Below are 55,385 nucleotides of genomic sequence, written 5' to 3'. Positions count from 1 at the left end.
GAAAAAAAACTATTGTTTTTATATTTTTAACATGTTTTATTTAAAACAACTAAATACCAGCTTAGAATCAAGTAGAGTTTTAGAACATTAGTATTTTTAAAAAAACTAGCTAGTATCAACTTTTAATGACTCATTGACATGAAACATTTTAACTGGCTGATTCTCGTTCAGAGTTCAGGAGTCTTATCGTAATTAGTAATTACAAATAGTTCACAAAATATTTAGGGTGACTGTGTTCGAATTTCTCTCCCATCACGATTATACATATCAATTAATATTCTGGAAAAACAACTAGTTCAAAATAATCCTATTTTAACGATGCTAAAAAAAATTGAAAATCAATTTAAATTAGAACATGTCTACAAAATATTTAGTCTCTTAACGATGATCAGTGCTAAAAAAACCTTATAACTGTCATTTTCTTAACCTGAGATAAAAAAACTAAATTTTACTCAAGTTGCCGTTTGACAATGTGCAATTAATAACGGCTCCATAATTAAGTGGCGAGCACGGTCTTCTCATTGAAAATCAGGATTAATTTCGCCAGAAAGGAAATTTAGCTCAGAATTCGCCCACCGTTACATGAACGATTGAAGATATATTTTTTAACTGTTAATCGGTCCAAATTTGTATCGACTGCTGATTTAAGTGAAAAATTCAATTTTTTATGTTGCAAAAAATAGTGTTTTCACGATTCTACGGCGATTGGTTGAACCGATTTTGGTTTTTAGCACGTCAAAAGAAAGAAAATTAAGTGAAGAATGCACAGTGGCAGGATTGAGTTTAAAATCGCTGCGAAAATTCATTAAAAATAAATTTATTACGAAAGTATACGTTGGCCGCTTCGAACGCTAAGGGATTTTGTGCAACTGGTAAATTCACAACAATCTGATAAAGGGATCGAAATCAATCGGAATAATCTTTGAACGTTTCAATAAATTTGGCACAACATGAAGATATTTAATTGAACTAAGATTTATTTTAAAAATTAATATTTTTCTATTCACTTAAAAAAGTGTCAAACCTTCAAGAAAACACATTTTTGGGGACTTTTCTCAATAGATTTCAGGTGTCAACTTCTCAAATAGGAAAATAGAGGCGCTAAAAATCTCCCTGATTTGCAACAATAATAATAAATAGTTTTGTTTAGAAGACAATTAAAACCGTAAGCTAATCTAGAGACAACCCTCAACTATGTAATAATTGTTTGATTTTATCAAGGCTTTTAAGATCCCCTCCTTTATCAAATATTTTCCTATGAAACTTTTTAGAAGTCATTTTTTTGGTAATTTATGTAATATTCTTAAATAAAACATAAAAGGCAAGAATCTAGTTTTAAATAAAGGAAAATGTGTTGGAATTTTTTAAATGTATCTCAATGGGCTTTAAAATTGTCTAAACTATTTAAAACTCATAATCTTGCAATTTGTGTAGTGTACCTAGTCGTTATTTAATTTAAAAACGAAACAAAATTTCGATAACTCTAATAAAATTGAATGAAATTCGGCAAAAAAGGGGGTTCATTCGGCTCGTAAATGAAGTGGCTGCGGAACAGCGCCGCAAATTAAATTCTCGCACTCGTCCTTTCGGAATACAAATGCGTCTTTTTACTGCATCGGGCAGTAAGAGAGCGAAAGAGAGCGACGCCGCCTTAAACGTTGTAGATAAGACGGCGGGTGCGAGGAGCGAGCGCGCGCGCTTCATTACCGTAATATATTTTTCCGAGGCGGCGAACGGGAAAAAGTAATCGGCAAAGTTCACAGTTGTCACATAAAAAGGAAAGTCTCGGGCGGCGATAAAAATCGCAGTTGGCCGCGTGGCGATTTATATTTATTCCGGGCCGGGTTTTTTTCGGCCGCACGCAAAATCAATCTGGAGCCGAGCAGCGACACAGCCCAGCATCTTATTATATTTGTCGCCCCCTTAAAGCCGAACCCTCCCGAACTTTTGCTGACTGACCAAAACTTGCTCGCTGCCCTGCCCGGCCGGTTTATTATATTTTCGAGAGGTCAAATACTTGTGTGGCGTGCGCCTCTTCTTGGCCGGATATTTCTGGCTGCCGCGGGCGCTCGCCTCTAATTGCGCCTTCCGTCCCGCAAAATTCCAACTTTTAGCCTTGTTATAAAATTGCTTTCTTCTTCTTTGTTGCAGGTAATTGTTGCGCTCCTCTTCAATGCCCAACTCACAAAGCTGCTCTCCCACAATGCAAGTAAATAAATTCTGCTGGAACCCGTGCCGGAAAATGTCATAGGATTTTTTCCAACCGTGGAATTTAAACTACTAGAAAATTAAAAACTTAGGACTCATCCGATTTAATATTGTTTTTTCTCTCTCACTGTTTAAAATCTGTGCAGCCACTTTTGTTCAAAAATGTTAAGCGCTTCAACTGAATATTTAAAAGGTAACTAAAAGGTAAAACTAAAAAATTCATTTGAAAGCTAGCAATATTTATTTAAAAATAAATTTCCCGAAATTTTTCATTCACAAGATGAATAAACAGACTTCGTGCGTGGGGCTATGATTGCGGCTCGGGCGATTAGCTAATTCATTAATTAACGTAATTGCCTCTCGCGAATCCCCTCCACCGGCTGCGAATGCGAACCCCTCGAAGAAGAAGTTGGCGCCAACTTTGTCCCTGTTGCGCGCTCTCTCTCTCTCAATTCGACCGAGCGTGAACGCAAACCCCGACGACGACGCTCCTCAATCACGTGTCGACATCCACGGAATGCAACCCTCAACCCTGCATGCAGCCAGGCTAATTAAATAGTTTTCAACTCGCGGGCTAACATATCACAACTCGAAAGCCAGCTTTAACTTTAAAGAGGACGTGGAAGAAAATTAAAAAAAAATCATTTAATCTACTGTTGATTTAAAAATTAAGTTTCTATCTCAAATAAATGAAATTTGGTTTTATAGGGAAAACGTCAGTGGATATTTTTGACGTTCTGAGAAAAACATGAATTTTCTCCTGGGATTTGGAAGTTTTAAATTTTAAAATTACAAATAAAAGACTAATACATTTTTTTTTCATATTAGCAACAATTTTCTTGCAGAATGTAATTCCGTGATAGTAAAAATTATTTCTAAATTCAAAAATTTCAATTCTTTGAAAAATTTAATAGAGGTAGCTAATTGACCTGGAATTTCGATACTAAATTATTAATTGCATTTTTCACAATTCCCGTGAACGTTCAAAATTAAATTGTTCTAAATAGGCTTAAAACTGCAAAATTCAGGAAAATGCTTGTTGCCAATGCATGAAATGATCCCTTGGGATTCATTTGAAGCCAAAATTGATCTAATTAGCAGTGTAAATTTTTTAGAAAAGTGGCTGCAAAGTTAGCACTGTCTCCTTACCTGAAATCCTATTTTATTTCACAACAAAGAGTTTCCCTGAAACGAATCACACGCTGTTGGACAGATCTCAACGAGATCTGCCAAGAAAATATGGTCAAACGCTGCAAATTGTGGAATTTTCACTCTAGCAAGGTCCATTTTTAATTTATAAACAATTGTTTATTGCACCCATGCATCAATTCTAATAATTTTCCATCGTCCTCTTCAATTATTGACCTCTATAGAGATTCCTCCCCTTTGGATCATCACCGCGAGGCCGAAATTGTCTTGAAGAAAGCTCTGATGCTTTTGTTCATCTCTTTGTTCCAAAAGGCAGAAAAGCCGCATCAGCAGTCTCTTCTTTTTCTCTTTGGCGTTTCCTGCATCAGCCGAGTCCGAAATCTCAGAGGCAATTTAATTTATCATCCGTGATGTAATTTTTGCTGGTCGGTGGCACTGCTGATATCTTTCTTTGCTGCTGCTCTTTTCACCGTATCATCCATCACGTCTGTCCCGCATCTGGCTTTGTATCTATCTAGCTATCGCTCGTTGGTTGCAATGGTCACGGCAGCGAGGCCAAATCTCTTTATTCCCTCTTTGCCAATTAGCCGCGTCGGTATTACAGGGGCCGAAAATACAGCGACTCGACATGAATTTTGGAGCAAGAGGGGAGCCCTCGCTCATTATTCTTCTGATTGGAAAACGTGCAATGCCAATTTGCTTAACGATTATATTCTTTCCGGAAGAAATGGAAAAAAAACGGAAGTTTTAATTTTCTTAAAGTGGATTCACCGGTGAAACTTGTGAAAATACCGTCAGCACAATGAATTTTGTGTTGTTATTTCTCTACTAACAGCTGATTAGCCTGGTAATTGGCGAATCGACCGTTACATGGCCCATCAGGCGAATGGAAATTGAAAAAAATACGCGGGAACGGAATTATTTGGTCGGCACGCCCCTTTTTCGACGCTTCTGATTGGCCGACTGGATTGGCCTCAATTATTTCGACGCTATATTGAATTCTGACCGGCGGGAACCAACACAGATCGCAACCTGGACCCCGGTGGGAATTACGACTGCGCAGAAGGATTTAATTTGGCTCACGCATGCGCAGTGATGAGTTTCAGTCTCCCTGTGAGATGGAGAAGCGATCTGAACGTACTGCGCATGCTTAAGATGCGCTAAAGTTTACTGCGCAGCTTCTAAATGGGCGAATATTCAAATAATTATAAACTTCGTCGCCATATTGACTTCTGACCGGCGGGAACCAAACACAAATCGCAACCTGGCTCCCAGTGATATTTTCTAGCTCAAAAGCCACGACAAACAGTTTTGAGATTAAAGCACTTTCTTACTCTCGGAGAGGAAAGGTTTAACGTAAAAAGTTCCGTTGGCTTTAAACCAGAATAAAGAGAAATTTATTCTTTTCATGAATTTTTCTTATAATCCTGAATATTTGATATCCTGTTTTTTGCCTTTTATTTTCGACTGTAAGAAAAATCCTTTTATAGTTTTCTTTTTAATTTAAAAATAAATGCCGCAGCAAATTAGTTTTAGTTGGCAATTTGAAGTTAACATTAATTTTAGAATAACCGAAACTATATGCATTAAAAATAGGTAGAATATAATTGTTAAAAAATAAAGCATTTTAAGTAAACTGTCTTCATAATAAATTCTAGTATGCTTGTCTATAAAAAAGAGAGCTTGAAATCAACTTGGTTCCAACCATTCTTAATTTTCCTGTTTATACCCGCATAAAAAAATATAACCCAGGAATATCCGGAATAATCTTAGATTAATCAAAATTTACCCGAAAAAATTAATCCAAAAAAATGATCCAGGATGAATACTGTATTAATCGAGATTAATCTATGAAGGTTTAAGATCAATCTAGAGATTAATCTAAAAATATATCCTCAGATTATTCTTTGGATCATTCTGAGATTAATCCAAAAAAATAATTTTTGGAATTTTCTTAGAATGAATCTAGATTAACCTTAAAATGTTTTAAAGTTAATCTAGAGATTAAATTACAAGAATATCCCTAGAATAATCCCAAAGGGGAAATTTGAATATAGTTAATAGAATATCCCCAGATTATTCTATGGATCATTCTGAGATGAATTCTCAATATTTTTTTAATGTTCCTAGAATATTCTTTAAAAAACCCCTAAAAGAGAAGAACTTAGATATTTTTCTTACAATTAAAAACATAAAAATAAGTATGAAACATAATTTAATCAAGAAAATGAACTGCCATACTGTTAAATATTTTGAAATCGTTATCACAAAAATTATTTTTTCTCGCAAATATTTTTTAATTAATGCGATGGATTCAATTTTTATATTAAAACCTAACAAATTTTTCATTATCTTAACACAAAATTATGATGCCTTTATTTTTCAAAGTATCTGCCCAGATTAAAAAGGGTAAAAATCATAAATGCGATTGAATAAATTAATTTCTTAACACAAGGAGTCTTAATTAATGCTACCGACAAACGGGCCAATTTGAATAAAAAATCAGAAGGACAAAAAAGGGTTAAAAGGGCGATTTTAGTGTGCGCGTGGTAGCGGCGGCTGCACATGCATGCACGCACTTGCATGGAATGCCTGCTGCCTGCCTCTGTTGTGGAGCGGGGGAGGGGCGACGGGCGGTGGCAGCAGCAAGAGACTTACAAAATCCTGCTTCGCTCTCTTTGTCTAACGCGTCAACGGTCAACCGCCGTTCAAATCGAAGTTATTAACGGACGCAGGACGCCGGACGCCGCCAATAAGGGACATCACGGACGTCCCGCGGACTCGGACGGATGGCCTGGGATCTTACGGTTAACAGGGTAAGTCTCATTTTATAGATTAGCGTCCAAAGAAATAAGAACAGATCGCGCAACTTTCAAATCCAACGGATTTATGGTAAAATTACACTTTTCGCCGCTACTTGTACGGTTTTCGCCACCAATATTTTGATATGGGATCCTCTCCAGTCCCAAATGTTCTTAATTAGAACCCTATAAATAAGTTTGGGTGGCGGAAACTGTAAATCGGTGATGAAAAATATAATTTTTCCATGTAAATCGCGGTCGCTTTTTTGTACGCTTACGAGAATTTGTATTACACATTCTGATTCAATTGGCTTCGCATGGAAAATGGAAAAATATTTTGCATGAACTTTACATACTTCTACCTTCCATTTTCCAAGCAAAGCTGATTGAAAAAAGCTTTTATTTTTTTTTCTACGAGTCGCTCCCTTTTTTTAGCTTCAAGCCGTCCGCAGATGTTTTGCACGACGGGAAAAGATACAATCGTTTAAGTTCTGCAGTTTGGGCTTCAAGATTGGCGGTGCTGGCATCGAATGAGAGAAAATTTTGTACCTGATATGATGAAAAACCAATAAATTTTAAAAATTTAACTAAATAAGTTTGTAATTATTTAAGTAATTCCCAATTAAATCGCAGTTATAACATATTTTGAAATATTCTAGGAACAATCTGAAGTAATTTTAAAAATAACTTAGGGATAATATTTGTCACACTTAATATTGACCTTAAAATAATATTAGATTAACCAAAGAATGTTCCAGGATGATCAAAAAAGAATAATCCTATGTAAAGATTTGATACGCTAAATATGAATCCCAGATCAATCCAAAGATTAATCCATAAGTATATTCTGAGAATGTTCTAGGATCATTCTTTAGAGCTTTTTGAAACAAACCCCGGCAGAATAATCCTGGAACATTCTAAGGATATTCTCTTAAATTAATCTACAGATTAATCCAGTATCACGAAAAACCGTATCATAAGTTCATATATAATTAATTTTTTAGATTAATCCTGGGCGAAATCGGTATATTCTTAGAACATTCTCAGGTGATATTTTTTTATGCGGGTAATAATATTAATTTTCCTTTATTTATAATTATGAAATATCCTATCTGATAATTTGTCTCCAATTAAAGGCTCGTCGTCTTAATTAAAAGAATTCTAAAGTAATAAAAACTGAAATTATCCAAGAATGGTGTTCAATTTTGATGTTTTTAGCTTCAAATCTTTTCCTGTGCTAAAATTCTCTGTTAAAAATCCCAATATTAGTCAATTTAAGAAAATTTAATTTAAATATTTCACCTGCCGTTGGATAGATCACGGCGAAAGAAATCAAAATCAAGCAAAAATCAGATTAATTGTTTATTAATTTCAAAATCTATATATATAATATATATTCCTTGGACTGCAAAATAGCAGAGTCAAAATGATTTTAATTGTTTTCCTATGCAAAGCTCTACTTTAAATTAGATCAGAATAACATTATTTGCCAAATGAATTTCCTCTGCACACGTTAGTTTAAGAGGAATAATTTACTTCATTAAATAATTGTTCAATATTTATTTAATCATAATAAAATCCTAAAACCAATCGAAATAATCAATTAGATTTAATTTTTTTCGTACCGCGAACCTTTTTAAAGGCAGCTCTAAATGCTACAATTGCAATAATTATCACTGCCCACGCGCACATTTCTAAAAACGTGAGAACATCCAAAGAATATAATTGGAACCAGTGGAGATCTGCTCCTGCCGGCTGCAAATGCTTCGCTCCTTTGTGCCGAATGACGTATTCCGTCCAGAAAACGGCACTCTCCAGAGGACTCTCAGGTACATCCTGCGCAATCGCTGACAGTTTCTTCGCTTTCTCAGCAAACCTATAATTCAAATCAGTATTTTAAACCCAAAACTTTTAAATATTAAATACGTTTTGTCTCCTAAAATGGTGTCAACTGCCTTTTTCAGCGAAATGTCATTGACGTCAGGGTAGTGCAGTTTCAATCCTGTTCCCTTTTCCACGGTTTTTTGCCCGTTGATGTACTGGTCGGCGAAAAAGGGAATGATCAGAAGCGGAGTGCCGTGGTAAATCGCTTCCTGGGTGCTCAGACGGCCGCCGTGACTGATAAACAGACGGCAGTTTTTGTGGGCTAAAAAATTAAATTTTATATACATATTGTTTCGTTATTTTGAAGCGAACCTAAAACGTCTTGTTGGGAGAGCCACTTGTTAATCATCACGTTGCTCGACTTGCCGGCCAATTTATCATCTTCAAACTTCCAGAGGACCCTGACATCTAATTCCCCAAAGACCTTGAGAATCGTGTCTATCATCGTCTTGGGCAGCAGTTTGCTTTTGATGTTTGTTCCAAAGCTCAAATAGATAAATCCGTTCGTTGCGCCGTCTAAAAAGTCTTGTATGTCCTAAAAAAATGAGTTTTTAAAATTTTAATTTGCAATTTTATTAAATATTTTGAGGCTAATTTGTTTTGAATATTTTAAAAGAGGAATACATATTTACAACTGTCCTAAAAAATTGATTAGCAAATAAATTATTTCGTAAGAAACATTTTAACAAGCTAATTTGGCAATAATTTATTCAATTTTGTTCGAGATTTTAATTTAAAGACCATCTTGACGATGTTTCTGAGCACACCAATCGATTCCTGAGGGTCGAATTAGGTTAAATAGATATTTTTTCCGTTAAAAAAGTGCAGCGCGACGTGCGAACCTTTTTGTCCCGCCAAAACTGTTTGAATTCGAGAAGTGCGCATGCGTGAGAGCTGGTTTGTGCATTTGCAGAGAGACCGAATGACTTCTTTGTCAGATCCAGCCAGCTCTGACGCATGCACACTCCTCGTATTCAAACTGTTTTGGCGGGAAAAAAGGTCGCTGCACTTTTTGGTCGGAAAAATATCCACTTTACCTAATTCGATCCTCAGGAATCGATTGGTGGGCTCAAAACTTCGTCAAAGACGGTCTTTAAGGAGATATTTCCTAAAATTTTATTTTTTAATAGGGTTCATGGTTCAAAAAAAATTATTCAAAGAATCTTTACACTTGATAAGGGAATGATTTTTACTTTCAACTTTAAAATCACTCTTGTTTAGGATTTAAAATTGGTTAAATTTTGATTTATATTAATTCAAAATCAATCGTTTCTTTTATTCTTAGCCAGAGCATTTTATCGTTTTGTGAAACAGTTTTGATGTTTTTTAAAATGATATTAAAGGGAAAATTTTTATCCAGCTCAAATTAATTTTTAGGTCGAGTTGTGATTCACAAAATTAAAAAACAATTAACAGTTAAATACCTGATATTATAAGGAGTTACACGCAAATTATTTATACAATATGACGCACCTGATATAATTAAAAATAACGAACGCAAAGCTCCTAAATTAATTTAAGACAGTATCCAAACAATTTAAAATTAAAAATTCTGCTCTAAAATGAATTAAAATAAATTATTTTGAGCATTAATAAATTATCCCTGACAAATTTTCATTTAAAAAAAACTATTCTAAGCAATTATTTCCCACCTTGTCCAAGGGTTTCCCTTTCCTGCACTGCACGCAGCCGACCTCTTTGACGTTGGGTGGGAGGTGCCTGGGGTGGTCCACCCCTGCCGGGCCGGAATTTGCGAGGAAAAGATCGAATTTGTCCAAGGTGCGGATGGGCGGCAGCGGGCCGAAGTGCTGCTCGGCGACGGCCTGTTGCCTCGGAGTGTGGTACCAGAAGAAGGCCAGGTCGATGATTTTGGACAGCAGGTAGTTGTGCACGCGGTGCCAGAATCCCATCTCGAGCGGCACGGGCAGCCAGTCGACGGGGATGGCCGAGGGTGGGCACCACATTTTCATCGTGTGGCACGTCCACACCGAGACGCCGTACGCGGACACCGCCACGGTCGGGGTCCCCGCGAATTTGTGCAGCACGCCCAGGAAGCAGTCCAAACCCATTGATTCGTAAATTATCAGATCGTAACTGGAAATAAGTAATTAGAGCAGGTTGATAAAAAGTGATTACTAAAAATGATACAATTCATTTTTTTGAAATTAAAAATTGACCTTGCTTCAGTAAAAATTCGAATTTTATTTGAAATTTCCAGCGCTTGGCTACATTTTCTTGGCAGATTTCGATTCCTCTCGTCGAGATCTGTCCAACAGCGTGTGAAACCTTTTAGGATAACCTTTTTGTTGGTTAAATTAAATAGGATTTCATTTAAGAAGACAGTGCTAACTTAGTAGCCACTTTTCTAAAAAATTTACGCTGCTACTTAGCCCAACTTTGGCTCTATCTGAATCCTAAGAGATCAGTTCATGCACTCCCATTCCCAACAAGCATTTTTTAGTATTAATTACCTTCAACACTTTGAAATCCGATTTTTTTATATTGTATATTTAAATAAAATCTGGAAAGATACTATACATAAATCTAATTTATAGTTTATTCTAAGTTTAATTATTTTGAGCGTAAAATTTATTTTATATTAAAAATGAGTTTTGTGCAGTTTTGAATTAAATTGATTATAGAAATATATTAATATGTATTATAATATATTAATAATTAATATAATAATATCAATAAATATATTTATAATCAATTTAATTCAAAACTGTGCAAAACTTATTTTTTAATATAAAATAAATTTTACGGTCACAATAAATTTACATTAAAATAAACATTTAATTAGATTTACGTATACGTACAGTTTCTTTCTAAATTTTACTTTATAAGAATATATTATTATATATTGTCACCTCACATGGTCTTATTAATGAAACTAAACAGTAAAATATACGACGTTCAATGGTATTTTAAAATTAAAATTAATTTCTCTTCTATTTACCTCAGTCATGCGCGAGGACAAAAATAACGTAAACAATTAGATATTAGAACGCGGCAAATAATATTTATGATATATAAAATTATATTAAATTAATATATCTTTTTTCCCAAATAGTGAATTTTCAGGAATATTATCATTCACTTGATTATTATAAACTAAATTATGTTTTTAATTATGTAAAAGATTTGCAATAATAATACAAAATTGCTTTCAATGTTCAATTCAGATGCTCTAGTAATTTAAAAAATATGCATTGATATTAAAATAACAAAAGGTTGCAATAATTGTATTTCCTGAAGATAAATAATTTTCAGAAAAGATTTATTTGTTGAAACTGCCCTGCTTTTTGCTTAAAATTGTGAAAATTCACAAAAGGCAAAAATTATAACCCATTTTCTTCAAATTTCAGGATTTTAACGATAAATTTCATGTGAATTTACAACATTTCCTATAAATTCTAACTTCTTATTGATCAACCGTCTTAATCCTGAAATAAAATATTAAAAAAATAATAATAAACTATAATTTAAAAAAAAACTGCAAATATTTAAATTTAATTTCAGACCTATTGATGATTTAGTTATGAGGCTATGCAAAATTGTAACTATTCAAACCAGCGCCGCATTAATTTTTCAGGCAATAAAATCGAATAGACATTCATTTAGACTTGTTTAGCGCAGTAATTATTAATATTTCTTAACAAAATTAGAGTTTTCTGGCCATTTGACAGTCAATTTCAGCGGATAATTCCCACACTTGAAGCCTTTTTTCAATTGTTTTCCTTTATGGATGTTTATAAATATTATTTTCGTTACCATTGTTTAAAAAAAATAAAGATAAAGGACAAAACAGATGAAATTTATTCCTTTAGGAAAATTATGATTCTTGTGTTTTAAATACTTCTAAAAATTAGCAATTAAAAAACCGATTGAAAAAGTTTTGGCTCTTCAAATTTATTTGATTATGTAATTTTAAACAAATTTCATCTGTAAAAAATACAAAAAATTATAATAAATATTCCGCTGTTTAAAAAATGATAAAAAAAACTTTAAAAAATATATATTCACCAATTTTACTGTAATTAATTTTTTAATAAATATTTTAAACAGGAGAATTATAAAATACCTTCCCAATAACCAAAGTTTGAATATTTTTGCGAGTTTTACGCCAACGTGAAATAATTTTAGAAACAAGAAACAACATAAATTGCTTCTTACTGCTAATTTAAAAGTCTCGTGACAATCGAAGCCCAGACATTCTTATCTATTTTCTTATCAAAACAAACAAAGAGCGAATGGCATCATTAAAAGCACTCTCTTATATAATTTTTACTCAAGTGTGCCGCGCAAACCTCTCATTCGTGTCCAAAATCGCCTCTTTGGTCCCATTGGCCATGATGGTCTGCCTGCAGGCCTGGAAGACCCACTCGTAGACGAAAACCGTGTTTCCGATGCTGTCGAGGGCCGCAATATCCGCAAAAGGGACGTCGTCGGCGCCCTCGTAGCCGTTCTCGATGGAAATATGCCGGACGTTGCGGTGTTTCGGCATCGGGTTGGCCGACAGCGCCGTCACGTGGTGTCCCCGTTCGGCGAGGGCCTCGAGGAAGGCCCGGTTCCAAATTCCGTGGCTCGGCGAGGCGACCGGCAGGACGGCCAGGATTTTGGCGCCCAACGCGCCGCACGCCGAGCAAAGAAAGAGCAACACCAGCGTCGCAGCCCGCATCTTCTTCCTTTCTGCAGATTATTATGTTTGATTGATGAAATTTTCGCCGCGTTGTTGCATCAGCGCCGAATTCGCGCGTGGGGAGCCAATGGCGACTCGAGCCGCTTGATGGCCACTCATCTGCACACTTGAACACTTGAAGGTCGGCCTTTATTTTGTTTTCTCGCGAGGTGACTCGGCCTTTTTATATTTCGCCTGCAATTTGGCATGACGGGCAAAAAATTGCATCCGCGACGCCAAAACAGTAAATTTGCCACGCTGGTCGCCAGGTGTTTCTCTTTCTGACTTATCTAATCTCTTGATCAGTGAATTTTAATTGATTGAGAGATAATTTTCTGAGCTTTCTATGCAATGTTAAGCTAGAGAAACTACATTCAGCAAACGTAATCTCAGTTTTTGAATCCGTAAAATATTTTAATTGATAGTTCAGTTTAAAAATCTAATTTTTTTATATTTTAGAAAGAAATCAAATTGTAAACTAGAATAAAATGTGTAATTTTAATTAAATCTATTTCATTTTTAAAATTTGAATATAAATTTAAAGATTGTCATGTTTATTAAATTAATAAGTATATTTAAAGCTTAGTACTCAGCAGGTGGGTTCATTTATTGTAAATTTAAAAATTTATTGTGAACGAAGATTAATTTCATTGATTAAAGACACTGAAAGTAAAACTCCAAAATTGAGTTTGTTTGTTTTCCCAGCTGGATTAAAAAATACTGGCGCATTTTTGCGTATTGCACCCTGATTTAACACGATTCAGTAGCTGTAACCCGTTTAAAATCAACTTTAATTTTTTATCTATTTAAAATCGTCTGAGACCGAATAAAAACCAGTTTACTTCTGGCCCAGTTCAAGAGGCAAAAGCCGAAGTGGCCTCCAATTTGAAATTAATTAATTTAATTAAACCAAAACACTTAATATTATATCTATTACATAATTAGCGGAGTTTTTTAAATTTATTTCCAGGATTACAAAATTTTTGTGTATTTATTTCTGATTATTCTCATCCAAGACATTAACGGTGCTACATTTAAATTAAGATTCGGAAATGATACAAAGAAAGCGGAACACCGATAAAACAAATCAATTTCTGTCAAGCCATAGAGTTAGTTCATTATTTATTGTATTTTTCGTTAAATTTAGCAACAATTTATCTTTCTAAATTCGGACCAAGGAACAGCTGCATTCCAGATTTTACTAAATTTCTTGTAAAATTAAACGGTAACACTTGTCATTTATTTTTTGCTTGATTTCAATCCTTCTTCACGCAAAATCTATCCAACGGTGTGCTAAATTTGCGTAATTTTGACTTTTGACTCAATTAAATCGTTATTTTGAAATATAGCGAGTCAGTGCTTGTCGCTTAATTAGCTAAAAACCTTTTGTGCCAATTACAAGGAAAAAATTTACGTTTTTAGCGGCATTTTATTTTCTAGTTTCCATTTTCCTTTTTTTATTATTGAAATTTACTGGTGCTCGTGGCGTATAAAGGGGTCCTCCTGGAAATGACACTACTTGCAGGGTCATTATGCTCTCGGCACTTATTTTTTACTCGGCCCTATAACGTAAATGAGTCTGCGGATTCGTGGAATCCGAGTCCGAGGGAATTAGGCCTGCATGCTTTCGTTTCCGTTCGTTAAGGGGGATGGAGCAGCGGAGTGTCTGCGCGCGACACACGCACAAGGCAATAAAGACACGAGAGAGAGCAGAGAGCTATCTAACAGCACCACCGATATAACCCCCGCGAGAGATAAGAATAAGGGCTGAAAAAGCCGCAGTGCCGGCCGCTTTTCATCGCGCAGTTTCGAAAGAAAGAAGGCAAGTGGCCAGTTTTATTTGTTTTCCTTAGAATTCGAAGAAAGAGAGGAGGAAATTGGGTTTCTTCGGATTTAAGTTCTGATGAATAACAAGCGGCTCCCACTTTAGCAAACGATATGGATGATTTAAATCTTTGAAAAACTGCATTCTGTATGATTTTAAATACTTTGATAAGAAACAAACTCAAACTTGATAAAAATATGAAAAAGGAAGACGTATTTCCTAAATTTGAAAGATAATTAAAATAAAAATGATGAAAATTAAAATTACTTTAAATATTGACGCATAAATAAAAGAGATCAATGATTTTTTTATTTTAATAATTGATGTTCCTTGAAATGTGTGCTCTTTTTAAATACTATTGGCCAACAGTGACCCAAAATTTAATATTTATAATTTTACCGGTTACGCCCCTTTTTTGCGCAAAGGAAATTAATTGCTTTCGGTGTGAGAAAAATTATGAAAATTTAACAGTGAGAAGATAAAAAATAGTTCTTTTGAGTCTTGAAAGTTAAATTTTATTTTTTCTAAAATTGCAGATTTTTGAAAGGGGTGTGTGTTTGGCCTGATTAAAATTCAGCAGTTTTAAGTAGCGTCAAAAGCTGCCTAAATTCAGAAAGCTGATTAAATTTCCAGTATTTTTCCTACTGAGCAAATTTTTCTAAAATTAACCATTTTCCCACAAAATTAGTCTGAAAACTTCAACTGGCCGTTAGAGAACTTTTAATTTTTTGGGGAAAAATCAAAATACCTAAAATTAGTTAATTTTTTTGAGAATCATCCCTAAAAAATAATTTTTTTATTTAAATTTCTATGATTTTCAGAGGTTAACTTGAACTCTTGTAACAATCATAGACTCCGTACAACACAAAGAAATTTTTACCGATTTACTGACGTACAATATTAAAAATTAACTATTGCCTGAAAGTCGCAGCAAAGGCTTGTTTGGAAACGAATTGATCTGTTATCAGCCTGCTGGGAAATTTAATCTGAATTGGGGATTGGCCAGAGTGGGCTGGAGTGAGCATTGCATATCACTATATAGGGGCTCAATGGAATTTCAATTCATCTCTCTCTCGTGCGCGCGGGCGTGCAGAGGGATGATGAAAAAAAATGAGAGGCGGCGGCGGCGGCGGCGGCGGCGGCGGCAGCAGGCTCCAATAAAGAAGTGCTGACGATTCCCAATTCATCAGACAAATTCATCTCGCGACGCGTCCAATTTAATTTGAAATAATTTAATATTGGTGGATCGCCGAGCACCCTTTTGGCGCAAATCCTCCCTTTCTCTTATGGCGGAGCAGCAGCACGGCCCGGCTTTTTATTATTTTTAGAATCAGCTTAATTTGGCCCAACGTTCGTGCACGCATTTGCGAGTTTTAAGTCGGATTCGCTCGAGGGTGCGCCGCGCCGCCGCTTCACTAAATCAACCAGAAATATACTGCCAGTTTTTTTCGTACTTAAAAAAAGTCATAAAAAATCAGGAAATTTATTTAAATTATTATTTTATGTAAGAAATTGAAAATAAACGCATTAATTGAATTTCTGCGGCCCGGAATTGGAGGATTCGATTGCAAAAGCGCTTTTCCGCTCGTTGTGCGGCCATTGTTTTGCCAAAGCGTGATTAAATTCGGCGTCAAAATTCGGGAAATTGGAATTAATCCGTCTGGAGCGGGGCGAAAGAGAATAATGGCCGGGCCGCGGTCGTTATAAAATAGGCTTGTGTTTGCGAAGCACCGCAGGCGAAACACAATCAACCAAATCGAAATGTGTGTGCCCGTGTTAGAGAGCACACCGGCCAAACGCCAAACGTTAAAAGGGTAAAACGCAGGGGGTTGCGAATTTTAGACGTGCTTCCCGAGTTTTTCAGTTAGCAATTTTTACGATAAATCATTTAAATTGATAAATATTTTAATTAATGTGATTTTTGTTTTGAAATCAATCAAAAATTAATTTAATATTTATTTTGTTCCACTTGGTGGAATTATTCCTGTTCCAATAAAATTACCAATGATCTACCTGAGACTCAAGATGAATTTAGAAGAGGTTGCAATTTTTCTGATAAATATTAAATCGAGTTCTGAAAGCAAATAAGAGGTTTAAAATCAATTTAAAATGAATTAAATATAAAACTTCAAAATTTTAAATACATAAAAATAATTTAACTATTTTTAGACATTTTAAGGATTTTCAGCGACTTTTTCACTCTTTTAGACTTCATCTTCAACATCCCAACCCCAGGAAAAAGCCAGTCCAGCAGGTCAATCTGGGCTGATCACCGATAAAGATCCAATTAAACATTTAGCATAGAGCGAAAAATACACGTGTACCGATAAATGCAGCGTTCTCTCTGTGTGTCGTCCCAGCGGCTTCATTAAATTTCGAACGGCCGTAATTTATTCTCTGTCTGCAGCCATTTGCAGAGAGAGAGAGAGAGAGAGAGAGCGCATCATGTTGATGCTCGACCACTGCTACACATTGGGACAAAAAATAGATTGCCGCATGTCCGGCAGCACTTTGTGCATCTGTTCGTTCGAAACGAGTTCTATTTTTTTGTGCCGCGCTGGTTTGCAGCGTGTTTGGCTTCGGCAATGCAATGCTATGCTGCTGCTGGCTGTGTAGTCTGTAATGCACTCATGGCGCTCGTACCATTGCGCTCTGAACGGAATATTGTGTATTTTTGCGTAATTAGGCTTGCCCGTTTTAAAGGGGAACGCGTGTGTTTTCTAGCATGATATCTCGTTTGACTCAATTTTGCTGACATTTTAACGTGGAAATGGTTTTTGTTAATTTAAATAATTTTTAATGCGTATTTAACATGGTAAATCGAGGCATTTGTTCGTTTAAAACCTAGAACACCCACTAAATCAACCCTTAAAACCCTGAAATCATTTTTAATTTCTGTTTTTTTAATAATTTATACCTTTTTAACCTCAAAAATGAATTTAATGTGCAAATAAAACCCATTATTTTATCATTCAACCCTTATTCATCCCCCTAAAACCTCCCTTTTGATATAATTTCTTATTTTTAATCTTAATCACTAACCTAAAAACAAGCAAAACTAGTTTTTGACTCAGAAAAATGGTCAAAAAATTTTAGGGGTGGTTATGGGGTTGATTTACCAAACGTTGGAATTAAATAAGCGTATCCCTTCTTGACGCAATTTTTTGTTTGAAGAGAATCGGCAAAAATCACGATGAAAATGAAATTATTTCAAATGGGGTGGATTTTAGGGGATGAATTGTGGATAAAAGTTGATTTTCTTGCATGAAATAATTTTTAGGCCAAGAAATTAGACAAATTTTTCTTAAAAAGAGACATCAAGGCACCAAAATGCTTTAGGGGTTGATTTTAGAGGGTTGCATAGGGGTTCAAGTAATACATAATTAATTCCAAACAGCTGACTCACGAGGGAATTTCAAGAATTTTAAATACAAACCGATCTAAACATTTAAAAATAATACGATATTCCTTCAAAGAGGGATTTTTAAAGGGATTAAACTGTAAGGGTGGTTAGAAATTACCCAAAAATCATCATTTTGGTTAAAATATCTCACAAATCATGTGTATTTTTCAAGAAAACTAATTAAATACCATCATTTCCGGCTGAAAATGGTCTGGAGGCTGCAACAAAAAGTAACCGGAACAAAATTTGCGCTGTTACAAACCGTCGCAAATGGCAATTTGATAAATCACGGTGCGGACAGCTAGATTGGCACTCGCACACGTCAATAAATAATGTTGTACATCGCATTAACATGAGGACTGAAATTGAATCAGAAGCGCTGCGAGCACCGCGGCGGCCATCCATAATAATAATCATCATTAGCCGTCGCGGGCGAATGAAAAAAAAAATACCCCAGCCGTGCTTTTATATATTGAATGTTTGGTGAATAATGAATGACACACGATATTTAGCCGGCAGACAATCAGGAGAAGAGTGGACTGAAAAGTGGCGCGCGGCAGAAGCTGCTCTCCTCTGCTCTCCTCTCGGCTAATTCCCTTTTTATCTCAATAATAGATGAAAGCGGCGGCTTTGAATCGCGCCGCGCAGCCTTTTTCCGCACGCCATGAATATGAATCGGCGTGTATGTGTTTATACATATATGTGTGTGCATTACAGTGATTGCGCCGATTGATGCTGCCGATCGGCACTATTGCATCATTTTCCCCGAATCGAACTGAAAGGTCGAAAGTGAGTGCACCTACTCTCCATTCTCTCTCTGTGCGAGTGGGTAATTCCTTTTGTATACGTGAATTATTTATTGAATGGCCATTTAGCCGCACTACAATATGCGCACATAAAGCGGATTTCGGCCTTTACAATTGATTATGGCTCTAAATTTTAATTTTAGGCTGATTTTCGGAGCTGAATAATTCGGATTTAGGAGATTTTTAGTGATTTTTCATTAATTAATGAATTAAACCAGTCATCATTTTGTTATTTTGACACCAAATTTGAGTTTCTCAGGGTCATAAACCTATAAAATGACACCTTGTTCGCTGATTTTGGATGATTTTGAAATTCCAACGCTCAGGGTCACGTCAGGGTCGAGTCCTGAGGGTTCAACCTAGCTTATAATTGGACAATATAGGTTTCTGTGTTGTGCTAAAAAAATTTAAACGGAATTCGCCAACGAGAAAAATATTTTCAGTTCAAAGGTCACTCAGGGTTCTACCCTGAATTCAAATTTCAAACCTTAATTTTCAATGGAACTCCTGATTGTCTGAAAAAATTTGGTTAGCTTGTATATTTTGTTCCAGCAACTCGGAAAAATCGAAATTTAAAAAAAGGTCGAAAAGGTGACCTTGACCTTCGACCTACACCTTTTATTCTAATATGAAAATTGTTCCAAATCAAAAGTTACGATGGAAGGTGAAAGTTTCAAGTTGATGAGCCAAATTTCTCACCAACTTTCCGGGATTTTTGAAATAATGAAAAACTGGACAGCATTTTTGGACCCTGAATCCCCTCCCCTATCACTAAATACATTTAATTTAAACTTCCGCAACGCTATAGTCGACAAATTATTAGTTCTAATCCCGATTAAACACCAATCGATCAATTGTAAGTAATTGGTACATCCGCGAATGTATATTTTCCTAGGGAAGAAATTGCGATTCCTCCTTCTCTCCTGGGAGATAAGAGAAACATTTGTATAGAACACATATTTTCGGTCCAATCCGCATGTTTGGATTTGGAGATGTTGCGCTGCGTAATCTGTGCGTGGGCTCGAGTGCACAATAGGGAAGAAGGGACGCGCGGCCGGGAGTGATGAAGGAAACTCGGTAACTTTCACAATTTCCGATTCATTCAGCTGCTTATTTGCTCTGCGCCAGCGGATAATCCCGAGATGAAAAACAAACTGCTGCGCCAACAGTTTGCACGAGTTATCGCGTAGTTTCCATTTCTGCTTCTGAGGGAAAAGCAAAAGTGCTCCACTTTTTCCTCCGACGAAAGAAACTCAAGAAAAGCTATAGGGGAGCGAATTTACGCTCATTTTCAGCCGAATTTGCTTTGATTAGTGCACGACAAACTTTCTCGAGGGCCGCCCTTGCTTGCGCGAAAGGGCGGCCAGCGTCTTAAAAACAAATCATTTAATTAAAGTTTTCCGGCTCGCTGTGCCGCGGGATGCTGGAATTAGAGAAGTTTCACCCCGTGTAAAATTACTACTGTGATCGTTTTCAGAGGGAAAATTTCTTTTTACTGCCCCCAGCTGTTGAATGAAAAATGTGCACTGGAATTTTCAGTTATTTCGGTAACACGTTGTACAAAATTAATTTGAAAAACTTTATTTAACTATAACATTTATATTTTATTGTTTTAATCTTTTAAATCAATTTTTTGATATAATTTTAGTAAAATTTTTGTATTTATCAATTTTAAAGAATAAAAATGATTTTACAAATTATACGACTAAGAGGAATATTACATATAGATTTCAAGAAATTATAGACGAGTCAAACGATAATATTGTAGATTTAGACTATTGACTAATTTATTACTGATGTGAGCCATTAGTTCGAAATTAAAATGAAATAAAAGGTAAATCTTTCATGGAAAACGGGGGCCAGATTCGTGCGACGCGCAGACATGGCGTCCGGTGGAGTCTGGCGCGAAAAAACGGTCACGTGAAAAGGAGCAAGTTTTGGTCAATTTTGTGACGAATAATTTGCATTACTCTGAACTAATTGTGTCTTTTGGATCACAAATTGAGACGCCATCTTGGATCTGCGCAGTGCGAACCAATTTTATCGCTCATCTGGACCCCGCTGAAACAGATGATAAAAATATTTTCCAATAAAATGAGGTTAAATAAAAAAAACGGCTGTTTAATGTCCAAAAATAGCTCGTGAGATGGATCGAGCGTCGGAGTAAAGCGATATCGTGTGCGGCTCTTTCATGAGACATAATATTGATTAATCAGCGCGCACTTGTAAGTAATGAGAACGTGCAATCCGACACCACTGATTAAAAAGGGTTGCTGCTGCTGCTGCTCTACTCGTCGGCGGCGGAAGCAGGACCGACTTTGGCAGAATGTCACGCCGAGAACTCTGCTGGAGCAAACATAATTATTGCCGGTCCAGCTGCGCGCGTCCTTCCGCCCCGCCATGCAAAACAAAGTACAGTTAATTCGCTTTTGCTCGGACGCAGACACTCACTACTTGTCTGAAGGATAAAGAGGAATCAAACTCAAATTTCAATTAATTTAAAATACAAAATTTAATAATTAATCACAATTTTATTGATATTAAAAATCCCAAACAAATTTACTTTGCATTTAAAAATTCAAAATTAGCCCCTCGACCAAACATGTTCCTACTTTATCTTCTCAGTATAAAATCTGGGAATATTTTAAGACCAAATACGAGCCGATCCGATCAAAATCCTAGGACTAGGTAGATTTTAAAGTTAGAATTTTGCACTTTCTCCATAAGGATAACATGGAAAATCCAAAATTCACAATATTTTTTCCAAACGTAGGAAGTTTGAAGGGTCTTACCAACTCCATCGCATGCGTAGGACCGCCACCAGTCTAGAAACCGATTTTCAAAATTTTCGCGCCCATAGAAAAATTAAAATTAATTTTTCCGGTATTCGCCTTCGGAGGATAAAATGTTTTTATTTTTGTTTAAATTCGGCCGCTCATCCGATCGTCGACCACGACCCCTCATCGGAAAGGTCTTGGACGGGACTTTGACCTGCGGAACCTTAATGACCTTTTTCAGGGTACCCCGTGCCCTGAGATCCGCTCCCAGGCCGGTTTTTGATGCTTTTACCATATTTTCGAGCACATTTGATGATTCTCGGCGACGACTATTCATCCTTGCTTGTCAACGACCTTCCTCAGGTCACGCGACCTGAGGTCCGACCGTCTGGAAGCCCGACGGGCGCAAGCCACTTAATTTTGTTTGAGTAAAAATAATTTAAATATTAAATTTTTACAACTCGAACGTTTCATTCCTCTTTAATTCTGCCATTCGCTCAAAAAGAGAGGAGCACATATTCATCTGGTCTTCGTGTTGTAATATTTATTTGTATGTTGTCGGGTGTATGTATATGTTGGGTGCAGGAGCACGCGCGAGCGAGCGAGCGAACGGCCAGATGCAGCAAATAAATCAAGTGGACTGTCGAGGGAAATTAAACGTGCAGCGCAGCCTCGCGCTCTCTTCTGCATGTTTATTTTTCAACAGCAGCAACTCCTAATTGTTTTCCGTCGCGAGTTTTCATGCAGCTTCTCTCGCTCTGCGGTGCTCGGCAATAATAATTATTATTCTGAAGAGCAGGCGGTGGGCGGCAAAAAGGCATATTATTTGCACAGCGTCCATTAAACACCGCCACCGCACGGCAGAATAGATGTCGCGATGCGGTTTTCAACTTGCGTCACTCTCCGACCTTTCTTTTCTTGTGAACAGCACAAAAAATTCTGTTTCCCAGTTTGGCGATAAAAAAAATTAAAATAGCAAAAAGGCTGTAATTTTTTTTAAACCGAATTTTCCTTTTTTCTGCATTTTTACAAAATTAAAAGATTAAAATGATTTTTAAAATAATCGTCTGGAACATATTTTTGTTTTTAAGGAGAAAATTTCAATTTTACAGAAAATGTAAGATTTTGTTAAGAATAAAATAAGAAATAACAAAATATTTTGTTAAAAGCGATGAAATCCCATGAGCTAATAATAAAATACGATTTAAAACCGATCCAGAAAGAACATTCCTGCATTTTTGGTAATTTAAAAATAATGTTTACGGGCGACTTGAAAACGAAAGCATTTCTCCGGCGCCATGAAATTCACGAAAAGATGCAGGCAGCAATGGCACAAATGTTCTCCTTTCCAAGAAGTCAATTTGGCCCGGCGCGTTTTAACGACAACACAAGTATAAAAAATCCAGGGGAATTGGCTGCTGCGTTGCGAGTCGCGAGGCGAGTCGAGGGCCAAATTGGCAGTGCAACATTCAAAAACAAGGTGGGCAATAACGAGAGGCAGAAAAGGAAGGAATTCGATTTTCCTGCCTTAATGAATATTTTAAGCTCTATTCTGACTCATTCTTCCTTCCGCCTGCGTTGCGCGTTTTCTGTTTGAAATAATATAACAATGAGAAGGGCGAAGAGACGTCTGTCGGGTTGTCGGGCCGTCGAGCGGGCGGGCGGGCGGGCGGCCGACGAAAATTGATTTTAGGGTAGCGAAATGTGTACGCTTTGCATTCCTTAAGAAGGGACGCCAGACCACATCATAGAGAGAACACTCTGCGCTGCTCGCTGGCTGTGCACCGAGGGCGAGACTGCAAACAAAGGGCCCAGGAGAGAAGCGGCTGTGTAGTTTTGCTACATGCTCAAATTAAATTGTTTTCTGCATTAAACACACGGCCAAAAGGAAAAGAGAAAGAGACTCGCTAGCTCGTGTACGGCGCCGAGAACCGTAATTTAAAAAGCTCTAAGTAGACCGTCAAACGGGGGAGCAAGAACGCGGCGCAACCCTGCATGTTTGCGCTCACCCTGTATGTATTTTTTACATCCCTTAAATTCGTTCTTGTCTACGGGGAATTACAAAATTGATTAAGTTTGAGTGTTAGATTCGGACTGTTTTTAAATTCAGAGTTAAATAATTTTTGGAAATTTTTATTCAATTTAGCAAATTAAAATTTGTGTAGTTTTCCGAAATTTTTTTATTCTCTTCAGGTGTTAAATTAAATGCGAGATACAGAACCAATTTAAAAATTTTCAAGAGATAGGTTGGTAAGTGAAACGTACAATTAACTCTTATTAGTGACATATCATAAGGATGTCAATAATTTAAGATGCATTATAATCATTTGTACTTTAAAATGGATCGATACAAAAGGCACGACAGTCCAAAATTATTTGAATTGTTGATTGCAACAAAATAAACACTATTTTTAACAGGATTATACCTGAAAATCTTTGCAATGCGTCAAATTCACACATTTCCCGCGCTTATCAATGCGTGCCATGCCTTCTTTTTATTATACGGAGAACCACAAAATCCGGCGGATGAGTTAATAAAATCAAATTAGCTCAAATTAGCTAAAAAAATATTTTTGCATAAATTAAATTTATTTTTCATTCTTAGCTAATGAAAATTTGCGTAGTTTCCTGGAATATGTTCCATCCTCTTTAAGGTTTTAAATTATATGCGAGATTTGCTACTAATTTAAAAATTTTCCAGCGGGGTCCAGATGTGCGATGAAAATTGGTTCGCACTGCGCAGATGCAAGATGGCGTCTGAATGTGGAAAACAAAAAGCTCTCTTCGGATCGCGGTACGAGTGTCAAGAGTTTGTTGTTACGATCCAAAAGACACAATTAGATAAGAGTAATGCAAAATATGTCACAATATTCACCAAAATTTGGTTCTTTTCGCACATATTCACGTGAGCATAGTCCTCTGGACGCCATATCTGCGCATCGCACAAATCTGGCCTCTGCTGATAAATTCTGTATTTTATTTGGCTATTCTAATTTAATTCTCTCTTATTTAGATTCAAAATGATCTATTTGAATTCAAATTGAGTGAGCCAAAAATCCCAGCCTGCAATCAGTTTCCATTTGAAGCTCATCAAAAAGTGTCGGACGGGTTTCATGTCTCGAGTTTAAAGGCATCTCAGCAGCACAATCAGCGCGCGGAAGAGCAATTGTCCCAATTTGGGGCAAAAGCGTTTTGCTCTCGGCCCGTACCCGAGGGCGAGGCGCGGATTCGGATCGCAAATGCCGGCGCGGATATAAAAAAGCAGAGCAGGAAGCACTCAAAATAAAATTGAGTTGCTCTTCTCTTCTCTCTCTCTCTCGTTTTGTCGTAAAAGCGAGAGAAAAAAGAGCCGGTGATGCGGCGAAAGACAACGCGTTCGCGTTGGTGTAACGAGAAAATCCAGCAGCAGGCAAATAAAAGCAGTCAGCAATCATAATTTCGAAAGCTTTTTGCGGTGCCGCGAAAACGAGCTGCAACGCACATCGCGTTAAAGTATGATGAACGAGTTAAACTTGCGGAAAATTCGGCGCGTGTATCAAGTTAATAAAGTGGCGCGCATGCAACAATAACGCCGCCACTGCTTTTGATGGCTCGTACTCATACCAGAGGAGGGAACAATGGTTATTTCTCCCGCCAAATGAATTTATGCATTTGACGGATGACCAAATACACGCAGCATCCAATTTATTCCGTGTCTGTGCGCTCGTCGGAATTGTGAAAAATAGTTTGTTGATACAATTTCTCCAATTTCCGTCCGTCCCTGGATGTTTATTTGAATTTTGATTAGTGGTTAAAATCGATTTCTGCTTATTTCCTTTGGTACAGTTTTTTTTAACGATAATTTTCGGCCCTTATGATGTTCGAAGCCACCAAAACACCGCATAATTTCGATTTTAAGTCACTTAATCCGCTGCGATTTCAAACTCAATCCAGCTACTGTGCATTCTACACTTAAAATGCTTTCTTTTGACGTGCTGAAAACCAAAATCAGTACAACCATTCTCCGTAGAACCGTCGGAAAAGATTTTATAATTCAAAAAAGAGTTTTTCACGATTCTTCGGCGATTGGCTGAACCGATTTTGGTTTGCAGCCCGTCAAAAGAAAGCAAATTAAGTGAAGAATGCACAGAGGCAGGATTGAGTCTGAAATCACAGCGGCATTGCCTTAAAAACAAATTTATTGCGAAAGTATACGGTGGCGCCATCTGTTGGCGGCTTTGAACACTAAGGACTTTAAAGGGGTTTTGAAAAGAGGATATTTTAAATTATTTCTTTAAAATTGGTAATTTAATCATTTTAACCAGGATTTTACCTGAAAATCTTAAGAAATAAATCAAATTTCACGATTTTCCCTCGCTTATAACAACACTTGCCACGCCTCCTTTTTATTTTCTAAGGAACCACGCCCCCATTTTAAATTTTCCGCGAGTATAGCTCTCTTCCAGAGAATTACGTGGACGTGTTTAGTAAAAACGACCGAAATTAAAGAAAAATAGCTCGTGCAAATCAATTTATCATCGTTTTATTTGTTGCTAAAGCTTAAATAATTAATCCCTATAAGGATTCAATTCAATCCTACTTTATTTCACAGCCCCTAATTCACTCTTGTCCAATTACGTATAATTTATTAAGTCTTTGAGAGTTACATTTTAATCTTTTTCTAAATTCATATAGCTAAAAATTTAATTTTTATCATTTTAATTAATTTTTTTCTCTTAGCAAATGAAAATTTGTGTAGTTTTCTGAAATATTTTCCATTTTCTCTTAAGTTTTAAATTAAATGCGATACACGAATCTAATTTAAACATTCCCTGCTCTTTATTTCACAGTAAAGAGTTTTAAAATATGCTATAATAGGACGAGGGAGAAATTTTAAATTAAATAATTATATTGTACAAAGGTCATCTTCAATTTTTTTTTTAAAAATTCGAGTGGATTTGATAAACACCGTTAAGCATTTCAAGTGGCACGAGGTGCTATGCACGAGTGTATTTATAATATAATTTTACGCTAAAATAGTTGTCAGCGGTTGTCACTTAACATGCAAACGCTCTTGGACGAGTTCTAAACGATTAGTAAGACGCAGAAGACACGCGCTTTCCTACTCATTTCCCTCGCTTTTGGACTTAGTAGTTTAAACGCGCCGCACGGCACACATAAATATATCTCAAGTTATAATTTATAACAATAACTCACGGCAGTGGAGGAGCAGGACGAGGCGAGAGGCTTCTTTTCGCTTGCTCTCTCTCTCTCGCTCTCTCTCGCCGCCGACGCTAATAATTCACAAGACGGGAGAGTTGCGTGCGGAGGATACATTAATTATTAATAAGAAAACTTTTGTTCGCCCGCTCGCCCGCCGCGTGTACACGATTTTCTGCAGTTGAAATCGAGAGGAGCCAACTTTTAATCTTATTAGCTACACGCATGGATGAACCCCTTTTGAGTTGAGATATTTAAAAAAATAAGGAAAGAAAGTTAGTTCGCCAACCAAGCAAGCATCATATAGCAGATAAGATTGCGGCCCGCGTGAAATTGATGCTGTTTTTGCAAGGAGGGCAGCAATCTCGCTTAAATTGACTCCTCTTAAACTTCACTTTCGCTAAATGGTCTTTGATGAAGTCGATATTTTCATAATGTTTGGAAACAGAGGGGGAAATCGCTGCAGAAAACAAGCATTTCTTGGGATGGAGAGGCAAAAACGACAAATTTTCGCAATTTTACGAATTTCTGGTTTGAGCGAAGGAAATTAATTGCTTCCGGGGTGAGAAAAATTATGAAAATTTAATTGTGAGAAGATAAAAAATAATTCTTTTGAGTCTTGAAAGTTATTTTTTATTTTTTCAAAAATTGCAGATTATCAAAAGGGTTGTGTGTTTGGCCTGATTAAAATTCACCAGTTGATATTAGCGTCAAAAACTGCCTAAATTCAGAGAGCTGATTAAATTTCAAGTATTTTTCTAATTGAGAAAATTTTTCTCAAAGTCACTGTTTTCGCAGAAAATTCGTCTGAAAATTTCAAATGGCTGTTAGAGAACCTTTAAAATAAAAATACTCCAAATCAAGTGAAGACTCCATCTGATGTAATAATAAATTAATGAAAAAAACGCCAACTGTCTAATTCTGACAGCCCTTTTAAAAAGAATTGGCATATTAATATTTCCAGCTGATTATTTGAATAATTCATCAAAATTGTTGCTTTTCCTTCTCATTTTGACAGCGGAAATTATTTCCTCTCCTTGCTTTTCCGTCTCTTTAACGCGTTTAAAAGGGCTGCATTAATAATTTGGCGGCGTCCTGCTTCTTTCACAATTAGCCGCCGACAGAGGTAGAGCGAGAGCCCGTTTCTGTGACGTACACGCGCCATTCATCAGCTGGCGCAGAAAGGAAGAAAGCCATTTTGCCAGCCGCGCGGCGACTTTTTAAAGCGCAGCAGTCTCGAGTCTCGAGTGAAACCCTCCAGAGACAAACTGACGACAACGGAAAGTGGTTCAAAGCGGCTCATTGAAACTATAAATCCCATCCACCCGCGCTCTCGCGTTCATCGTTTTCATCCCCCAAATTGATCGTGATGTAAATATGGCAAGGAATGAACGCGCCACACGCAGAGGGTGCATTGTTGCAAAAAGAAGGTGCCCATACGCAGGAATTCCAAGAGGGGCACGCATTTCATTTTCTATAGAAGACATATGCAAGGAGATTGCGAACAAGGGAGCTCTTATATAGGACCCAACGGTTAAATTATCGATTTTGGAGAGGTTATATTTAACGAGTTATATGAGAAATGTTTAATTCGATGGAATTTGCGAGTTATGAGAGACGCAGGGGACCGGATTCATTGTTATTTCTTTACTAACAGCTGATTATCCCGGTGATTGGCAAATCGACGGTTAGATGGCACATCAGGATAAAAAAATACGCGGGAATGAAATTATTAGGTTGGCACGCCTCTTTTTCGGCGCTTCTGATTGGCCGCTGGACTGTCTCCTGATTGGCCTCCATTATTTCGACGCCATATTGAATTCTGACCGGCGGGAACCAGCACAGATCGCAACCCGGACCCCGGTGGGAATTGCGACTGCGCAGAAAGTTTTAATTTGGTTCACGCATGCGCAGTAATGAGCTTCAGCTTCTCTGTAAGATTTAGAAGCGATTTGAACATACTGCGCATGCTTCAGATGCGCACAAGGTTACTGCGCAGCTTCAAAATGAGCGAAATTTTCAAGCTGACTAATTTGTAACTTATAAAAGAGTTAATTTAACCTGCGGGAACCAACACAAATCGCAACCAGACCCCCGCGGTGTGAAATTTGTAGATTTGGGCCTTTGCAGTTGACAAAATCTTGAATATTTCGAGTTCTGAATGAGGTTAGAACCTTAAATTTGCTGTCAAAAGATGCCTAATTAGATGGCTAACAATTTTAATATTCACAAAAAATTATTTTGAGTAATCCAAATTTGAATTTACCAGCCCGTTGGCTCACATAGCAATTTTAGAATGGAGAAATCAACAGTTTTCGAGATACGGATGGTTTAAGTTTGAAAAAATCGGTATTTTTTCTGCCCGTTGAGTATTGAGAAATTAAAAAATTTGATTGTTTTGACGAAGGGAGCCTGCTAAGAGTCAGAAAATACCATTAAAACAGGTTAAAGTTTCCCCTGACATCAGGGTATTAGTTCCATCCAACAAAAAACATGTTTTTTATTTATAACATTTTTTGTAATTTGTTTAAATTTAATTTTTTCTTCATGTAGCATTTAAAAAAAATGGCGCAGCACTTAAATGAAGTGGCTTGGAACCTTTTCATGCCTTTTTATTTATTTTTATTTTATTTGCCGCACTTGTGAAGGTACACGTGTTTGCCATTAGTCTGTCGCTGCTCTCAGTGACCCAAAGCAAAGTGTTTCTGCTGTATAGTCGTCGTGTCTGTTTTTGCACAACAACGCGGGCGCGAGTCCTGTCTGCATAGCTTTTCTACGTGCTAGAGGCTAGAAATTTATCACAGAGAGGCGAGACGGACGGCTGCTTTGCTTTCATTAGTCATTCCCAGGGCGCGTTCTCGCCCACCCACCCTCCCACCCGCTTTTACAGCAGAGAATAGTCGAGAGTCGCGGCCTTGCACCCCTATACCGGAGGGTTGCCAAATACGTGTCTGCCCTCTCGTCAGCGGTCGCACACGCGGCAAGCGGCAAAGCGAATCTTGACGCACTTTTTTCCCTGCGCTTTGAAAGAGCGCCCGGATTTGCACCCGCTCGCTCTTTCGCTCGCTCGTGTTTAAGTAGGAAAAATGAGTGCCGTTTGCACACACACACACACTGCGCTGTCGCGTAATAATATTCTGAAAGTGAAAAATATGACCTTGCCGCTTTTTCAGTTATAGGGCAAACACAGGGGAAACAAACAGCCAGCCAGCCACCGGCTTACAGCTTGTTGCGCCAATTTCTTTCTCCTAGTTTTTTGTTTACTAAAAAACAAAGGGAAAAACTTTGTAAGCTCACTCGGAGGAACAGTTGTGCTGCTCCATTTTCGCTAAAACTGCTGAAAATTGTTTCTATATACGGCTGTAAAAACTTTTTAAAATTAATTAAACAAGTTCTTATTTATTAATTCAGTAGTTCAGAGCAAAATTCATTTGCGAATTCAGAAAGCAGATCAAATTTTCAGTTTTAAAATGATAAATTTTATGTTATATATTTTAAAAAAATTAATTTTCTGCTCGCAAAACCAAATATGAGGCATATCATTCGGTTCGTCTCACTGAACATATTCAAAAAATTTAAAATTAATAGAAATCCGAGCCCTTTTCAAAAAATTATTGTTCTTTGAAATTTATTTAAAGTTTTAAAATTACGGCGGAGGCCTGGGTTCTAGCGAACCACGAAATTTATATCCCCTAATCAAAACACCATCGAATGAGTAACCATATTTTCGGATTAAAACTTGCAAAAAATAGAATTTCCCATATTTCATAGGGATCATCGGAGATAAAACTGCAGCATCCCATTTCTTGCGTTATTTCAAATCGCAATTTCAAGCACCTATCGCGCATAAATCGTGAAAAAGGGCCGCAGAGTGTGCGAGCGCGCAGGCAGTAACTTACGAGCTTTTCTGATCAGCTTATGTGGGGAAATATTCACTTGATACGTGTGTGCCGTCATCAGCTGCGAGATTTGATTTTAAATGCAGCGGGGAGTTAAGTGGGATTCGATGTCTTCCTCTCTCTCATTCCAGTGCGTGCCTGGCCGCGTGTGTGTGCCTGTGACTGGTGGAGCAATCGATAATCACACACGCGCGACCCTTCATTCCCGAGCCGCAGCTTCCGCACGAATAAAGGAAATTTCAAATGGGGTATATGCGATGACGTTTCAGTTTTTGGCGGGATATTGATCCAGTTTAGCAATTCTTTGGGATTTTAAGAATTTAAAAATACTGATTTTGCTTTAATTAGTTGAATTTTGGTTTGTAGACAACGTGCTTTGAGAAAAATTAATTAATAGGTAATTTAGGACGTTCTGGAACAAATTAAAATAATCCTACAAGGGTTAGTTACAGGCATTTTACTATTTTTAAATTATTTAGGCGATTTTAAATTATTTAAAATGTTTAAATTTACATGATTACGCGCTCATTTGATGCTCTGGGAGCTCAGAAAAAATTTTAACGTTTAAAATTAACACAAGAGCCAATTGACGTCATCTGTGACGTCATCACTATTTGCTTTATCTTCACTGCTGTGACTTTTACTTTGTTTCCTTGAAGTTCAACGACATTTTGTTGACTTAAAAATGATTAATGCTTGTTGACAATGCATGAACTCTTCCCTGAAGATTCATTTCAAGCCAAATTTGAGCTTAGTAGCAATGTAAATTTGTGAGAAAAGTGGCTCCAAAGTTAGCAATGTCTCCTTACTTGAAATCCTATTTAATTTTCCCAACAAAGAGTTTCCCTAAAAGGTTTCACACGCTGCAGGACAGATCTCGACGAGAGGAATTGAAATCTGTCAAGCAAATTAGGTCAAGCACTTAAAATTTTTTAAAAAATTATTGTAGCAAGGTTCTTTTGAAACATTTAATTTAATTCCTCTCTACTGTTTTGAAAGAATGCTTGCAATTCAAAAACTTTTCGCCCTTTCCTGTAAAACGTGTCGTTGGCAAACGGTTCGCTTTCCCGGAATCAATTAGTGCGTCGTCGGAGTGCGAAAACTCGGGCAGCTAACACGTGTCGGACGGTGGATATGCGTCAGGTTGGCGAGATTTCGCGCCGCTGCTCGCCATTTATTACTTTCCAGCACAGCCGCACGCACTAGGCACTAGAGGGGTGATTTATTTTGCCGCTTATTATTTCTACACGGCCGACTGACAAATTACGGGGCTGCCTCTGGCACTGCAGAGTAAACAATAATTTCTGAGAACGCGTGCACTTTTTGTCTCGTCAGAAGAGAAAAGACGTTGGTTGATGGGGTGCTGCTCATCCGCGATATTATGCAACCAGCCATGCCAAATCCTCTTCTCTGCTCCCCCTGCGCGCATTCAATTTCGAGTGCAGCTGCTTTTTTATATGTACCTGCGACGTCGACTTTTTAATTTTCCCTCGGCGCGCCGGCTGACACATCAAGAATCAATATTCAAATGAAGCCGCCCGGCACCTCTTTCCTTCCGCTTTTGAGAAGGTGTCGCGCACAGATCCGCCTCCGCCTTGACGTGCGTGTTTGACGATGCCATGCAGCACAAACTTGTTTCCACGACGGAGAGTATGGAAAAAATATATGTGCTCTCTTGAGTCTGAATTTATTTGCTCAATCGGACGATCGAGTACTCTCAGTTTATTTTTTACAGCTATAGTGGAAAAAATTCAACAAACTCCACGGTAAATCGACGCAAAATTTATCTCGGAATATTTTGAGACCAAATACGAGCCGTTCAGATCAAAATCCCAGGAGGAGATATATTTTGAAGTTTGAAAAACGTGATTTTTGCATTTTATCCATTAGGATAACGTGGGAAATCGCAAAATCAGGATTTTTTTTTCTTAACGGATAAAAATTAAAGGGTCTTATTGAGTCTATAGCACGCACAAGATCATCGCCAGTCTAGAAACCGATTTTCAGATTTTTCGCGCCCATAGAAAAATTAAAAATATTTTTTTTTTCGTTTTTTGTCTTTCGGGGCCGAAAATGGTTTTATTTTGGTTAAAATTCAGCCGTTTGTCCGATCATCAACCACGACCCCTCATCAGACAGGTCTCAAACGGGGCTTCAACCTTCTGTACCCTAATGACCTTTTTCAGGGTACCCCGCGACCTGAGATCCGCTCCCAGGCCAGTTATTGATGTTTTTTTCTGTAATTTCGAGCACATTTTGTAGCAATTCTCGGCAACGATTTTTGACACTTGCCTTTCATCGACCTTTCACAGGTCAAGTGACCTGAGAACTATTTTTTCGCGGATTTTCCGATGCCTTTGCTTATATTTTGGTCTTTTGGACGAATTAAAAACCTTTTTATTTTCCTATTTTATTTATTTACAAAAAAAAACAAATCAGAACAAATTTTATTATGGCAATGCCTGTATCGATGGGAACACACGCTGGCGTGCATATATGTATAAAATTTTTACTTTGGCAGGCAGAGCAGGAGGGCGGAATGCCGCGCAGTAGCAGCATTTGGAAACAATGGAAAATTGAAGAGCAATCTTTGTGCTCGAGGATAAAGAAAAGATCCCTTCGGGGAGTCGCGCAACTCGATGCTTTTTAATACGCGTACGCACAGCGAATGCAATCAGCAGCACGGCAGCGAATGGGCTCCAAATTTGCGCTCCAACAACAATTGCGCGAATTGCAAAGTACACACACGCGCGGATCGATGCGTTTTTTATTTTTTTCTCTCTCTGCTTCTTTTCTTATTATCCACCAGCGCATTTTTTATTTAAGCAAGATAGCTCGTCTTTCGGGTTCATCAAAGGAATTCTTTTCATCATTTTCGTTTACTCGAGATTTTTATTATACACGAAAGCGCGCAGAGCAGAGACGATACTGCGGTGCTTGAATTAGTTCTCATTTTCTCATCTCTATTTTCGCGCAGTGCATCTCACAGTCAGCAGTCGTTGTGAACGCGAGACATGTGCGCGCGCTCCGTCCGACGCCTAATGAAAAAGCAAGACAATTAACAAACTGCAGCTTTTGTTTAATTAAAATGCGCGCTCTAGTTATGAATTGCAGATGAACAGCGTAAATGAGACGTTTGCAGAGAAAACATTCATTTGAATAGAGTTTAAATTGCCTCGGGATGAGAAAATAAGACGTTTTTTGTAGAAAATAGTCGACTATTTTTAGACTGTTATTAGACTGCGTACAAAACGGTTTTTAGACATGATTTGAACCCTATTAACATGTTTTTAGGGTACAATTTTGTATTTTACCGATGTTCTTACCTGAACGTTAGTAAAAATTCCATTTTCCTGACGTAGAGGGATGCTCCAAATGCACAAAAAAATCTCCGGGGGCCGGGTTGCGATCTGTGTTAGTTCCCGCCGGTCAGAAGTCAATATGGCGTTGTAAGTAATATAGTTGTTTGAATATTCGCCCATTTTGAACCTGCGCAGTAAATTTGTGCGCATCTGAAGCATGCGCAGTATGTTGAGAGCGCTTCTCCATCTCACAGGGAGGCTGAAAATCATCACTGCGCATGCGTGACCCAAATTAAAACCTTCTGCGCAGTCGTAATTCCCACCGGGGGCCGGGTTGCTATCTGTGCTGGTTCCCGCCGGTCAGAAGTCAATATGGCGTCGAAATAATAAAGTCCAATCAGGAGACAGTCCAGCAGCCAATCAGAAGCGTCGAAAAAGAGGCGTGCCGACCGAATAATTTCATTCCCGCGTATTTTGTTACATTTCCATTCGCCTGATGTGCCATCAAACGGTTGATTCGCCAATTAATGGGCTTATCAGCTGTTATAGTAAAGAAATAACAACAAAAATAATCAATGTGCTGAAGGAATTTTCATGGCAATTAAATTTTCCTTTTAAGTTTGAAACTTTCCCGCCGGACTCTACCAGACGCCATATATCTGCGTCTGAGAATTCCAATTTATTTACATTAAAGTCATTAAATTGGCGTTAATCTGAATGCAAACTTGGCTAATAGTGCGTGCTCTATGAGGTGCCTAGTTCGCTGTCGTGGTTCAACTACTCAAGTTGGGGAGAGAGAGAGAAGAGCTTATCAAAGTTAACGGATTTATGGCGAAGGCAAATTGAATCGGGGCTGCGCCAGTGGGTGTATTACCTGCGCTCATTAAACTCGAGTTTGAATATGTCAATAGAGCGAAAGCAGGCGCTCACACGGATGCGATGAAAGCCTTTCATTCGAACGCAAATATAGACGCGCGCCATATAGTTTCTATAACTGCTCTCCGAAAGTTAACGGCGGCAAAAATTGATGCATGCAGTCACTGCAGGAATTGCACACACGTGATCAAAGGGGTTGGCGCACATTTCGCATTCAGCTCGCTCCAATTCCCTTCACTCAAAAGGTTTCTTTTCTGTACAAAGCAGCAGTAATTGCAGCGATATATAAAGAACTTCTTCTCGTCATGAATAATTTTAATGAATTATTAATGAATTCAGACTTAAAAACGCAAAATCGTGGAAAATGCTTGATGCCAATGCATGAAATCATCCCTTAGGATTCAATTGAAGCCAAAATTTAGCTAAATAGCAGCGTAAATTCTCGAGAAAAGTGGCTGCAAAGTTAGCACTGTCTCCTTACTAGAATTTATCTGTCTCCTTACTTGAAATCCTATTTTATTTCCCAACAAAGAGTTTCCCTAAACGGATTTTTGGACAGAACTTGACGAGAGGAATCGAAATCTACCAAGAAAATGTGGCCAAGCGCTGGAAATTTTGGAGAAAATTTGAATTTTTACTCTAGCAAAGTCCATTTTCAATTAATAAAAATTAATTATTACATCCAAAAACTAATAAAAACACATTGTTAGAAAAACCGACTGTTATACTCGCCTGTTAAATCATATGAAAAGACCCCAAAGAGCACTTTGTATATGAAGGAGAGGTAATAATCGGTTCAAACAACGCCCGAGCTGAAGATTTTCATTAAACAACGGTCACCGTAATGAAATCACGGAGTGGATTCTTTGTGCGGAGAGCGAGCGGAGAAATTAATTTCGCCCCCCATTGTGTGGCCATTCACTAGAGCTCATAAAACACTGTCGTCTTTGTTTCAGGTAAGAGAGATTATTCGCCGAGCACGACGGCGGCACTCGAGCCGAAAAGCAGCCTGATTCCGCCGCTTGTCTCTCTTTCTCTCTCTCTAAACTCTCAACTCACTTTCGCTGCTTTATAATTCGTTCTCGCGCGCAAGGTAAGAAGCAAAGTAATCAAGTTGCGTCACGAACCGGCTCCTTTCTTCTTTCCCCTCGCGCCTAATGGAATTATTTGCGTAATTAACTCGTTCAGCTTTGACTCCCCAGACGTCAAGATTTTGTTTGAGAAAATAAATTCGCTGAGCGAGTAGGTTGTAGGGGTTTGAGAGCCAGTTTTAGTTTGAAAATACAATTTCCTGGATAAATTATTAAAATATTTAAACTTGCAATTATTTTTATTTTCAAATAGTGATCTCAATTTTCAATAAAAAATAAATAAAACGCCTATGCTTCTTTAAAAACCTACTGAATTTATTTATTCCAATTGATTTCTGAGGGTCGAAATAATTTTTCCGGTCGAAAAATGTTGGGTAAAGGCGCAAAAAGCTAAACATTCGTTGCTTTGGCGCGCGCAACGCAAGAATTTTTGTTCAGTACTGCGCATGCGTCACTCCTCTGACGAAAGTGCAGGCGACGGCAGAGACATCAATCTGCTCACACAAAATCAGTCACGTGACTCAATCCCGCCATCTCATTGGTGCATCTCTCTTGCTTCTCCCCTCCACTTCCTTCAAGCACCGGCGCGCACTCTGCTGCGCATGTCACACTCCTCAGAGTGGGGGTGTTACAAGAGGAGGGAGTAGCACGAAATGCTAGTGCCTGCTCTTAGCCAATGAGATTGCGAGATTAGTCATGTGACTGCTCATACCCAGTAAGAGCACGTAGTTAAAGCTTCAAGCAGTCACGTGACTCAATCCCGCCATTTCATTGGCCCAAGAGCTAGTCTCATCGCTAACTCCCTTCCATACTCCCTCCTAACAGTGCGTGCATGCTCTTAGCCAATGAGATTACGGGATTGAGCCAAGTGACTGCTAGAACTGCGTGTTTTTCTCTGCTCTTGCTGGATGTGCGCAGATGTCTCTGCCGTCACCTGCTCTCTCATCTAGGACGCATGGCTGTGACATTAGAAGGGGGGTCACGCATGCGCAGTAGTGACCAAAAAATTCTTGCGTAAAAAAAGTAACGTGCGTCTTGCTTTGAGCCTCTACTTTCACGTCACAAAACATTTTAATCTCTTCATTTCAGTACAAATGCAGACGAAAATAATCTCTAAAAGACAAATAAATAAGCGTATATAATTTTCCCAAGGAAGCATTTTGCAAGAACAGCGTTTTTCATTGTCGAATCGAGAGGAAAATATCACATTTTGCAAGCTGTGCGTTAAAATTACATACATATATATCCAATTTCCAGAGAGTGAGCTTGGGTGGCTATGTATTTTGGGAAGGAAACAGTCAAATACCGATGTTGCGAATCGAGCCCGCTGGGAAATTATGCGCGGCGCACACGCTGCGAGCCATCCGCCAGCGCCTAAACCGTTTTCGCTAAACGGCAGTAATGAGCGATTGATTGAACTGGAACACTGCACGCGCGCGCTCTCGTCTGTGTTTCGCGTTTTTTGTTTTATCTATCCAGTATCCGCACCCAACGCTGGCGGCACGGAAAAGAATGAGTAATTATTGATGCGTGATATTGAACATGATGGACTGTGAGATTCAAAACGCAAACCCAATCAGTTTGCGTCAGTATGCGTTTAATTATTCTTGATACTCTTTCATCAGTCGGAAAAAATACAAAAAAGCAATATTTGCTGATTTTCATTTAGATCTTGCAACCAAAACAAATTTAAAAATAAGAGGAAATTAATTAATAATTACATTTCTAATTTTAGCTTGTTTTATTTATTCAGTCTTTTTAATCTACCAGGGGCCGGATTCACGCGGTGCGTAGAATCAGATATGGCGTCTGTTAAAAAACGGCGGGAAAGTTTAAAACTTAATGTGAAATTGTTTTGGAAAATTTATCAAGAGAATACCGTCAGCAAAACAAACAAAATGAATATTTTTGTTGTTATTTATTTCTTAAATTAGCCCGGTATTTGGCAAATCGACCGTTAAATGGCTCATTGGGCTAATGGAAATATAACAAAATACGCGGGAAGGAAATTATTAGGTCGGCACGCCTCTTTTTCGACGCTTCTGATTGGCCGCTGGACTGTCTCCTGATTGGCCTCCATTATTTCGACGCCATATTGAATTCTGACTGGCGGGAAACCAACACAGATCGAAATCCGGCCCCCGATGTTTCAATCTAAACATTTAATTTAAATTAATCACTGTGAAAGTTCTCTGAAATTTATGCTGGGCAAAATAAAATAAAATTGAATTAAAAATACTAATTGTAAAAGTAGATTAGGGAATTATTTTTCTTTGCAATTGGCTAGATAATTTGATTTTGAGGAGTTGGAGCATTTGCGGTGCGGATTATGCGTTGTTTTGGGTGCGGTGTTATATTTCACACGATTCCGCCTCCACTTTTGGCTAATCTGACGGGCGGCATGACAGCCAGGAGTTATGCAACCGGTCTCTCACACGTCTCCCAAATTGATTTTAATCAAGAGCAACGAGCAACAAATTCTGAAACGTGCGCACGAGGGTGAAACATTTATTTACTAACTTGTTCTATTGCTAAATGAACAATGACAATTAGTACAATTTTATTTACATTTACGTAAATAAGAAAATTTTGTTTTTTTATATTAACCAGTGAAATTATTTTCAAGAAATTTAGCTACAAAGCCTTTTTTACCAGAAAAACTAGTACACAATATTAAAATGTTTCTTATTTGAATAATTTTTGTTTGTTGTTGATTTTAAATAAAATATTTTGCTTTAAATTTATAAATGATTTCCGAGCGCTGTAATTTGCATACTAAAATACTTTAATTTAGATCATCAAAGATTAAATAATAAATTATTTTTCCTCCCCTAATTATTAATTATCTTCATATTGCTATCTATCAAATTATTCAGTCTGATATTTTTAAATTATTCCTCTACTTTTTTATTTTGATTCCAGCTTTTATTTATTCATCAAAAATTGCGAATTTAGGAAAATTATTTTTAAGTCTTCGCAAATCAATATCAGCCAGATAAAATAATTTAAATCTTCAAAAACTGTCTTTCATCTTGTCTAAATCTCTCATCAATGTGTCCTAGGAAAAAAACAAAATCAATTTTGTTTTGTGTTGGTGCAATTTTCAACCAGAAATTGATTTGATTTGTTTTGCAATTAAATTACTATTTTCCGAACGATACCGTTGCTTTTCCATAGACATTTTTTTGTTTCTCGCTTTGGTAAATTTAAAACAATTTTGCTCATCACGCACACTCGCTTGCGACACAAACATAACGAAATGTTTACACTATGTTTCTTCTATTTATTAATTGTTATTAATATTTTGTTGTTTGAGACTCATTTGTAAATACACGGACAGTAATGGAGAAGCTTCGATTTTTGTACCGCTGTGAATTACAAATAAAGGAAATTAAATTAAATTAAATTTCACCTTAAGGAAAACAATTCTAGTCTGAGAATGAAAGATTTTTTTATTTGGCCTTTTGAAAGTGGAAATCAATTTATCTTTTGATGCAATATTACTGCAAAAACTGCATTTATTTTATTAAAATTCCAACCAAATTGCATTTTAAACGTACAAATTTGGCTATTATTTGAGACAAAAAATGTTTAAATCGGCTCTCATAAACCGTTGAAAAGAATTACTGTCTTTCTTATTAAAAACGAATTTTTATAATTGTAAAGGGGAATAATTAAATTTATCAAATTATATTATCGGAGTTACAAAGGGGATTGAATAGAATAAATTATTGTGGCAATAATCCAATAAAACCGATTGTGTGTTTCTAAATCGAATTTCCCATTTGCAAAACGTCAGCTGTCGAAAATAAATATAAATGCAGTGCACGCAATGCTGAATGCTAATTGAAAATTCATTCACTCCTTTTCCCCTTAAAGACGGTGCGGCGGGTGCATCATCATTTCCGCCCGGGGGTGTCTCGGCGGGGGGTGGGGGTGGACGGTCTCATCAGCGCGGCGGGTGTCTACCCCAACTCTTGCGCTAGAAAACAATAGAGAGAATAAGGAGTTGGCGTGCGTGCCGACTGCACTGATTTGCATGATAAAAGAGCGGCGGCGTGTGCACAATTCGTGAAGATCGTGAAATCGGTGCTGCTGGGTGCAGCAGTTTGAAGAGCTGTGGAAAAGCACTTCTTCTTCTCTTTTTGCTGCTTGCTCGGCGCGTTTCCAATAACCGGCCGCGTGTGGATTGTGGATGCTGGGCTTTGACGCGCACAAAAGAGATGCACGCGCAGACGGATAATATGGCGATCCGCCGAGCCACACTGCTGAATTCTTCATCTTTTCATTGTTGAGCTAGCCAGCCGGGACGTGGGCAGGCCAGGGCACGGCAGCCCAGCAGCATTCGCAAGATTCGGCCCATTGTCTGCGTCCGACGCCGGCCGCGCAATGCGGAAATTGCGCCAGTGCCGATATTTCAACAAAACTTTTCCTGAAGGCAAAAGCCAAACATTGTTGTGCTAAACAGCAACCAAGTTTCCGTCCCTCTCGGCTGGCCATTGATACAAAAAAATTGTCCTCTTTTTACGGAATGACAGAAAATATGATAGAGTGAGTCTCAAATAATTCTTCTCATCAATTCGAAATTACTTTTAAATTCTTTTTAATTGCGTGACATTGTGGAAATCTCGAATATATAAGTTTTCTTACGAATTTAGTGGTTTCCGGATAAATGGCAGTTTTTTGTGTGAAAATCACGGAGGCTTTTGACACAATTTAATTTTCAAATCTCACAATTAGCTAAGGAACGCACTATTTCTTCAAATTAAATCCACTTTTTGCAGGACAAAAAACTGTTTTTGCTGTTTTTCTGCAATTTTTTTGCATTTTATAGTAGAAAAAAATTTCACTGGTTTCACCAGAAGACCAAAAATTTTAACTCTCTTCGTAATTTTCCAAAATATCTTACTTTTTTGGCGCGAAAAATTACAATTTTATGGTTTTAAATTCGGAAAAATGCGGAAAAGCCAAAAACTGGTGGTTTTTCCAGCTGTTTATTTTTTTTGCAAAAACCAGAGGTGCATTTTTGCGTATTTAAAAATTGGCGAACTCTGCGTGGTTGCGTTTAAACACAATTAATTCATTTTATTGCACCCCTCGTTGAAGATTTTTAAGAGAGAAACATCTTGATTGAAATAAATCAACGCCCTGATAAAATTTCAGCAGCCGATTAAAAATCACTGAAAATTCGAGTCAATCTTAACAAGGAAGCTGAAATGCATTGCACTCCGACCTCCGACCTCAAATTTTAGATTCTCATAGTGGAAAAATGGAAAAAATTCATTTCTTGCACAGGAAATTTTAAAAAAATTGAATAGTGAAATAAACAAAAAAGTTTAATCAATTAATTTAGTCATGATATGAAAGTATTGTACATTTTATTAAGATTTTAACATTACATTTGTGTTTGTTTTATTTTTTTTCTCAGAAAATGTCAACAACTTCTCATTGAGATCAGTTTGTTTCATTAAAACATGTCTTCAGCTCGGCGCCTTTGCATTTAAACCAATTCTTTAAATGCAGCCATGCCGCGGTTGTTTTAAAACATCAAACGTTCCGCTTTGCTATAAGTTGCCGTATCGAATTAGCATGACATGAGCCATTAATTGCTCCAGTTCTCTTATTTCATTGTAACAAACCATTGGTGCTTAGGTCTTCCTTGTTGCTCGTTTTACGCCTCTTGATGATATACGACCAATTTGCTGCACTCGAACCTGAGCGCGTGAAACCTGATTGCTCGTAATATTAACCCAGAAAATTCTTCTTGTGCTTTGTTTGCATTAAATTTGTGCTTGAAACGATTAAACTAATTATGAAAATTGATCCCTTTTCGATTTTACATGATATTAATTTGCTTTTAAACTCTTTGATTTCAAAAATAATTATTTAAATTTTAGTATTTTTACCAAATGGTTAATTTTTAAACATTTTTAGTTAAGAATATTCCCACATAAAACAGAACAGTAATAATTATTCTTGGATTTAAGTTTAAATTTCAAAATAAAATTTATTTTTCTGCGTCCTCATAACAAATCAAAATTATTTAACAAATTATTTATGAAGTACATATGCTATATACTGTACGTTCTGTAATAGCGATATAAAGATTGCGAAAAAATCACAAATATGACAAAAATCCTGGCCCACTTTCCAAAGTTTTACTTTTTCCCCCTCTCTCTAAAGTAAAATTAGTGCAAAATTGTAAAATTCGCCAGAACTGGCAGCAGCCGGAAATCAGTTTGCGCAGCAGTAGCTGTCACGATGAAATATATACCGCGAGCATCACCAGACAGCAACCGGAAGTAAAACTAGAGCGATGTCCTCTCGCTCCCGGTCCACTGGCAGTCCGCGGCGCCGCGAGGATGAACTCGAACGGCTCTTTCAGCAAGCCCCGCAATTTGGTCCTTTTGGTGTGGGTCCTGATGCTGGGCTCGATCGGCATCGCGTTCCACGCGCACCTCATGCAGCAGCAAATGGAAAAGTTGCGGGCCACCGTGGACGAGCACAGTTCAAGGTTGATGGCGCCTTTGAAGCAGGCCGAGGTGGAATTGGCGAAGTCCCACGAGGCCAGGTGGACGGCCGCCATGGACAGCGTGCGGAATGCCCAAGCGGAGATGCGGAATAAGGGAAATTTGCTGAGCCAGGTCAAGGATAAGGTCATGCAGTACGTGACCAAGAATAAAAATGCGGACGGGTTCGTTAAAAAATTGCGAGACGAGTTCGAATCCGTGCTGCAGACCGAGATTGACATCTTGCAAGCGAAAAAGGGAATTTACAACCTGAGTGTGGAAATCAGGATGCTCGTCAGGGAGAAAATCTTAAAGCTGCCCATTGGTGAGATCTGGAATTTTCGTTTCAATTAAATCTGTACAAATTATTCTTTCAAAAATATTTATTATTATTTAAATTTTTAAAATTTAGGGTTCTTGCATGAGAATGCGTTTGCAAAAACCCGCATTTACATTTTTATTCTGCAATTTTGCGCATTTTACCGAAAATAAATAATTCTCATCCTGATGGAAGACCTAAAATAGGAGATTTTCCCAAAGCCTCTGGTTTCCACAATAGACCGGAAATTTTATCACGTTAAAATCCCTGACTTTTTTGGCGTGAAATGTGACTTTATTGTGTTTAAATTCGACAAAAGGCGGAAAAGCCCAAAATTGGTGGTTTGTGCGCGGTGCAAAATTTTCGAACCCTCTTGCCTAGTATAAGGGCGTGTAAATTCAAATTTATTTTTATGGAAATAACGTTTTTTGTTAGAAAATGCTTTTACTTTTTTAATAGCTGTCACTAGAGTAATTTCGTAAACAATATTAATTTATAGAAAAATTTCAACGTGTTTAATCCTAGTTTTTGTTTTTAAATAATTTATCCAGTTTGATAAAAAAAGGATCTTAAAATAATATTGTTTTGTAAAAAATTAAGGACTGCTCCAAATTCAAGTTCAATTCTTCTTCTTTATTTGCTGGAAACCATAAATAATGAAATCAACAAATAATAATGTGGTCCCCCTATTATAGAGGCTCTTATTTTTACTGCAAAACTGGAAGGAAAAAACCGTAAAATTGGGAAAATGATCTGATTTTGCAGGAAAATTCGGCTCCAAAGGCTAGACCAAACTGTATCTTTCTAAAAAAAAAATCGTATTTATCTTCCCAGAATGAACATTTACCTCATAATCCGCAAAAAAATTAACTGCACATTTTATTTATTGGCTCTCAAGTGAGTGATTACCATTTTAATTTCATAATCCAGGGTTGCAAAACACCCAGATTTTTTATTAAAAAATGCAATTCAGTGGTAAGAAACGATTTTGTTTTAATTTTTACCAGTTTCTTATTGTAGGCATTGTTTGCACCTCAGTTTTCAATAATTTTCTAAATATTTGCTAATGACCTCGACTCGAAAAATTGTCGAAGAGAAATTTTTGGAGAAATTCAGGCAGCAAATGGCAATTTAAAAGAAAAAATCTGCACAGTAGAGGAAATTTTGACCACTCCAACCGCAAATTTTAGATTTTCAAACAGAAAAAATTGGAAAAGATTCATTTCTTGCGCAAGAAATTGGTAAAAATTGGGTGGTAAAACCAGTGGTGAAAAAATCCCCCTTTTGTTCGAATTTAATTGTTGCTTCCTTTAAAAAGAAGTTTAAAACAATTCAACTGAATGATAAATTATTATTAAATTTTTAGATACAAAAGCGTTATACACACACGACGGAAAAGAACGTAAATTAAATTAATTTGCAATATCTGGATACTAACATAAAATAAAAAGTGGAAAACCTCTTGAAGATGGACCAGGAGGACAACGAGTTGATCAAATACGTGAGAAGGAAAATGCTGGTGACGCCTTCCCCCCGGAACGTTCCCTACAATTTACAATTCCCTCTGAAAAAGGACCGAAGCGAGGGCCAGTTGCCCGCATTTCTAGACATTTTCGCCAATGTGGTACTATATTTTTTACTCCTCTTTATTTTAAAAATAAATATTTACAATTAAAAAGTCGACTGGAGGTTATTTCATCGAGTGCGGCGCCTTCGACGGCGAGGAAATCTCCAACACGCTCGACCTGGAGGAGCGATACAACTGGACCGGCGCCCTGATCGAAGGGTCGCCCACCAATTTCAAAGTTCTCACCTCCAGAAACCGAAAGTCGACTTTGGTCCCTGCTTGTTTGAGCGTGGAAAAACACCCGACCCAAGTATAATTTAAAAAAATGTAGCGCAGACTACATATGTTTTAAAATAAAATCAGGTCAAATTCGAGGACGGAAGTACCTTGGGGAAAATTTTCAACGTCAGTGGTGTTCCCGTGCAGAGCATTCCCGGTCGTCCGAAAAATCCGTTGCTTGATGTCCTCTGCCTGCCATTTTACACGATTTACAAAGCGCTGGACCAAACCGAAATCGACCTTTTCGTTTTGGACATCGAGGGCCACGAGAATGAGGTTTTGCGCACGATCCCTTTCGACAAGGTCGCCATACACGTATTTATTTAATTTTAAGGTAAGAGGGTTGATTTATAGAGGGTGAATTTGTAGGTGTTGATTGCCGAGTTCAGTCACGGAGTAAAGTTCACCAAAGAGGACATGAAAAAGTTCATGCTGGAGAAAGACTTCCGCCTTTACGAAGGCTCAAAGCAAAACTACTGGCCCAAGGAGAATTTCATGTTTATCAAAAAAGGATGCAAATATGATACGAAACATCCTTAAATTTTCTATTAGTAAATGTGTTTTTTGCTTTTATTTTGTTTAAATTATTTTAAATAAAATTTTTGTATCATTTCTCAAAAATAATTGTGAATAATCCACAAATTTCATCAACACTAATTTCAGTTAGAAGATATTAAAATTAATGTTATTATACTGTTGCTTGGAGATAGTTTAAAAAACAATCCCACTTCAATGGAATTATTTAAGTAGAATAATTAAATGATTAACGTGAATTTGATACTGCAAAAAATTACTAAATTATTTTTTTTAGAGTTTGTCAGGGATTGCCCCTTTCCCCAAATTAATATCCAATCAAATCACATTTCCTTTTCTATAATTTCCAGCTGAAATTATTGTAATAGCAATTCAAAACCTGACCAAGTTGGCAGTCACGCAAAAATTATTTTGAAAAATCATCTCAACAAGCAGGAAAAATATTTCAATCTCACCAGAGGGTCAATAATAAAAATTAAACCAAGTATTTTATTTTCTGTCTGCCATAAAATTTTAATTAGAAATAAATCAGGGTACAACTGAAAGGTTGGCAGCTCTTATTCAAGTGAATTCACGAAGGTGCGGGAAGCGTGCCCTGTCTCCCACGCCACTCGAACTCACGAAACGGGGCCGATAGGACACACTCACGCACACACACATACACGATGAGTTCCTCAAGAAAATTTTCCTGCAAGAATCGCAGTTTGGTTCTGCTGATGTGGACCCTTGCGCTTGGATTCATATGCATCATTTCGCTGCGGAGCCCAAGCGCCAAATTTGTGGTCAAAAGAGGAGCAGAGAAGAGGACGGATGACGTCTTGATGACGACTGGTGGTTCTGAAAATTTAATCGAAAAACTGCGAGCTGAGTTTGATTCGGTGCTGGAAACCGAAATGGATATCCTGAAAGCGAAGAGGAGCGCCTACAACCTGACCGCGGAAATCAGCACGCTTGTGCGAGAGAAATTTGCCAAATTGCCAATTGGTGAGATTTTTATTGCAATATTTCATTATTAATTTTTTTTAATAATTTTAGCTTGGTCCAAAATCGTAACATTTTAAAAACGTGTAGATCCCGCTTTGTGTTCTTTAAAAGATATAAAATTTTAATGAAACCAGCTAATTTTTCATGACGTGTAAGTATGTTAGTCGCCTGCGTACTTGATTTTATGTTCGTTATCTTGAAACTGGCGAGCTTGGCCTGGCCAACAGTGAACATAGATTGCAACTTCCTTTGCTACAACTGATATCGCACTGAAAGTGAGCCGTGCTAATAATTTTAAGGAAGAAAACTGCTTTTCTGTCAAACTAAAATTTCGATTTATTTGCCCTACACTGCTCTTGGAACAAATTTCTAAACTAATCACGTTTTATTTCCTTAGACACGAAAGATTTGTACACACACAGTGAAAAAGAAGGTAATTATTTCAATAAAAAGCAAAAATTTAAATATTAATTATGGACAAAAGTGGAAAAAATATTGAAAATGGACCAGGAAGACAAGGAGCTGATAAAATACGTTAGGAATAAAATGTTGGTGACGCCCATCCCTCGAAATATCCCCTACAATTTGAGACACCCCGGAAGCAAGGACCGAAGCGAGGGCCAGCTGTCGGCATTTTTGGACATTTTCGTGAATGTGGTACTATTTTATTCCTTTATTTAAAAAAATATTAACTGTGAAAAAGACCAATGGGGGATATTTCATCGAGTGCGGCGCCTTCGACGGCGAGGAAATCTCCAACACGCTCGACCTGGAGGAGCGATACAACTGGACCGGCGCCCTGATCGAAGGGTCGCCTAAAAATTTCAGGAATCTCACCGCCAGGAATAGAAAATCGACGTTGGTTCCAGCGTGTTTGAGCGTGGAGAAGCACCCAACTAAAGTAACCAACTAAAACAGTGTTCAATTAATTTGCTTAACAATCAATTTTTACGCAAGAAATGAATTTATTCCTTTTTCCCCTGGGAAAATCTAAATTCTGTGGTCAAAATTTCCTCTCCTGTGCAGATTTTTCTTTTAAATTGCTATTTTCTGCCTAAATTCCTCCAAGAAATTACTCTGACGATTTTTCAAGTCGAGATCATGAGCTAATAATTTGAAAATTATTGAAAATTGAGATGTCTTCAATAAGAAACTCGTAAAAATGCGTTTTTTCAACCCTGCCAACTAAACTTCTTAATTTTTGTAACATAAAATATTAAAATCAGGTGAAATTCGAGGATGGAAGAACCTTGGGGAAGATTTTCAACGTTAGTGACGTCCCTTTGCAAAATATCACTGCAGGAAAACCGAAGAATCCCATAATTGAGGTTCTCTGCGTGCCATTTTACACGATTTACAAAGCGCTGGACCAATCCGAAATCGACCTGTTCGTTCTGGACATCGAGGGCCACGAAAATGACGTTCTCTTCACGATTCCTTTCGACAAGGTCACCATCCATGTGCGTTAAATTCATTTTAAAATTAAAAACATTCCTCGAGCTTTCCGATTTTTATAGGTTTTGATCGCCGAATTCAGTCACGGAGTGAAATTCACAAAAGAGCACATGAAATCGTTTATGCTTGATCAGGGCTACCGCCTTTACGAAGGGACCAATCAGCGAAAGTGGCAAAAGGAAAATTACATGTTCATCAAAAAAGGCTGCAAATACGACAGAATTCATCCATGAACCTTTTCCAGGCTATTTAAAAAAAACAAATCCTGTCAAAGATTTGAAGGAATATATTTTTAATGGTGTGAAAACATAATCGAGAACATGAATTAATTTAAAAAGTAATATAGATAGTTGTTAAAGAATTTTACCAGCGTCGTGCACGCGCGGAAAGTACAGAGTGTCAGATAAATTATTCTATCACATGTACTCAAAGAGATAAATTTATAATTCCTTTTACTTCCCAAATCGAATTTCAAAAAGCCTTTTTATTAATTATTAGCATAAAAAATATTCAAGTTCACAAAGACTAATATAACAGCGGCTGTTTTAACGTTGTTTCAACTTGTTATCAGTTTAGTGTTCACTGATATTTATGATATTTATCAGTCACGAGGGAAGGCAAGTGTGTGACGCCGTTTCCTTGTCTGTCAGGCATATATTCATTTATAATTGTCACGATATCACAAACAGTTTAACTGAGACAGGGTCGCGATTAATTTGGATAAGCGTTGAAAAGAAGAAAATGAGTAAAAGTAACTGAATTAATAGAATTTAATCCAACATGCAACTCGGTCTATTGGTAAATTTGTTCAGGCAGTCAGAAAAAAATTTTTAAATTAATTTTTAATAAAAATGCTGAGTAGGTTATAATCTGTGGATTTTTTTTAATTTCTCGTGTTATTTTTAAAATGCAACACCTTCATAAATATGCAAAAAATAGTTTGCTGCATAAATAAACACAGTTAAAAAATATTTAAATTTATTTGTGTTCTTGTAAATTCTGGAAACACAGTTGTGCTTTGATGATTTTGAGAACAGTGTAAAAAATTTAGAGTTGTTGCAGGTAGTGCACTAGCTAATTTCATGTTGATAACAATTGAGGTTTAAATTATTCCGTTAAACCGGTTGTAGCACAGAGTATGAATGCTTTTTGCCCGGGATTTGTAACAAAAGGGCCAACAACCTCATTCACTGGCGCTTAGCCCTACCAAATAATTTAAAATTAATGGTTTAAGGACGTAATTTTCACTCTAAATAAAACTTGATTGCGTCAAAGTAGAGGAAAACAAGTCTATTTTTGGCATCATGAAAGTCAAATGCCTCGCGTTTCAGTTTATGGATTGTTTAAAATGATTAAAAGATTTAGAAAACCTTTGAAAATAAATTTACAATTAATGACAGTGAGCATTCAGATAGTTTTAAATACGAATTTCAGTTTTATAACATGTTTTGTGAAGGCTGAGGTAATAAATCCAAGAACAAATAGGTTTTAAAAATTCTGATTTAAAAGTATTTTAATTTTTTATTTAAATATTATTTTTATTTCTATATTGAACAATCCTGTGCAACAAACTCTTAAATTAATTTGAACTTTTTATCCAATTAAAATTAACTTTGTAATTGATTTAATAAATTATTCCGATTTTTTAATTTTATAAGCACAAAAATTAAGCAATAATTAAGAGAAATCGGACAAATTAAGGTCAGTAAATTTATCTAGCAAACAAATTAATAATACTTGCATTTTTATTTCAAGTCTTTTTTTAAATAATTTTAAAAAACTGAATTCTCTGCTCTGCATCAACGAGGTCTTTTTTATTTAAATCGCAGCTACAAATTTGTCATTTATTTATTTTTGTCTTTATTTCTGTATAATTCCGGTTGGAGAGGTCCTCATTACGCGACAGCAGGTTGTTGCTACTCGAGACCGTTTGGAGAGACTCGACGGCGTTTGTCGTTCGTGCCGACGAAGGTGCGCGCAAAAGCAACCCTCGAAATTTCGCACTCGTCCCCTCGTCGAGCACCATCGAGCAAATCGGGCCAGCCCGCGTTTCATTTGCACGTTTCTGCGTGTGTGTGAGTTCGAGAATGCAGCCGGCCCTCCAAGATGTGATTAATTGCTCGGCGGACGCTCGGCGAGGGCCACTTCATGCAGCCCCTCCAATCCATATTTCACCCCCTTCACCCTTCATCTATACGTATACACCGGCTTTTTATAAAATGCTGCACACTCTACGTGCGTTTGCTTAATAATAATTGTGGTCCGGCCGGCAAGCAGCGCAAAAAACAGCTCTAATCTCTGCCGAGAGATAATTAGGGGTGATTTAAATTTAATTTGGGAGCGGCAGAACGTGAAGGATTCATCCCTTGTGCGCCCTTGTGCGAGGGTGAATGCTCTTTATTCATTTTGTGTGCGTCTAGTGCTTTTTGCGGCAGACACTTTAAAAGGGAAAATATTAAAGAGCTCTAAATTATTCGAAATACGCATTGGCTGGGTAAGATTTTCAACTAAAAAAATAATTGTTTAGTTTTAAGATGAATTAAGAGGGATTTTTCGATAAATTTATTTCCATTCTTGACCTGTCATGAATTTATAGAACCTTTTCCTCTCAAAATGATATTATTTTAATTTCTGAACTGTCATGAAATGCTAAGAAATAATAAATAAATCTTCATCATCCTTATCAAGCGAATTGCTTACTCGTGCCTTTCATTAGTAAACAACTGTCAAATTTATTTTTACAGTTTTTAAGTTTATTGTAACTATAGACAATATTCTATTAACTATTAAATTTACAAAAATATTTAAAAAGAAAGCTAAAATAAATAAATAAATACTGTACGTTACCGAATATTTCAATTTTAAATTATAATCAAAATAACATGTAACAGCTTCTATATTTTGCTTTTAATTCTACAACGCGTCAGTTCAATTTAGCTGCAAAATACTAGCTTTTCAATTTCTAAGATTATAAAAAAATACAAGCAACTCATTTTGTTTGCTTCAATTATTAGTTTCTGTATTTTTTTAAGATCGAAAATTGGAAAAATTCTCGTATATCTTGAAATGGAGACAAAAATGTACGATTTTTATATCGAAAAACATCTCATTTTCTAAAAAAATTCGCCTACCGTTCAAATCGATCTACAAATTTCATAAAACCGTTCAAATTCGCTCGAAAAAGCAGCATTTACATGTACCGATCTGAAATTAGGAACCCTAATCATCATTAATTCTAAGTTCTAAGGTAAGCAGAGGGATGGAAGGCGGCTCGAGAGGAGTCGAAACTCGAAATCCAGGGCTGGTGCTGCTCGAAAAGCGACTGCGAAATATGACCACGGTCGCTTTGGATGCTGGAAAAGCGGCCCACGCACATTCACTCTCTGCTGAACACGATTCGGTGTCGCAGCCGGCGGAAAAGAAGCAGCAGCAGCACCACTGCCTCCACTATTATTAATGAGGGTGTGATTTGAATATTAAATTAGATCGGTGACGGCAATTGAACGCGGCGGCGGCGCACGCGTGTATACGTGCCGACGTCGGCGAGCCGCACATTAATTTGGAAATAGTGAATTTCTCCGCGGATAATCACTGTTTGCACTCTGGAATTTAATAACGCGCCTGGCCTGGCCTGGCGCGCCCTCGCGTACACACAAAAGCGAGCGAGCGAATAATAATTATTGTTTCTGCATATACGCAGCCTTCAGCCCGGCGTTTTATTGCGCTGGACAAAACCCATAAATCGTCGGCTGAGAATTACAAAACCGAAAGGTGACGATTACCGTGGGGATAAATCATTTTCGTTTCGTCTGAATAGAAAAAATCGTCAAGTGCGTTAATTACGCACGGAGTAGAATTCATAGAATTCAAATTAAGCAGTTTATAGAGACGAGTTTATTGTTTTAAGGTTTTAATTAATATCAGGGTTGCAAAAAATGCAATGCAGTGGTAAAAAGCGTTTTTTTTTCAATTTTAGCAGCAGTTTCTTGCGCAGTACCTCAGTTTTGAATAATTTTCTAATTATTAAGCTCATGAACTGGACTTGAAAAATTGTCAGAGAGAATTTTTGGATAAATTAGGGCAGCAAATGGCAATTTAAAAGAAAAAATCTGCACGGAAGAGGAAATTTTGACCACTCTGGCCGCAAATTTTAGATTTTCACAGGGAAAAATGGAATGAATTCATTTCTTGAGTTTGTTGCACAAGAAAAAACGTGATAAAAAAAAGAAAACAACTCTATAGGAAGCACAAATTAATTTAATTTTGATGTTTTTTGTTTTTGAAATGGAAAATTTCTAGCGCTCGTGTCAAATTTTGTGTCTCGTTAAACAGATTTTCGAGAGGTTGAGAAGGGCTGTGCAAATGCCAATTAAGTGAGTTTGTTGGCGCTAAAAGTTCTCGCGCGCAAGTTGAAGAGACAGGCGCCGACGAAAGTGTCAACGACTTTTGCGCAGCCTTTTCAAGACACTCCGTGCCAGTACGTCTTTCGTGACTTCAGAAGAGCATGAATCGTATCTACAGAACGCTCTCAACCTCCAAGAAAATATATATTTTAGGTGAATTTTTATTTGCCTGGATGAGTTGATTGCTGTTTGAATTTTGAGCCAAATTTATTTAAAAACAAAGTGACAATAAAGCCTCATAATTGACCAGTTGCATAAACCCTTAGTTAATGCAGCCGCCAACAGATGGCGCAACCACAGACTGTCTTAAAAATTTTGTTTTAATCGGTTTTAAGGCATTTCCGCTGCGATTTCAGACTCAATCTAGCTATTTTGCATTTTTTAATTAATTTGCTCATTTTTAACATGCTGAAAACCAAAATCGGTTCAGCCATTCGCCGTAGAAACGTTGGAAAAGATTTTTTTATTTCAAAAAACAGTTTTTCACGATTCTACGGCGATTGGATGAACCGATTTTGGTTTTCAGCACGTCAAAAAATAGCAAATTAATTGAAGAATGCACAGTAGCTAGATTGAGTCTGAAATCGCAGCGGAAGTGTCTTAAAATCAAAAGTCTACGGTGGCGCCATCTGTTGGCGGCTTCGAACACTTAGGGTTTATGCAATTGGTGAATTAAATTTTAATTTTACAAACTCTCACAAAATTTGGAAAAAGCTTAATTTTCGTTTAAATTGCTTACAAAATTGGCAATCGCGACGAGAGCACAAAATATCTAATTTGTTGACGACAATTCTTAAATTTACCTTAAAATATAACATAAATTTCAATTCAATTTAAAAGGGGGTTTTAAATTTATCCCTCTCAACTGCTGAAGGAAATATAAACTTGCTGAACAAGACAGGCATTGTTAAAAAGTAATTAAACTTTGAAGGGGCCAGCCGAAATTCAAATTCTTATGTAAAATATGCAGTGAGCGTCGGAAACACGCACTTCTTGCGGCTGCAAATAGCGTGCAAATAGGCGCTTGAAAAGTTTCAAAAATTGCAAGAGGGTCGTAAATAGAGCGGTGGGAGAGCGTAATTCGGCGATAAAAATTCAGGCGACGAGTCGGGCCCGGCGACTCATCCATCACGCCGGCGCCGCGCCGAGAGTGGTGCTGCGATGATGATGATTATGACGACGCCGCAGCCGCAAAATGCAGCCGCGTGGCTCTTAATGCACCCCCGCCCGCCCCTCGCGCAATTAGTGCCCCTTGCTCTCTTTATTATACGCACCGAAACAGGGGTGCAGGACTGCTTTTTTGCATGACTGGCCGCGATTGTGACTCTGCGCTTTATGCTTTCTTTAACTTCAATAGAGCACAGTCTTCAAATATTGCACGCAGCGCAATTCAATTTGCGTCGCGTAAACCGAGACGGCTGCTCACGGCTCGAGGAATTTGCACAAAGCTAATTGTCGCCATCTGCTCTCTCTTTCTCCCAGGCGACGCCGTGCAGGGATGCCACTGATTTCATCCCCTTTTCTATTGCTTAATTTATCACTTTTTGACTGCTCAAGACGCTAGGTCCTGGGGATCGCGTACAATTTGAAAATATACATCAGTTTTTTTCTCTCATCAAATTTGTTTATCATTCCAATTCCAGTCTTGTTTCAAAAATCGACACTGAACAAGAGATATGTCAATTTTAATGGGAAAAAATATTAATATGAATCCACTCATTCGGTTCGAGATTAAAAATCGATTTTAGTGAATAAAATATCCATGTTGTATGTGTTCAGTGAATAATGTAAAATGGATGACATCGGACGCATTTTTGCCGGCGTGTGAATTTTTAAACTGGATTTGCAAGCGGACGAGCGGCGAGGTGAGGCGAGGCGAGGCGAGGGGTCAACGCGCGGTGGCACACAGGATTTGCCGCAGGCCAATGGCTTGATTGACGTGCGGCCACGTCCATCGATGCATCACGCCGCCGGATTAGACGCACGCTGATAGGCCGATAGTCTCGCCTGACAATATGTATTTGTCCACTATATGTAGTTGTTGGCAGCGCAGACAACTAAAGCGTTTGTCCAAGCTGATTATTTGCCGTGTTTGCTGCCCAGATTGCGAATATCAATTTACACACTGCAAATCGATGCTGGAAATTGTATATGGCTGCTCCAATTATTTTTTTTATTCAAAATGAAAAAAATTAACGGTTAAAATGAATTAAAATGAAAAAATCCAATCGAAAACGTTTTGTGAGGCGCGAGAAGAGGCGCAAAGCAAAAAACGAACGTTGAAAGAATTCTTTGGTCGCTACTGCGCATGCGGCACCTCTCTGACGTCACAGCTATGCTTCCAAGCTGCTAGAGCAGGCGACGGCAGAGACATCTGCGCACATCCAGCTAGAGTAGAGAAAAACACGCAGTTCTAGCAGTCACGTGGCTCAATCCCGCAATCTCATTGGCTAAGAGCACGCACGCACTGATAGAAGGGAGTATGGAAGGGAGTTAGCGAGGAGACTAGCTCTTGGGCCAATGAAATGGCGGGATTGAGTCACGTGACTGCTTGCAGGTTGAACTACGTGAGCTTCACTGCTCTTGCTGGGTATGAGCAGTCACGTGACTAGTCTCGCAATCTCATTGGCTAAGAGCAGGCACTAGCATTTCGTGCTTCTCCCTCCTCTTGTCATACCCCCACTCCGAGGAGTGTGACATGCGCAGCAGAGTGCGCGCCACTGCTTGGATATGTGGAGGGGAGAAGCCAAAACAGATAAGCGCTTGCTCTTGGCCGCTCTTGGCCAATGAGAGGACAGGATTGAGTCACGTGACTACTCTTGCTGGGTATGCGCAGATGTCTCTGCCGTCGCCTGCACTCTCAGCTGGCTGTGACGTCATGTGTGCGCAGTAGCGACCAAAAAATTCTTGCGTTGCGCGCCAAAACAACGAACGTTTTGCTTCTAATAAAAAATTTTCAACTGGAAAAATTATTTCCCCCACCTATTTCGACCCTGAGGAGTCGATTGAACCGACGAAAATGTGGTTTCAGTGGGATTTTAACAAGAAATGTACTTGAAAGAAGCGACGGAGAAACGTGAGCTCAATAAGTCGGCGTGCGCAATAAATCAGAGACTGGGAGCCAATTTGTTTAATCGACTGGGCCGACGAGGGAGTGTTTGATAAGACCATTTTCTTTTCTCGTACAATTTTAAAAAAGGGAAGAAGGAAGAAGGCAAGAGTTTGGCTGCTGCTGCTGCTCCGGCCGCCGCCGCGCGATATATTTTACGGCCGGCGGCTATTATCGGATTTCTCGCTGCGAGAGTTAATAAAAAAGGCACATAATAAAGAATATGCCTCGCCTCTCTTGTACACACGCGTTGAATATTGCACACAACACAACATGGCGTTGTAAAGAATAATTCTGCCTCCGATACCGGAAAGTACCTGAGATT

General features: G+C 37.6%; 3 protein-coding genes and 1 long non-coding RNA gene across 4 annotated transcripts; 3 read left to right on the top strand and 1 right to left on the bottom strand.

Moving 5' to 3' along the window:
• Positions 1-5,092: 5,092 nt before the first annotated feature.
• On the top strand, positions 5,093-6,753 carry LOC135945940 (uncharacterized). Its single transcript, XR_010575475.1, has 2 exons — positions 5,093-6,173; positions 6,594-6,753. It is a non-coding gene; the product is annotated as an uncharacterized LOC135945940 (long non-coding RNA).
• A 752-nt stretch (positions 6,754-7,505) lies between these two features.
• On the bottom strand, positions 7,506-12,792 carry LOC135946849 (UDP-glucosyltransferase 2-like). The gene is made up of 5 exons (XM_065495269.1): positions 12,353-12,792; positions 9,695-10,136; positions 8,355-8,577; positions 8,085-8,304; positions 7,506-8,034 (listed from the first exon to the last, which is right to left on the bottom strand). Exons 1-5 carry the CDS (start codon positions 12,721-12,723, stop codon positions 7,758-7,760), a joined length of 1,533 nt encoding a protein of 510 aa, XP_065351341.1. The 5' UTR covers positions 12,724-12,792; the 3' UTR covers positions 7,506-7,757.
• Positions 12,793-42,256: 29,464 nt separating this feature from the next.
• Positions 42,257-45,289, top strand: LOC135945913 (uncharacterized). The gene is made up of 6 exons (XM_065493860.1): positions 42,257-42,735; positions 44,096-44,131; positions 44,181-44,353; positions 44,409-44,606; positions 44,660-44,890; positions 44,945-45,289. Exons 1-6 carry the CDS (start codon positions 42,264-42,266, stop codon positions 45,113-45,115), a joined length of 1,281 nt encoding a protein of 426 aa, XP_065349932.1. The 5' UTR covers positions 42,257-42,263; the 3' UTR covers positions 45,116-45,289.
• Positions 45,290-45,433: 144 nt separating this feature from the next.
• Positions 45,434-48,718, top strand: LOC135946083 (uncharacterized). The gene is made up of 6 exons (XM_065494126.1): positions 45,434-46,093; positions 46,491-46,526; positions 46,578-46,750; positions 46,797-46,994; positions 47,320-47,553; positions 47,611-48,718. Exons 1-6 carry the CDS (start codon positions 45,775-45,777, stop codon positions 47,779-47,781), a joined length of 1,131 nt encoding a protein of 376 aa, XP_065350198.1. The 5' UTR covers positions 45,434-45,774; the 3' UTR covers positions 47,782-48,718.
• The last annotated feature ends 6,667 nt before the right edge of the window (positions 48,719-55,385 follow it).

Source organism: Cloeon dipterum, chromosome X (assembly GCF_949628265.1).
Source record: "Cloeon dipterum chromosome X, ieCloDipt1.1, whole genome shotgun sequence".
In the NCBI taxonomy this organism is placed as follows: Eukaryota; Metazoa; Arthropoda; class Insecta; order Ephemeroptera; family Baetidae; genus Cloeon; species Cloeon dipterum.
Note: the sequence above shows the minus strand (reverse complement) of the source record. Positions and strands in the feature narration are given on the sequence as shown.

Coding starts and splice junctions, on each gene's coding strand:
- LOC135946849 (XM_065495269.1), bottom strand. CDS start 12,723: ATGCGGGCTGCGACGCTGGTGTTGCTCTTTCTTTGCTCGGCGTGCGGC. Junction 8,578..9,694: donor AAGGGAAACCCTTGGACAAG/GTGGGAAATAAT, acceptor TCATTTTTTTAG/GACATACAAGACTTTTTAGA. Junction 8,035..8,084: donor ACCATTTTAGGAGACAAAAC/GTATTTAATATT, acceptor TTTGAATTATAG/GTTTGCTGAGAAAGCGAAGA.
- LOC135946083 (XM_065494126.1), top strand. CDS start 45,775: ATGAGTTCCTCAAGAAAATTTTCCTGCAAGAATCGCAGTTTGGTTCTG. Junction 46,995..47,319: donor TGGAGAAGCACCCAACTAAA/GTAACCAACTAA, acceptor TATTAAAATCAG/GTGAAATTCGAGGATGGAAG. Junction 47,554..47,610: donor TCGACAAGGTCACCATCCAT/GTGCGTTAAATT, acceptor CGATTTTTATAG/GTTTTGATCGCCGAATTCAG.
- LOC135945913 (XM_065493860.1), top strand. CDS start 42,264: ATGAACTCGAACGGCTCTTTCAGCAAGCCCCGCAATTTGGTCCTTTTG. Junction 44,354..44,408: donor TAGACATTTTCGCCAATGTG/GTACTATATTTT, acceptor ACAATTAAAAAG/TCGACTGGAGGTTATTTCAT. Junction 44,607..44,659: donor TGGAAAAACACCCGACCCAA/GTATAATTTAAA, acceptor AAATAAAATCAG/GTCAAATTCGAGGACGGAAG.